The 72,089-nt window shown below is 32.5% G+C and overlaps 1 long non-coding RNA gene across 2 annotated transcripts; it reads left to right on the forward strand.

Moving 5' to 3' along the window:
* The first annotated feature begins 46,034 nt into the window (after positions 1 to 46,034).
* On the forward strand, positions 46,035 to 57,752 carry LOC149576361 (uncharacterized). Of its 2 annotated transcripts, none has more exons than XR_016361474.1 (2): positions 46,035 to 47,283; positions 57,118 to 57,752. It is a non-coding gene; the product is annotated as an uncharacterized LOC149576361 (long non-coding RNA). The 2 variants fall into 2 exon arrangements; XR_016361473.1 differs by lacking the exon at positions 57,118 to 57,752 and adding an exon at positions 55,074 to 55,199.
* Positions 57,753 to 72,089: the final 14,337 nt, after the last annotated feature.

Below are 72,089 nucleotides of genomic sequence, written 5' to 3' on the forward strand. Positions count from 1 at the left end.
ATTCAATTCATGCTTTTCCCTTTTGTCTAAAGTGACTTTGTTCATTCAACTGGTTCATGTCTGATTGAGATTTCAACATTCTTTCATTGGTTTTCTTTTCAATGTTTAGATCATTCTACAGTCTTTCATTCTATGATCTTAGGTTCTTGATTTCTTCATTTTCATTGGTGAGTTGATCAATGAAGTCTACTTCTTAAAGGGACAGGTGTTGAATTTCATTGTTCTTTCCTTTTATTTTTCCTCTTATCTTGTTTTTCTCTTCCATGACTTCACTTAATCTCACTAACTAAATTTCTTGCTCTCTTCTTAGTTTTCTTAGTTCTTCTTGAAGACTATTATTCTTTTCCAATAGGACTTTGATTGCTTCATCAACTTCATCTGAATTTCTTGGGTAGATGTCTTAAATTATTTCTTCAATGTAGAGTGAATCAATCATCTGGATTACAAGATATTTTCTTCTTTTTAGGGATTGGGAGAGCTACTCTTTTGCTTTCTTGAGTTGTCCAATGGAAAATTCCAAATCTAGCTTCTCATTGTCAATAGCCTTGTCAAGTCTAAATACTTCCATTACCTTTGATCTTTGATCAAACTATTAAAGTTTCCACTAAGAACCACAATTCTTTGATACCAATTGTTGGAAATATTATGACAAGCTAAGTTATTGAGAGGGGAGGGGTGAATCAATAACTTCTAAAACTTTTATTCCAATTAGCAATCAATCCTTTATATGAATTCTGATCTAACTACATGCATGAGAAACTGAAAAAAAAACATGAAAGCATATACAACACTTTAACACAAGATTTTGTGACCTAGAAACCTTCCATATAAAAGGTAAAATTGGGGTGGGGATGATACCCACAAGCTTTAGTACTATCATATAAAATTAGGCTATTCAGGCTTACAATGATCACTTCTAGTGATCTTGCTTGTTAGGAGCAATAAGAACTACTAGGTCCACTTTGAAAAAGGATTTAAAAACATATAATGAAGTATGCAATTGATAAAGAGATTTATATAAGACTATTAGGTTTACCTTGTTAAAGGATTTTACTGATCTACCTATTAGGATGAAATAATATATGATCTTTGATGTACAACTTGGTTTGCTGAATGAGATTCCTCTGAGTGTACAAATCACCTTGATGTTGTAGCCTTTTTAATTCACTCTTTTGCTCTTCTCTGATTGTTACATTACTCCCTTATGATGATTTCAATGAGATATAATACATTACATATATCAATCCAATTATATAATTACAAAGTTAGCCACAATACAAGTTTTCACAAATATTACAAAGTTAGCCAAATTGTAGAAACTTGGGCTCTAAAGTTTGACTCGATGAGGTTTTGATACTTGGCATCCATTGTCAATTCTTGGCATCATCATGTAATTAGTAGACATAAAAGTTTGATCCATACTAATCACTTCCCAATAGTCTTGAACTCAGTCTATATTGCTGACTTGATGAATATTGAATAGCTCTGTATATAAATTGAATCACTTGACTCACACTACATAGCTCAATAAACACTATCACCTCTAGCTCAGTATAAATTGAGTCTCTTGGTTAACATTATGTAGCTTAGTCAATACTAGACTCTCATCACATCAACTATAAACTTGGTAAACACTGTACAACTCAGTTTACATTAGCAAACTTGGCATACACTAAAATGCTCAATTTACAATGCTGATCTTCAACTTTGTAGTAACCACTTGGTTCAAAATAAAATCTATCCATAGGAATCGGTAGCAACTGTAGGACTTGGTAGCAACTGAAATCCTTGATTAACATTGTTAACTATGCACTATGCTCAGTATGAACTCATAATCTGAATAAGTGTATGTCATGAATAACAAACATTATTGGAATTGCAACATCAATGACATAAAATTGGTATTATTATTTTGAATTTATAAATGAAATAAACTAATGAAATGTGTAAAAATGGATGAATTTTGGGATTATAATTTTTAATAATTATTTGAAATAATAATTGATATATTTTCCTAATTTTTATAAATAATATTTTACGTGCTAAGAAATGCTAAAAAATAGGGGTCTAGTTCCCATGACAAAGTTGTATGAAAATAAACTTATTTCCCTTTGATCTTCAACTACATTATAGATAACATATATATCTAGAATAATAAAAAATAAAAGTTGGCTTTAGACCTATATTTTCTCTTTTATACAGATTGAAATTTCAACTCACCTAAAGTTGATAGTTTTCATCTCCCACCACATTTTTCAAAAAAAATCTATTCTAACTAGGAGAAAAATTATCTATTCTAGAAGAGGACTCTCTCCTCTAGAATGTTATATAATTTTTAGATTTTGTTGATATGATTTAATAATTTTTTCTTTCTCAAAATTAACATCTTTTTGAGTGTTAAAATATGTGGTTTTGGAGTTTTTAAATTATAATATACTATATGTAATTAAAACACTATAAAATCTACATGAGAATATTCTTGACTCTAACCTCTATAAAATGCTATTTATATGTCATTAAAAAAAATCATAAAAAATAGTAAGAGTTATTGAAATGCCACTTTTCTTTTGTAATTTTATTTCCTTAGTAATTGGATACAAACTAGTATAAAACATGCATTTAATAGACATTTCCAATTGGAAAAGTGTGAGACCATATACAACTTAGCTATAATGAATTTATCTAGATCATATGTTTTAAAATAAATTGAATTTTAGATAGAGATACTCAAATTTAGTCATTTTGATAACTCAACCTAAAAGTTGACACAGCTTTATGATTTTACCCTCCTTCATTCAACTGATGACTATTCTTTCTAAAATAACTTGCCACTGATCTCCCAAATTTATTAAGCTTTATCTTCAAGAACCTGCCTTTGATACCAATTGATAGAAATAACAGTCCACCATGATAATGGGGGATGAATCAATTATCTAGTTAAAACATTTATCAACCTTAGCTAATCTTAACCATGCAACCAAAGTAAACAACAACCATAGTAAGATGTAGACACACAATTACACTAGATTTGTTAACTAGGGAAACCCTTGATTAGAGGGAAAACCCTAGTGTGAATGATGCCCACAAAGATATACTCATATATATATATATATATATATATATATATATATATATATATATATATATATATATATATATATATATATATATATATATATATATATATATATATATATATATATATATATATATATATATATTCCTTGTTAGAGGATGGAACCTATTAGGAGTCTTTAAACACATTTAGTACATAAGAGCCCCTATTTAGAGACATTGAATCCCTATTAGGAGTTGTGGAAAAAAAAAGGACCCACTATCCAGAAAACTTCTAGGGGAAGACCACTAAACTTCACTGTCCAAGTGATCTCTCAACTATTCCTTGAAGAATAATTGTTTGTATTGTGCTTTTTCCTCTTTCCTCTATCCTTTCAACCAAAACATCATTATCAGATCTTGTAGACTAGGTCATGAACCTTAGATCCAAATATCAAACCTCAGATCAAAATAAAACTTTGGAAATGGAGTTTTCTCCAACTTCACTCTACTATAATTATCTTTGTAATCAACTTGTTTCTCTTCTATTCCGCTCTTCATGCTTCTTACAATCATTCATACATAACAAAATAAAATTTTCTTCCTTTATACCAAATCCATAAAATAATTCCTTGAGTCGACTATTACACCTTCTTAATTAATTATTATAGGACCTCATTAAGAACAAGCTATACTTAGTGATAACATCAATCTATCACGTTGTAACTTGAATATTTTTCTATACATGTAATATTGTGATTAGTGATCTTAGCCATGCCATATCCAACAAGTCTTCTATGTGCCTTTAACCTTTCTTCTCAAAATAACAACCCTGCTAAGAGATATAATAAGTTTACCAAAACATGCTTTCATAAACTCTATCTTAGAATAGTCTTCACCAAAACTTGCATAACTTCTTCTAGACTTAATATCTTTTTCTCCTGAGGTTGTCTGCATTTACTAAACACTTAATATTATATCTCTTGAATCTTTCTAGTGAAAATACTCAACAATTTGTCCATACCAACTTGATCTTTACCATTTTCTTGTATCAGATACAACAAAAAATTGCTATGTTGATATCAATGAAAAACATAGTCATGAATGTAACATATCATCATCGTAATGATCTAATAATGTTCCTAAAATTATCCCCAATAGTAATATCATTAGAATTCATGCTTCCAGTAGGTTCGTCTTGCTTAGATTCATCAACTTGCTCTATTATCTTAGGTTCATCATGTTTCTCTACTAAATCAATAAATTCTATTTCCTTTGATATTTCAATAGATGTTCTTGATTCAACCTTATTTAGATCCAATTCCATAGGGGATTGGGGAACTAGATTTGGTTTTCTTATGATTTCAACTTTCTCGGTTGATTTCTCTCCAATTAGATATCCAAGTCATGTCTTTTCATAAGATGGTCTTTGCTGAAATATCTATTGATCTATCTTGTCACTACTAGAATAAAATTTTTCTAATTATTTCTTAGCTTATGCCAATTCTCGTTTCACAATGATATTCTACTTTTCTAATTTTGCATGCTCAATCTTGATCATATTTAGTTTAGATCTAACTTGACTTAACTCATATCTAAGATCTGCATTCTTAGTTTTTAGTTCAGATTCATTCTTGCCTCCATTTTTCCTAAGACTTAAGTTTGATGATTTTTAGTTCATGTTTCAAAATATAATTTTCTTTCTAAAGATTCCCTACTTCATCATTGCCACTAGTCTGTGCAATTCATTCCTTGCCAAATTTTAGGTCATCAATCTTGTCTATCATTTTATCAATTAAAACTTTTGCATCTTCATAAATATCTTTCAGGTTATCTCTTTCTTTAGTAAGAATGTCAATCTTCTCAAGAGCTTCTTCAAATATTTTCTTCAACTATTCCATATCTATAAGGATCTTACCCAAGGTGTTAAACTTCATTTGAGAAAGTATGCTTTGATACCAATTGTTAGAAACATACAATACTGAGGAGGAGGGGGGTGGGGGTGAATCAATAATCTACAAAGTTTTGTCCACAATTAAATATTGTTAATTAATTTATAACTTGCATATTAAAGTAAACAAACAATGTTGAATAGTAAATATAATTGTGCACCTAAATAACTCATAACACCATTATTTGTTAACTAGGGAAACCTTGTCCAAGGGAAAACCCCTTTGGGGATGATACCCGCTAGATGATTCACTAAATAATAGGATCATGTTATGGATATTGACCCTATTAGGAGTCTATGAAGTACATATAGTGTATTGACTCCTTGTTAAAGTACTAGGCCTTGTTAGAAGCCTCAACCCTGTTAGGAATTGGTAGAACAAATTGTTGAAGATAGATTGAAGAAGATTATTAAAGAGGGAGATTGTTGAGAGCGAATTGATACAAGTATGATCAATATAACTCAATAATTTTTTTTTTCACTAATGTCAAACCTACTATTTTCTGGTAAGACAACAGCATATATGGCTTATGTACTATCACTTATTTGATTTATGAAGATGATTTGATCAAAAGATATAACAATAGCACCTAGAGGAAAGGTTGAATTATGATTGTGTAAAGAAGTACCAAAATTAGTTAAGATAGTGATAACACGATGTATTTATAATATACTTAAGGTTACAAAGGTTGGTTACATTAAGAACATTTAGAAGAACAAGTCACACAAATTTTTTCTACCAAGCTTGACCAAGTGGATATTAGGTGTTGAAAAAAGTTAGTGCAAAATGAGTAGAAAATTAGTTAAAGCCAAGTAAAAGTCTATTCTAGTGTATGCTGAGAAAAAAAATGGATGTTGAGTAAAATTTAGTTGATGCCAAGCATCGATAAACTTTAGTTCATGCTGAGTGATTTTACAAAGGATCTCGAGCAACATAGTATGTGCTGAGCATCAGAAGCTAAATAATGCCAAGTGGTTACATCATTTGAAAGATCATGAATTCGATTGATCTGATTAGACAAGTTTGTTCTCTTAGATTGTGTGAGCTAGGTGGAAGATAAGGTTGATGAGTTGGTGGCACAAAATTCAAGGTAAATCATTTTTGGGAAAATTTAAAGATGATTCAAGGACAAGTTTCTAGAAGAGATATGAAATATAGGATAGATTCATTGTATCCTACCTAATCTATCCTAACCCTAAATTGGATGATGGAGAATGAGCAAAAAAAGATCTTAATTTCCTATTTATAGGAATGGCTGGTCAAATGCAAAGGTTGTCATGTGTGATAACTTGAGGAAGACAAGGAGTCAAGGGTTTTCTTTATTAAGTGACTAAGAGAAGAGTCTGTATTGGCATGTTAAGAAAGAAGGCTTAACGGTATGAATTCTTGAAGGGTGAGCAAGCTATCAGAGCTAAAATGTATGAAGGCCAAGTAGAATGGAGGACTAAAATAGAGATCTATAATTTGCAAATGGAGTTGTAAGTTGTTATCAGATTAAGCCTTACCGTTACTCTCTAAAAATTGTATCAGTCTAGAGTAAAATCTTTTGGATTAAGGTTGACCTAACACTCATTTGTAAATCCTTTAATTGGGTGACATTTCAAGTGAATGGTCTAAAGTTCTATAAAAAGGCTCACTCCTAACAGAGTGATTGAAATCCTTTAATAGGGTAACTTTTAATAGTGTGTATTGTAACCTTTAAGAGGGTTGGCCTTTCATAGGGCATCACTTCAGAAGAGTGAAAAAGATTAGCATGTTACTGGTGGTTTTTCATAAATTGGGTTTCTATGTAAATCATTGTATCAAATGTGTTGGTGAATCATTTATCCAAGGTCCAACTGTATAAATAAAAATTTCCATAGCTTAGTGGACCCATAAAACATTTATCATTATGCATGCATCCATAAGATTTTGCAATCACTTAAATCTTGTAGGTTATTGTCAAATCAACTTGTAGAAATGTAAACACAAAACATAATAGATTTATCAACACACTTGACATAATGATTTACATATAAACTCAATTTGGGAAAAACCACCAATATAATGCTACTATTTTTCACTCTTCTAAAGTGATGCCCTATGAAAGGCCAAACATATTAAAGGTTACAATACATATTGTTAAAGGTGACCCTGTTAAAGGATTTCAGTCAACCTATTAGGAGTGAACCCTGTTAAAGGACTTTAGACCATTTAGTTGGAATATCACCTAGTTAAAGGATTTACAAATGACTATTAGGTCAACCTTAATCCAAAATATTTTACCTAGACTAATACAATTTATGAGACTAATAGTAAGGCTTGATCTAATAACAACTTACACCTATATTTGCAGATTATAGATCTCTATTTCAATCCTCTATTCTACTTGGACTTCATACATTTCAGCTCTTGTAGCTTGTTCACCCTTCAAGCATTCATACCCTTAAGCCTTCTTGCTTAACATGTCAATGCAGACTCTTCCCTTAGGTCACTTGATGAAGCAAAACCCTTATCTTTCTTAAGTTCTCACACATGACAATCTTTTCTTCTAATTGGTCATTCCTATAAATAGGAAATTAAGATATTTTTTTGGTCATTCTCCATCATCCAATTTAGGGTTAGGAAAAATTAGGTAGGATATAATGAATCTACCCTATATTTCATATCTCTTTTAGAAATTTCTCCCTAAATCTTCTTTAAATTTGCCTAAAAATGATTTACCTTGAATTATGTGCCACTAGCTCATTAATCTTATCTTCCACCAGGTTCACACAATCCAAGAAAACAAACTTGTTGGCTCAAATCCATCAAATTCACTATCTTTCAAATAATGTATCCACTTAGCATTATCTAGCTTCTAATGCTTGACACATACTACATTGCTCAACATCCTCCATAAGATCACTTAGCATGAACTAACGTTTACTGATGCTTGACATCAACTAAACTGTACTCGATATCCACTATTTTGCTTGGCATACACTGGAATAGACTTTTACTTGGCTCCAACTAATTTTTTTCTTAGCTTTTACCGAGTTTTCTCAGCACCTACTATCCACTTGATCAAGCTTGGTAGACAAAGTTTTTGTAAATTGTTCTTCTAAATTTTCTCAGTGTAACTAGCCTTTGTAACCTTAAGTATGTTATCAATGCATCATGTTATCACTATCTAAACTAATTTTTGTACTTCTTTACACAATCATAACACAACCTTTCCTCTAGGTTCTATTGTTACATCTTTTGATCAAATCTTCTTCATCAATCAAATAAGTGATAATAATTAAATCATATAAGCAGTTGTCTTACCAGCAAATAGTAGCTTTGACATCAATGAAAAAACAATGATTGAAGCATATTGATCATACATGTATCAATCTCCCTCTTTAATAATCTTCTTCAATCTATTTTTAACAATCTCCCTCTTTGTCATTGATGGCAACCCAAACTAACTAGGTTAAAACAATAAGACAAACAAAATATGAAAAATAATAATTCCTTATACTAAAATCTCTCCCTTTATCAACAACTTCCATCTTCTATATAATCTCTTCCTTATAACTCCCTCTGAATTTCTTCTTGTATCTCCATCTTACTAAGTAGATGTTAGAATTAGAACTTTTCTTTCTTTGTTCTCCTGATTAGTGACTATCTCTCTATTTCTTGTATTTTCCTTGATCAACAATTATCTCCGTCTTTGACAAAAATGTCAAAGACTTGTTACCTTAACACATAGATATGAACTTGTTCATTTTCTCCCTCTATCACCTTACTTGTGACTAATTTTAAGTTTTAGCTCTTTGATTACTTTAGGTAGCTTCTAAAGTAAGATCCACTATATTAGCATGTAAAATATGAAAATTAGCTTGTTTGATGTAGGACACTCCTTTTGTTACTTAGATAGCCTTTGATAGGGGTATCATCCCTTGTTTACCTCTTAGATACTCATGAGCATCCTTAGGTAATGCTTTTGTGAAGATATCAAAATTTTTCTCTTTAGTGTTAACATATTTCATCTTCACCTCTTTATCTTGAACTAATTCTCTCAAGTAATGGCACTTGATTGCAATGTAATTAGTCTTTGTATACATCATAGGATTCTTTGATATATTAATAGCACTTTTATTATCACAATAAAGTGTTATAGGTTTTTTGATCTCTTCCTTCATACCTTTGAGTAACTATTTGATCCGAACAATTTTTGTACAATTTATAGCAGCAACAACATATTCAAATTTAGTAGTAGATTGTGAGGTGTAGTTTTTATTTCTTGCTAGCCCATGTAACTAGCCTCTTGCCTAAGAAAACTTCTCCTCCATTGGTACTCTTCCTTTCATCAAATTTTCAGCTCATTCAACATTAGTGTAGGCTCTTAATTAAAATTTCTCATTTATCTTATAGTATAGACCAAACTCCTCTATTCCTTTCAGATATCTCATTATTATCTTTACAACCATCAAGTGATTCTCCCTAGAATTAGCAATAAATATTGCAAATATACCTACAAATAATGCTATATCAAGTCTTATTTGTACTACATATCATAATATTCCAAATATAGCCTTGTATAATGTTTGATTCACCTTAGCTAAATCATCATTGTTTGACAACTTGTGTTCTATCACCATAGGTGTACTTACTAGTTTGGAATCCTCCAGTCCAAAAAAATTTAATATTTCCTTGACATATTTTACTGAGTGATGTATATACCATATTTCATCTAATATACTCACAAACCCACAAAGAATTTGATCTCTCCAAATGTACACATTTCAAATTATTGCTTAATTTCATTTGCAAAAGCCTTACATAAAGCATCTTGACCTCCAAATTTGATATCATCAACAAAAATTTTAGATAACAAAATATCTTTTCCTTTTTTAGTCTTTATGTATAGACTATTTTTTTCATCTATCCTTTCAAATTCAATCCTCACAAGATACTTATGAAGTCTCTCATACCATTCTCTTGGTGCTTGTTTCAAACCATATAGAGCTTTTTGTAATATACATACCATGTTCTTATTTTTAACATCAACAAAGCCTTCTGGTTATTCTATGTAAACTTCTACCTCTAATATGCCATTCAAAAATATAGATTTAACATCCATCTGATAAAATTTGTAACCTTTCTATGTAGAATAAGCAAGTAGTGTTCTTACTCCTTCCAATCTAGCAATAGTGGAAAATGTCTCTCTATAGTCAATTAATTCTTCTTGTGCATATCTATTGCAAACTAATCTTTCCTTGTTCCTATTGATTTCACCATTTTCATCTAGCTTATTTTTTAATACAAACTTGGTGCCAATCACATTTTTGTCTTCTGGTCTCAGAACTAGAGTCCATATTTTATTTTTCTCAATTTGCTCAATCTCTTCTTCCATGGCTTTACTCTATTCCACATCTTCTTATGCATCTCTTATTGATTTAGTTTCCTTTATGCTCTATAAGAATGTATCATTTCTCAAACTATTCCTTGTTATTGGTTTAGCATTTTTATCTCCAATAATTTATGTTGCAGGATCATATCTCTTGACATATTTAGACAATCTTGGTTCAGTTGTAGATTCTTCATTTTGTCTTTCAACTTTAGAGTCACTATATACATCTTTGTCAAGTAGCTTAGCATTTCCACTAATCTCTAAATCTTAATATGCTTCAACTTCATTCTATAACTCAACTTTTGAATATAGCTCGGTTCCTAAATGCAACTCAACATTCATAGTATGTGACTCGAAAGTCATAGAAACTTGTTGTTGGTTTGTAGCTTGATTTGAAGCATCTTCTTTAGTAGACATACCTTCATAAGAGTATACAAATGATTTTTATTCTTCTATTTCTTTCATAGGATCAGCCTTATGTACTTCTATATATTCATTAAAATTTACATTTGCACTTTCCACAACTTTGTTAATGTCAATATTTAAACACTTATAAGCTTTACTTATTGTGGAATATCTTTGGAATATACCTTCTTCAATTTTTACATCTAGTTTACCATTCCTGAAGTCTTTAAGAATGTAGTATTTGCTTCCAAATACCCTAAAGTACTTTACATTGGGTGAGTATCCATACCATAGTTCAAAAGGTGTCGAATGAGTACCTTTCTTGACTTGTACATCGTTCAAGGTATAGATAGTTGTACTTACAATTTCTCTCTAGTATTTCAAAGCAACATTTTTCTCCATCATGAGTGTTCTAGCATAGTCCATTATAGATCCATTCCTTCTTTTAGCAATTTCATTTTGTAGAGGGGTTCTAGAGGTATATGTCTATATTTTGATTCCTCTATCATTACAGAAGATCTCAAACTCATTTGATGTGAATTCTCCTCATCTGTCAGATCTCAAACACTTCATACTTTTACCTCTTTCCTCCTCAACTAAGTACAACTTAAAAATTTGAAAAGAATTAGATTTCTATTTTAGAAACATAACTGTCATCATTCTAGAATAGTTATCAACAAGTAGCATAATATACTTATATCCTTTATAGCTTTGCACATCAATTGGACCATACAAGTCCGTATGAACAATCTCTAGTATTCCTTTAGAGGTATGAGTTTTACTCTTAAAATTTGACTTTTTCATTTTGCCCAACTAACATTGTTTGGATGTTATATTATCAAGTTACCTAGCTTTTCTCATGTTATTGATATTGACTAGGTTATCAAAATTGACATGAATAACCTTTTGTACCAAAACCACACATCATCAAATTTTACAACTAGACAAGTAGCATCCTCTAAATCAAGATAGAATATATCACTCCTAGTTTTATCACCCTTTCCAATCAATTTTCCATTTGTGTCATATATCTTAGCAATTTTATTTTCAAACTCAATCTTACATCTTGAATTATTGATTTTTGACACACTCAAGAGATTATAGTCAAGTCCTTCAACATAGTAAGCATTATCACATAGAATATTATATGTGAGTATGATAGAACCTTTTTCTTTTATAAAACATGGTGCATCATTACCAAATATTACACTATTTCCATCATAACACTTCAGGGTAATGAACTTACATTTGTCTCCAGTCATATGATGTGAACACCCACTATCAATGATCCATTTGTCATTCTTGTTGACACAACTTACAAGTGCAGCTACCTTATCTTAATTATATTCATCCTTCATTGCAACATACACCACTTCATGACCATGTCCATCATATTCATCTTTTGTTTCCTCTTTAGAGATATAGCAAGACTTTTTGTGTTTGTCTTTGTAGTCCTTGCTATCTTCATCTCTCCTAATTTTGTAGATGTCACCACCTCTGTAGTTCTTCTTCTCTAGACATCTAGTAGGAATATTAAAAACCTCATTGCAATTGAAAAAAATGGTAGGTAATTTACTTTTGAACTTGCCTTTACCTTTGTGGAATCTTCATGCTAGTAATGCTTCAAGTTTTTCTATATCCTCCTCATTTGCATCACTATCACTGGACATATACTTTATCTTTTTCTTCTTCTTCTTCTCATCAGTTTCCTTCAATGACACCTTAGCTTTGAAAACATATTCAATATTTTCAAGTTTGTAATTATCAAATTTAGATAGCTCCAAAGTAGTGAGTCTAACTATCAAACCTTCAAGTGATAGATTATTTCTTGGTATGCATCTTAGTTCTTGAATTGCAAAAACTCTAATAGCATATATGGGCAATATTGTTCTTAAAACTTTTCTTAGTACAATATCATCATCTATTTTACCATTAACTCTATTAATTCATTAACAACTTCTTTTATCCTTGCAACATATTTAGCAATATTTTCACCTTCTTCCATTCTCATATCATCAAACTTACCTCTAAGAATTTCAACTTTGGCTCTTAGAACATTAGTGTCTTCTCCATAGATGATGGTTAAGGTATCCCACATTTTCTTTGAACTATCAAGACCTTTGATATCATCAAATTTTGCATAGCTTAGGGTAGAGGCAATCTACAGCATTGCCTGGTTATGTTCTTTCTTTTTCTTCATATCATCGGCTATTAGGGCTCTAGTAGGATCAAAATGCTCATTAGTAATGGTAGATTGTTCATGATTTCCAAGTCCTCCAAGGTGTAGCTTCATCAAACTTTTCCATGTAGGAAGGTTATCTCTATTAAGCTTGAGTACTTTTCTTGTTGACATCTTGATCTTTGTGCTTATAGCACCTTCAAACTAGTCCTCTTAAGTAGATAGCTCTAATACCAATTGTTGAAATACTTTAGAATAATTGAGAGGAGGGTTGAATCAGTTATCCAAGGTACTTCAACACAAATACAATCTATGGAAGAAGATCCCATTGACTTAAGATGCAATTATATAATTTGGTTCTTCACAAGAATAGATATACATATAATACTTTCTTTCTACTATATTTTGCAGTTTCTCTAATGAAACATTAGGTGTAGTTCACATATCATCAATAAAAAATCTTGCATAGATCATATATATATCAGATAGTTCATGATACATTGCACACTTACCTTTGCAAGATGACATCTTAAACTTATACCTCTCATATTAATTATTCACTACTTAGTTAGCCTTCATACTTTCACAAGCTTGGCATAATATGAAATAACTTATGAAATAATATCCACATAGTTGGATCATTATGACTTAGTTATTATTTCATAGCCACATTCCTAAAGCCATATAATCCAATTCTCTGCTATGCTCTATTTTGTAATATGAAACACCTACACTAGTATTTTAATCATATCTCATGCTGACTATCCATACATGTCTGCGCACTAGTATACATCATCATGACACTTTGATAGAGCTTTCCTCAACTATGCATGATATAACTCTTAATGAGCCATCTGTACACTTGACATGTATCTCTATTCTACTACAAATTGTCTAACACTTAGAAAATTTTCTAACTCTAAATGCATAACTGAAAACTTGAATACATGTTGCCATAAATGAGAGCCACTAGGACACCTATCAGGCCATATTTCCAAAATTAAATACCCAAAGTCAGCTCATAGAAAACATGGCATGAATAGGAACCAAGTCCAAACCAAGTGTTAGAAAAACCAAGCTGAGCATAAGTAAATTTCCAAGCATTTCCAAGCTCCCAATGAATGTCAAGCACAACAATGTATGCCAATCTCCTAGCAAATGCCAAGCACCATAGATAATGTCGAGCTCCTAGTGAATGTTGAGCATCATAGATTATGTCAAGTGATTAATGAATTCCAAGCACCAAAAATTATGTCGAGCTCCCATGATGTTGTACAAGGCAGGAGAATCCCCAAAGGAGATTTCCTAGTCACCGACAAATAAGCACACATCGAAAACACAACAACAAATAAGAATAATGCAAGATGAAAAGAATATAATGTAAAGTAAAACCCTTTTAGTTGAAATTTGATGTTTTAGTGGGCATGATGTTTTTGTTGGGCTCTAGTTATTTTATAGTAATCATAAATTTACTTTCTAAATTTCCATGAATCATAATTTCAATTTCTAGTAAGTACTTGCTTGTTAGTAGTACTACATAGTACATAATACACACACCGCATGTGACTAGGAATTGATGTACGTAGTAATGCATTTTTTTGGAAATGTTTATAGTATCATTTCATATCTCCAACATATGTGTGAAATAAGTAACATCCATTTACAAACTATTGTCTGTTGGATGATACTATGTCGATGGTTGAATTTTTTTTTGGGCCAAACATCTAGAATGAAGTCTCAACCTTGTTCAAGTATCTAGAATGGTAACACATTTCATTCTAACCTATACCACTTGTATTGGATAGTACATACATGTATTAGTCACTATTAGTCGTATTCCATCTTGCATCAGCTTCCCATGCATAACAAATTTATTGGCATGAACTTGCATTTATGTTGAAGATTTGTGAAGATTTAATAATTTAAAAGAAATGAACTAGATGTCAAATGGACAAATATGTAGGGAGTCAGGACTATTTCTCAACCACTCAGCTTATTTATAGGCAATTGAGCTGCTTCTTTCATTATTTCTCATCTAGTTTTTGGTAGTCAATAGTTAGGTAATAGGTATATACTTTTAATGCTCATTTAATTCTAGTCTAGTTTACTCGGTGGTAGTCTAGTAGAGTGGTGGGCCCTATTCTACTGGCCACTCCAATTCATCTAACATGGAAATTAGAAGAGCAACATAAGGCCTTTTTAGGTGAAGTTCCCTATGAAAACCTCTTGTCAATCTACAATGAGGTTGTTCCTACTACAATTATTGCTGTGAACTTAATAATTCATGCTATGAAATTGTTATGGGGCATTAGTTTTTGGAGAACGAGAATAGGTACCATGTCAAAATTGACATTACATCCCATTTTGTAGCCTCTCCACTTGACATCGGAGAAGCAAGGGTTGACATTTTTCTTCTCTTGAGGAAGATTTTTAAAGCATAATACTTGGGCAATGACATTGATATTGTTCCTCATGCAAAATTAGGGGTGGGGATCCCTTTGGTGAGTAAAATTCATAAGCTTTTGGAACGTAGTCAGAATGTGGCCCTACAACCATTTTTGTTGGGTTTGACTACTAGGAAATTGAGTTCCACCATAAGAAATGGGGACGAATTGGCTTGGATTTCCTCAAAAAATGGTATAACTTGGACAAAGTTGCATGGGACAACTTGTGGCTAGAAGAATTCAAAACCTTAGCTTCATCTTCTACTTTCTACAATGACTAGTATAGTAGTATTAGGGTTTTCCCCTAAAGTCTAGTTTCACTTTCCATTTTGTTTTATATAATTATAGTCACTGCACATGCCTCTAGAGTCTCTAGACTCTACTTTAGATTGTAATTTTCAAGTGACAATGAATATCAATGAAATTTCTAGAATTCCATATAAAATTGTATTTCAATATTATGCTTGCTTATGTAATATTTTGTCATTTTCCAATTTTTTTATTAAATTGATAAGAAAAAATATATAATATTTAACGATGAATTAAAATTAACTTATTGAGGTTTCACATTTAACAATCAATTTAATCGATAGTTACTTTTACAATCAGATTTAACTCTTCATTGGATAGGCTTATTTTACAATCAAATTTAAAGTATCATTGAAAAAATATTTCATTTTCTAAATTAGAAATATTCTAATATATTTAAGAACTATGTTACTACTATTATAAAATTAAAAGGTCATGTCACAATGACCATTGGCTGAACAAAGATAAAAAACTTTAGATGATTTTTGAGCAAAATTTGGCAATATCTGACTAGCTTTTCTAAAAGTCCTGGAAAGAAGACACATGGAAAATATAATCAAGCATGAAATCACTATGTGCATAGTAGCACTATTTGATCAAGTTAGATTAATGACCAGAAATTATTTTTAGGAAAATATGGGGCACACTCAACTAGTTTTATAAATGAAACTATAAAAAGACATGTGTCATCTCTAGTCTATGATAACTAATAAATATGCTATATAAGAACACTCAACTATTCATATTGTAATCCCTTTTTAGTTAAAATTTTAAGTATGCTATATGAATGAGAATAATTTAACTATATTGTATTAGGTCCTTAAAATTAATGATATTTTAAGCATCTTCAAAAGCATAAAATAAAATAAATATATTTTTAATGTAAATGGTTTAATTTGAAATTTAATGCACATTGCACAAATGCATAAGTGTTAATAGAATCTTTTTATTATTATAATATAACAATAATTAATATTATACTTATAATTTAATATGATGATGTAAGTGTTAATATAATAAAGGGGATGCCACCACTACTGTTGGATGAACAAGGATCAATAGCTTAAGATGTATTTCAGGCTGATTTGGGCTCCACTCAACTCATTTTCCCAAATCACTCTAGAGAGAAGACACATGGCATACATGTAATACTAGTGACTATTCTATAATCATTTTGACATAGATAGTGGATATCATACTGACACGTGAGATAGGGAATCGAGCTGACCATTATTCAATCAACTTAGATTAATGACTCTAAATGAATTTTGGGCCGATTTTGACAACAGTCAACTTATATTTACATATTCTTTGGGAAGAGGACATGTGACATACTTGACATAACATCTATTGTAGCATCCACATCCTTTACAGTGATACACACTATTCAATCAATAAAGATTAAATGGCCCTAGTCATATTTTAGGCTAATTTTGGCTAGAGTAGTCTTGCTTTCTTGAATGTCGTAGAAAGAAGACATGTGGAATTGATGTAGACCATGATGTTGTAATGAGACATAGAAAGATCGACAAATAACACCATTAGAGCATTTAGATTGATGACTCAAGATTTATTTTGGGCTGAATTTGGCTACCTTCAATTTTGTTTCAAATTTCCCCTCAAAAGAATTCTTTAGCAATAAGTTTTCATAAATTAGTGAAACTATTAGAGTTAACCCTAAATTATACTATAACAGTCTTATATTTTAGGTTTCTCAAATAATTATAATAGTAGTTGTCCACTATACAATGTACATTAGAATTAATATCAAATACATGCTCGAGTAATTTGCTTTTGTGAATACCATAAGGTTTATTTTTCATTATTCAAATTTGAATTTCTATTGTGTACACAAATTACCAATCCAAGGACCAAGATTCAATAAAAATAGTGGATCTGAAAGCATCAAAAACCTAGTATTCTTTGATAACTCACAATGTCATAGAAAGTAGTTATCAATTACAGTTTCAACTATCCAAGTAAGAACTAAGATCCTGATTCCTGAACACACATTTTATTGGTAGTTTAGTAACTATTATTGGCTATAAAATTTGGGGTTTAATTTCCAATTTATCATGCATTTTAATCCTAAATTTTTTACTTTTTAGTGCCTAGGTAACTTGAAAAGTTAAAAATTACAAATACAACTTAGGGTTTAAATTTTATTTGTGTCTATAAATTGTAATTTGTGTTTGTGTATAGTTTTGTGAATTTTTCAACAATGATGAAAATATACAAAAGGAGTGGCATTGGAAATGGAATTGCAACCCAAAGAAAATACAGGGGACTTAAAAACTAGTTAAAACACCAGGTTTTACTGATGAGTTCCATGATATTTTGGATCCTATTATCTATGGAAGGAGTATTAATGCAACCAGATATGTAATTAAAGATAAGTGGAATGATGCACAAAAATAATCAAAATATATTAAATTGAACACCATGATAGGAAGCATAGTAAACAAAATTACAACATGGATTGGTCAAATTTCCCACTTGGGATTCCCTCAAGTATTCCCTTGTAGATGTCATAAGTCTCTCAAGGTACTGTACTAGTCCTAGTTGATAACTGACCACTAATACTCTAACTTGTATCTACTACATATAAGAACACACTAAAATTATAGAGAATAGATAGATAGGGGTTTGAGTTACATACCTTTGGCTAAAATGTAGTTGTCACACTCATGGCTCGCTTGATAATGATCTTGGCAATATGAGAAATTGAGTATTTACAAGTGAATACTTATTGGAATTGAGACAACCTACTTATCTATGAACGTACCTATACAACTCTTTTGTGGCAAAATTTGCGAGAATATCATAGGGCATACCAAATATTTGGTGAATCTTGCATAAGAAAAATATGTATTCTAGAATTTCCAAGGTGAATATGGTTTTTCCATTATAAAGCCATACATAATATAGATGGAAGAATTGAATTTTTGTACACAAATGTCTATATATCTAGGTGGCAAATATCATCGCTCTCCTAAAACTTTTTTTTTAAACCACAGGCAAATTGAGGTCGTCCAAAAATATCACATAGGAAATCATAGGAGAAAGTGTTTAATTTGTCATGTGCCAAAATATTTTTGATTGGCTATTTTGTTTTGAAATGTGATCCAATGATGTAAATACTCTGGCAATGGACCTAGGGGTTTGACTTACATTTGGTAAACTTGGGGTGATGTGCCTGTATATGCTACTTTAGTATGTTAAAAACACCAAATTAAAATAATAAAAAAGCATTTGCATACTAATTTAACATAACTTCATGAGAGACAAAGTGAAGTCCTCAAATGAGAATATGAGCCATGGATAGGCTCTCTCAATGAGGATGATCACTTGATGTAGAGGTGTGTCTAATAGCTAAGATGGTTTGATTATGTATGTATGCTCAAATGCTCAAATGGTCTTCAATGGAGGATTTTTGATAGATTTTGGTGAATGGATTTGATGTAAAAATGGCTTCTCAAAAATGGAATTATGGCTTTACTTCATGATCAAAATGGCATTACTTTGTTACTATGGGTGATTGTGTTAAAATGGCTTGGGAGAGGATTCCTTAAATAGGCAAAGGGCTTGAGGGATCAAGGGCTAGGATGCAAGGATGGGAGAAAGCTTATGGAAGGTTTAGATTGAATGAGAGGAGAGCGAATGGATTGTGCTTCCTTACAGCCAATTAGGGAGTGACACATGTCACAAGGTCATTGGTTAGAGCAAGAGGGGTTGAGGGGTCAACAAAGGAGGCTCAAAGCTCATAAAGAACCTCATAATGGCTTGTAAGAGCAATGAATGGGCTTGTTAGAGTCATTTTTGGCTTTGTGGGCTTCATAAAGTTTTATGGTTGGGATATTTGTGAGAGAGTTGAGATATTTTGACTTGGGTTGGATTAAGAAAGTCTTAAGCTTGACTTAGGAATGTGCAAATGATTAAGGATTGGATTAGGCTTGGGTTAAGATTAGATTAGGCTTGTTAGAGATGGGCAAGTGGATGACATTTAATGAGGGTGGGTGAAGGAGGAGATATTTGTTGGCTTTGGCTTGGGTTAGCAAGTATTAACCCATGTTTAGGAAATGTGACAAGGTTAGGAGAGGATTAGGATTAGGGTCAAAGATAAGGATTGACATCTTCTAGAAGAGTCTAGGCTTTGGATGAGGATGAAGACTTTCTAGAAGAGTCTAGAACTTCCTAGGATGAGGATAAATAAGGTTTTTAGGAAATAAATAAAGTTTTATTTATTTCAAGGGTTTGGGTTGAGGAGATATTTATTAAAATATTTTTAATAAACATGAGGATTAATATTTAATCTTAATTAAATATTTTGAGTTGGGATTAGGGGTAGGAAATGATGGGATTAGCCTTTAATCGAAATTAAAGAAGAATTATAAGATTTTGGAAGAGGTTAGTGGTTTTAAAAAATTGGCCAAGTTTTGGGCAAAAAATAAATAAATTATTTATTTTGAGATTTTTGGTTAATTTATTAATTAAATAATTAATAAATAAGGAAATAATGTTTAAATAAGATTTAAACATTTTTGGGAGGGATTCCTTAATTAAATATTTTTAATTAAGATAAAGAGATTTAATGGTATAAAAATAAATAAATTAAATAAATAAATAATTAATTAATAAATGATGATGTCATAGGAGACTTTTTCAGAAAATAAAAATACTTTATTTTCTAAAAGATTTTTTTAAGTGTCTACATTTTGCCCCTCTTTGACATAGTTTTGTGATAACACTATTTCAAAGAAGTTTGAATACAAACGACATGACGAAGATGTTTTAGCAACAAAGTTGCCCCAGTCTTGGATAAGAAGGAGAGACTAGACTATGAGATGCCCCCTCAAGAAGGCAGCAGGGAGAGAAAATGAGGCTCGATGGCTTCTTGAAAAATACAAGAATTCTCGATAAGCAAGGAGACTCAAATTGGCAAAGAGAAGGGGCTAAATTAGCTCAAACTCTCACTATGAGAGAATGATAAAGGAGAATCAGATGCACAAGAGGAAGCAAGCTTAAGACTTTAGGGAAGGTGGAGGATGAAAGAGCAGAGCACTATAAAAAGAAATCTAGGATAGGGAAAAGGATGAGGGGATTATAAAGTTGATGCAACAAGATTTCAAAGAGTCAGATTGACGGAAGATGGGTTTCGGAGATCCCTAGGACTAGGATTATGGATCTCGAAAGATGAGGCTTGGTGGATTGATTGGATTGGTGGATCCCTAAGACTAGGATTGTTGATCCCTAAAGCTAAAAGTGAAGATTGATCTAAAGAGATACTGATGCATGAGCTAGGGTAGGAGAGATAGATGCTAAATATGGATGGGGGATAATGGAGATGAAGGGAATCCATTGAAGCTTTTTGAGTAGGGGGATACTTCAAAGAGAAGTACCACCATGTAGTTGAGCACTAGATTTGCTATAGGACTGGTTGGTTAATTGCCAAGGTTACCAAAAACATCAAGGCTATGTCACCAACTATCCAAAGGACTGACAGACTGACTCAAAACAAACACACAAGGATTGCCCTAGCATCACACATGAAACCTAGAGGAAACAACGTGGAACCGACACTGGGTAACCCACAAGCAAAAAAGAAACAAATGAAAGACTTGATCAAAACCATATGCTCAGAGTGCCCCATTCGCAACATACCATGATATGGAAGATCATGGCAACCTTGAGGAAGGAACAAAAAGATTGCTTGGAAAAGATACTTCAAAACCCAAAAGGGAAGATTCCAAATCAAAAGAAAGCAAAAATCCAAAAGAGAACCGTTTGCCAATGAGATGGGTAGGACGAGGTACTAACGGACCAAGATTAGACATGAGGAAAGCTATATCTTGCAAGGATCTATTGGAGAGCACCTAAGCTGGTGGATTTGGATGAGTGACACGTCTGGCAAGCTGAACTAAGAAGGATAACACTTTGGTGATAAGAGATCTAGCTAAAGGATGCATTAGAATAGCTAACCAAGATGTGCGATGTGTGCAAGATGTTGATCAAGGATGAACTGACATGAACGCTAGATAAGTACAATGGTACTAAGCTAAAGAGGATGTACAAGCTGACAGACCATGATATGGTACAAATGTACAAATTATTTTGGACAAAATTGGATATACAAGCTATGATACAAGGTATGATACAAGTGTTGGATACAAGATTATTTACAAGCTGTATAGGAAGATATGGATTTGGCAAGATGCATCCAATGATGATGATAGATGTGCGACCAAGGATGGGGACAATGCTAAGGTTGGTGGTAGCTGAGCTAATAGATGGCGCTAGAGTGAATGGCTAATGAGAGGATGACATTGGATTTGAATGAGAATAGCCTAGAGTGAGATACCAATGACAAGGGAGGATGGACAAGACAAGATCTCCAAGGAATATAGTGCCCCCAGTCAGAAGATGACATGCGAAAGGAGTTCTTATGATGGATGTGATAGGATTGAAGCTAGGACGGAAAAGCTGAAGGAACTAAGGAGATGGATGATAGCAAGGATGATGGGGTGAGGTTGCAAAAGATAAGTGGATAGTGATAAATAAAAGCTATAGGATGAAAGATAGGTGGATAAATTGGAAGATGGAGTTGGATGGCAAGAGGTGACCAAAAGCATGAGGATGATAGGCTAAGCTAGGGATGGCTGGACTACACATGATGCTTGTTTGTCAAGTTTTCATCATGATACTTGTCCAAGGTGCTTGAATTGCCAAGTTTTCACCAGTGGATGCTTTATTTTTCTTTATTTTTTTTAACAATTTTGACTTTGGACTTAGTTGGAATGATTTTGGCTTTCTTCATCTATTTTTGGCTTTTTTGAGATTTTTCACTAGCTGTTGGAATGTTCAATTTTGTTGCTAGCTGTTGGTACACCAGATGTGTGATTTATGCAATAGATCAGATTAGATGGGATTGATGGTAGGAGATGGAGGGATGAAAAGTCTGGAAAGGAGCATGAGATGGGGATGCTTGCAAGATCAACATTGGCACATGTTGGGACGGGTGTGAAAAGAGCATATGGGGGATAAATGGTAGATGCGGACTTGATGGAGGATTTGTGGAAGTGCACTTGGGGATATAGGCACCCAAGATGGAGTTAGGAGATGGGGGAAATGAATCACTGGATGGGGGATTAGCAATGGTGGATGCCATTATGCATTGGGTTTCAACTTTTGTCTTTGGGATCCACATGGTTTTTGATTTTCTTTTCATAGGCTTTTGCATTGTTTTGGATTCTTTAATTGGATTATTCCTTTTTTCAAGTATGTCTTTCAGAATAGACATATGATTGCCTAGGATGTGGATTTTTAGCTTTATGCATTTTGAAGTTGGCATTCACATTGTTGTGGTAAGCTTTGGGAAGATGGTTACAAGAAGCTTTGTGAGATGGAGAGGATATGGAAGAGCATGTAGGGGTATGATGATGGATGATGTGCCCTGATATGTGCCTTTGTTGATCTTGCATAGGAATGGAGGGAATAGGATTTTTATGATGGCTAATAGGAGGATGGAGGATGGTAGATTTTGGGACATGGGAACCCAAAATGGATTTAGCAGATGAAGGTGGGATATGGTAGGTTGTTTTGGGTTGCAAAGATGGTGGAGGGGGGATGACATAAGATTTCTTGAAGGAGTGACAAGAGGATGGCATGTGGGCCTAGAGATAGGCTTGGTTTGGGGATGGTGTGTACCAACACTTTTAGATGGTGAGCCTTTGGATACATATCCAAGACCATGAAATCCTAGATTCATTTGTGCAATAATAGGCTTTCTGATTCCTTGCTCTTGTGGTCTTAAACCTTGACTTTGATAATGCCATCGATTGAGCATTTGAATGAGCTGAGGAAACTTTTTGCTCGTAGAAAATGGTAGAAGTGCTTTATTAGATGTATTTCAATGGGGAGGTACTTTTCTTATTTCTTTTGTTGAGAGGGGGCCACCATGGATGAATGTAAGTGAACCAAGAGGGTAGATTATAGATGGTGGAATAGCTTGGGTAGGTGGTAAGATGGAAGCATGGAGTGGAGGAGATGGTAGGATAGGATCTTGATTTAGCTGATGGGATGAAAAGATATCCTATAGTAGAGGAGGTATGGCTTGAGGTTTTGGAGATGGAGGGGATGGTGACTGCACTATGGATGGAAGACATGGTATGATGATATCTTTGTTTATGCTTTGGGGGATGTCAACATGCTTTTGGGCAGGATCTTGGTAGGATTGGATTGGAGTGGATGGTGCAATAGGAGGTGAAGGGATGGATTCTTCAAAGGCAGCAAATGGATAGATGGGAGATTCGGTAGTGGAGATGGGTGAGTAGAAGATGGATGCATAAGGGTCATTACGAGAGATTTGGGAAATTCTTGGAGGTGATGTGGATAGGATTTGGAGAGATTTGACAGGTGGTGGGATTTTGATGCTTGTGAGAAGTGGAAGGATTTTAAGCAATTTGATGGATGGTATGGGGATGATAGCTATGGGAGGTGGAGGTGATATTATAGATGGGGAAGCTTCATCACTGACTACTTCACATAGTTGGATTAGATGACATGGCTTATCGACTATTGGAGGCAGCTTTTCTTGTATTTCCTCTAGGAGATTCCTCAGAGACTCATGTGTCAAAGGTGGAGGTGGTGGATTGATAGGAATAGCTGGTGTGATGGGGGTGGAAGATTGGAAGCTTGGTTTATTGGGTGATGGAGGAGAAGCTGGGATATGAGATGGCATGACTAGATAGTTTGGAGGAATGCTTGGATTTTGGGGGATGGTTGGCGCAAGGCATCTAAGGCTCTCAAGATACCCGTCATAGTCAACAAGATTTTCATCATCATTAGAATAGGATGTACTGGGAGAAAAGACAATGCGACCAAAATCATCATGATAGGGTTTGGATTTCATATTTTGATGATGAGTTGGATGGGGATGGTGTCTTGCATATGGATGAACACGAAAGCTCATGGTTGGATTTGGATTAAGCATAGATTTTGGATTGGTTGATGAAAGATTTCCTAGCAAGAGTCAAAGCTGCATGACAGACCTAAGGAGGATTGGCTGGAGATTTTTGGCTTTCCTTTGGATGGAAGACTTCAAGGGTATGTTGTAAAAAAGTGAGAGTTTTGCTTTCCTATGTGCAGGATTGGTGGCTTTTGGTGTCAACTTGAGGATAGACAAATGATCCTATGGGCATGACACGAGATTGACCACTTGTGGATCCCAACCTTTACCTTAAGGTGATGAGGGATGACAAGTGACAAGTCTAGATTACCCTAGGCAAAGTAACAACAATTCCTTAAAGGCTTGGGTGATTTTGGATTGGGTTGCTAGCTGGCTGGGGGGATGATTTGGATGGACTTTGGATTTGGGATTGTTCTAAAGCAAAGAACTAGATAGATTCAGTTGCGACGGGGGAGCTTGGATGATTTTCTGATGAGGCAGTGACTACACTAAGTATGCCTTGAGCTGGGAGATTTCTTCTTTTCTAGGATTTTGACCAAAGTTGGCAAACATTCATTCAAAATATATGAACAAACAAGCTGACAAAAGTTTGGAGCAAGCACGTCGAACACACCAACATCCTAGGAAGCTTTCTACAAGGATGAAATTTGGTTTAGGTATGGAGTCCTCGATATACATGAGGTACATGAGGCCCAAATCTGTAGATGAAACCAAAAAGATGTCACACAGCTAAGAGGAGTGGTAACCCACTTCTCCTCTTTCACTTCTCAAGGGTATAAAGTTCCTTGAGGCTTAGCTCAAGTGATAGAATTTTGATCCCAAAAGAGGTGTCTTTGGATTCACCTCCTGATCTTTATACTTCGTCGAAACACTGGAGTTGAGGTCATCCCAAGGGGTGATGAAATTCCCAAGCAGGCCTCCTAAAAGCTAAGACAAGATTTTGGATCCTAATCTTATGCACCCAAGATGGCCTCGAAAGACGACAAGGGGAGAGAAGACTTGGATGATCTTGTGATAAAAGACAGAGTTCTTTTGCAACTGACACTTTAAGTTTTCTGATCTAGACCTTTTGAAAACACATGTGATTTAAGATGCAAATGTTCAATTCCAATTTGAAATGCTCCAACAAAAGAGAGGTGATCAAAGAATGAATACACCAAGAAGATTTAGGGTCAACAAAAATTAAACTCGTGCGCTCAGAGGCCCTCCATGTCAAGTATCGATTGATTTTCTTTAAGGCATTCAAGATTGAGTGTCAATTTGTTTTAAGCCCAAAACAAAGATGTGTGTAAAACTCAATTTCAAGTGCACAGCCGGAGGCCCTCCACATCAAGATTTGTTCAATTTTTATGCCCAAATGAAGTGTTAGCGAGACTAATGTGCATTCAAGAAATTTTTTATCTTAGAAAAACCAATAAAAACTCAAGTGAGTGGAATTTGATTTTTGTGGAGCATTTAACACCTTCTTAGGTAGACTCATCCCCATATATGGTGCTTATATTACAACCAATGGTTAGAATGATGGGTGATTAAAGAGGGTGAGTCCAACAAAAAATTCACTCAAAGTGTCTTTATTTGTTTTTATAACTTAAAAAGTTTCTAAAATGTGGATTTTTTTTATGCCTCAAAAGATGATTATTTGATCTATGGAATTCAAGATTGGATTTTTTGTTTTAATCATGCATTCATTAAAAAAAAAAAAAAACTTGATTTTAATCCATGGCACTCAAGAGTGATTTTAGCAACATGCATTCAAAGACAAGTGACTAAAAATTCAAGTTTTTTTGCTTTGAGCATTCAAGATTGAGATTTTGCGAGTTTTTTTAAGAACTTTGAAGTGCTTTGTTTTAACCTTAGATCATTTAAGATTGTTTTGGACTCAAAAGTGAAAATGACTCTTTGGACTTTGGTTTTCATTCAAGATTTTGTGTTCTATTTTGCATGTGTTAAGCCTAAAAAAATGATATTCCTAGATTGTTTTGATGTATGAAAAACCTAATAAACATTCAAGATTTTGCAACAAGACATTTGTTTGGAACAAATAACAAAGCTTTTAGGACAATTTTGGCAACCATTTAGGACTCTTAGTTTTTATGAGATTTTTAAAAGAACTTTAAAATATTTGCAAATGAGGTTCATTTTATCCTTGATTGATGCTTTGAGTTTGATTTAGATTTTTGTGTGCACTTAGTGTTGATTTTGAACCTTTTGAAATGGAAACTTGAAGTTCTTTTTAAATTTCCAAAAATGAAGTGTTCCTAACTTTGCATGAATGCATCTAAAACCTTGATGTTGCAAGGATACAAATGAGTGGATTAATTTAGTTTCACTTGTTAAAAGATTTGTTTTTTTTTTTTTTTTTTTGCAAATTTGTAATTTTTTTAATGGATTTAAGTATGATTTGGGGGTTCATTTTAATCACTTAAAAGAAAGTGTGTATGATTTTGCTTCCTTAAAAAAAAAAGCCAAGATCCCTCAAGAAGAAGAAGAAGAAGTAGATGGAATAGAAGAAGAATATAGATAAGAAGAGGAAGAAGAATTCCAAGTGCTCCATCCACCTATAAGCTTGAAAAATCTGCAAACACTATGAGATAGACTATGAGTTCATTTGTCTTCTTCATGCTCATGTGGACCTGCAAAACCAATTTATACAATCCTACCAATCACAAAAATAAGAAAAATTAGCCAAAATTAGCAAATGACATACAAAACTTGACTAAAAAAGCTAATGAAGATGACCCATGCAGGGTCCCACTGGGCATGCCAAAATGTATATGCTACTTTAGTATGTTAGAAACACCAAATTAAAACAATAAAAAAACATTTGCATAATTTGACATAACTTCATGAGAGACAAAGTGAAGTCCTCAAATGAGAATATGAGCCATGGATAGGCTCTCTCAATGAGGATGATCACTTGATGTAGAGGTGTGTCTAATAGCTAAGATGACTTGATTATGTATGTATGCTCAAGTGCTCAAATGGGCTTCAATGGAGGATTTTTGATAGATTTTCGTGAATGGATTTGATTTTAAAATGGCTTCTCAAAAATGGCATTATGGCTTTACTTCATGATCAAAATGGAATTACTTTGTTACTATGGGTGATTGTGTTAAAATGGCTTGAGAGAGGATTCCTTACATAGGCAAAAAGCTTGAGGGATCAAGGGCTAGGATGCAAGGATGGGAGAAAGCTTATGGAAGGTTTACATTGAATGAGAAAAGAGCACATAGATTGTGCTTCCCTACAACCAATTAGAAAGTGACACATGCCACAGGGTCATTGGTTAGAGCAAGAGGGGTTGAGGGGTCAACAAAGGAGGCTCAAAGCTCATAAAGACTCTCATAATGGCTTGTAAGAGAAATGAATGGGCTTGTAAGAGTCATTTATGGCTTTGTGGGTTTCATAAAGTTTTATGGTTGGGATATTTGTGAGAGAGTTGAGATATTTTGACTTGGGTTGGATTAAGAAAGTCTTAAGCTTGACTTAGGAATGTGCAAATGATTAAGGCTTGGATTAGGCTTGGGTTAAGATTAGATTAGGCTTTTTAGAGATGGGCAAGTGGATGGCATTTAATGAGAGTGGGTGAAAGAGGAGATATTTGTTGGCTTTGGCTTGGGTTAGCAAGTCTTAACCCATGTTTAGGGAATGTGACAAGGTTAGGAGGGGATTAGGATTAGGGTCAAAGATAAGGATTGACATCTTCTAGAAGAGTCTAGGCTTTGGATGAGGATGAAGACTTTCTAGAAGAGTCTAGAACTTCCTAAGATGAGGATAAATAAGGTTTTTAGGAAATAAATAAAATTTTATTTATTTCAAGGGTTTGGGTTGAGGAGATATTTATTAAAATATTTTTAATAAACATGAGGATTAATATTTAATCTTAATTAAATATTTTGAGTTGGGATTAGGGGTAGAAAATGATGGGATTAGCCTTTAATTGAAATTAAAGAAGAATTAGAAGATTTTGGAAGAGGTTAGTGGTCTTAAGGAAATTGGCCAAGTTTTGGGCAAAAAATAAATAAATTATTTATTTTGAGATTTTTGGTCAATTTATTAATTAAATAATTAATAAATAAGGAAATAATGTTTAAATAAGATTTAAACATTTTTTGGGAGGGATTCCTTAATTAAATATTTTTAATTAAGATAAAGGGATTTAATAGCATAAAAAAAATTAATTAATAAGTGATGATGTCATTAGGGACTTTTTCAAAAAATAAAAATACTTTATTTTCTAAAATAGTTTTTTAGGTGTCTATAGTGCCAACCCACATATGTGTAAGAAATTTGCTAAATTGACATTGGTTGCTAGGCAAAAATCATCATTTTGTGATTATTTGCCACTATAGTGAACCCTACTACCAAGCCCTTCATTCTGGAAAGGAATTAGGGAATAATTCCTCCCACCTTTCTCAATAGTAAACACATTCTTCATAGAATCATGCACAACCCTACAATTGTACTACCAAGGTCTACCAAGAAACACATGAAAATTGTTCATGTCCATTATATCACATAGCACTTGATCCTTATACTGCCTAATTTGAAAATCAACAAGGCATTTCTGGCTCACTTCTAAAGCATTCTCACCTTGCAACTAGCCAATCCTATAAGGATAAGGATGTCTCACACTCTTCAAAAGAAGTTTATGAACCATCTCCTTAGGAACAAGGTTATCAGTACTACCACCATCCACAATCACATTGCAGACTTTAACACCAAATTTACAATGAGTCTTGAGAAAATTTGACCTCTAACAATAATTCAATGTCCTCTGACCAACCAATACTTTTCGAGCTAGTAAACTCTCTCCTTTCTTAGTTTGACTATCTTGGGCTACAACCTCTTTCACAACAACAAGTTTCCTAACATGGGGACATTCAAAAGATCTATGCCTTTCTTCACCACAACTAAAATAATTACCACTTAAATCCACTTCCATCTATCCTTCTCTTCTGATCAGCAAGTTTTGGGTCATCTTTAGTACTTAGTTTAACCATTGCTGAGTTATCCTTCTTCCCCTTCCCTCTAGCATTACCTTGACTTTTCCTCTTCAACTTATCTTGTACCTTCAGAGCATACTGATAAGCATCCTGAACTAAAGAAATAGTCAACAACCCAACCTCATCCTAAATATTGAATCTCAAACCATTTATATACTGAGCTACCTTCTTCTTTGATAATCCTATGTGCCCATACCAAATAGTGAATGTGTAGTTCACTCCTTGATATAATCTTTCAAAGACATATCTTTCTGCTCCAGATTTTGCAACCTATTAAACAAATCAAGTTCATAATCAGTAGAAATGAACTTACCCTTCAACTTAACCACTCTTAATCTCCATCTATTGATCTTCATTTCACCTTTTTCTTTTTTGTCTCTTTGTAGCTCTTTCCACCAAAGAGTAGTATGTCCCTTTAACTTAGTTTGTGCCAACCTCACTCTAAATGGATGCTTAATATCCTCAAGTTCAAAGTAGTTTTCCAATTCATCAGTCCAATCAATGAGGTCTTTAGGAGTCAAAATACCTAAGAAATTAGAAACCTTCATCTTATGCTTCAAGTTCAATTGGGATCTAGGTCTAGCAAACTGACCATCCCTAGTTCCAATATGTTTCTCCACATGATCAATTCCATCCTCACCCCTAGATCTACTAACTTCATAGTATTTGGATACTTCCTCATAGCCATCATGAGTACACACATGCCTAGGTATACCACTTAAAGCACTCACAATTTTAGCAATCATATCACTTTTCATCAATACAATCTCATATATCAATTATGCTCTAATCTTCTCTGAGATCCTTTCCTCCACAACATCACTAAGATCATCAATTTCCCTAGGGTCCAATCTTCTTGGAGGCATCTTCCAAAAATTTTTCAAACCCAAAGCAATAGATCCAATCTAGAATATCAATCAACTCCATAAGATAAACCTTCGACAACCCAAGATCATGTTCAAATTGTCTCAACTTAAACAATCGATTCACAAACTCAGAAACAACCTTCACTCTGATACCACTTGATGTAGTAAAAGGTAGGAGAATCCCCAAAGGAGATGTCCTTTCCCCCAACAAATAATCACACATTAGAAACACAACAACAAACAAAAATAATACAAGATCTGATATTAAAGCACAACTCTTTATTTATAAAATAACTTATTACATGCAATATGCCCAGTTGTTAGTCTTGTAGGGTTAGAGCCAAATACAATATAAATTATAATATCAACTCTATAAGATCCCAAAAGATCCAACATACAATCCAATCTCAACTAGTCTAGATCCACAACTAGATAAGAACACGAAGAAGAATCGACACTTGTACCCTTAGGTTTGCCAAGAAATCCTCTAGTTCTCAAGCTTCAGCTACTAGCCCGTCAAAATTTACATCTACCCTTTATCCTCTTCTCTAAGCTAGATGATAATAATGATACCTAAAGACTCCACAAAACCCCCTACTTATACCAAACCAAGACAAAAGCTAGTCTAGTTTAATACAAATTAAATTAAATACCTCAAATTAAATATACTTTGAGCTACAAGTAAGCTATAACATAAATTAAATACCCATACAAAAATTAAATGCCAAAAGTCAACTCAAAGACAACTAGAAACCAATAGAAACCAAGACCAAGTTGAGCATCATCAAATTCCAAGTGATGTCGAGCTCACAGAGCATGCCAAGCTCAAAAGAGTATGTCGAGCTCCTAGTGTCTGATGAGCTCCATAGATTATGTTGAGCTCCTAGTGTCTACCAAGATCCATAGAGTATACCAAGCTCCTAGGCCAAACTATGCCCAACCATGACCAATCATCACTCCTTTGGTGACTGATTCCACATCTTTAAGCCAAAACCACTCCAACATGTAGGACTAGTTTGTTCAACACTTGTTGTAAGTCTGGTGAAAAAGTCTATAAGGTGATTCTGGATGGTGGTAGTATTGGCAACCTTGTTACATTGGAGATGGTTTAGAAGCTTGGTTTGAGGAGATCAGGACATCCTTATCCTTATAGGATTGGTTGGTTGCAAGGTGAGCATGCTTTGGAAATGAGAGAGTAGTGTCTTGTTGATTTCTAGATTAGGCAGTATAAGGATGAAGTGTTGTCATCTTTTTCTTGGTAGACCTTGGCAGTATGATTGTAGGGATGTCCATGATTGTTTCAAGAATATATTTACAATTTTGAAAGGTGGCAAGAAGCATTCCCTAATTCATTTGCAGAATGAAGAGCTCAATAGGAGGAACCTGAGTATTGGCAATCAAAATTTAGTTGAAGGATTCTGAGAGGGTAAGAGATCAAAGTGGAATAGACTTGTGAAACACCAAGGATAGATGTGAGGAAGAAAAATTAGATCAAGATAAAGAGTTTACAAGTTGAGGACTTAGAGAATATGTATGTGAAGAACCAATTTAGGATTTATGTGTTGAATCCCACAAGATATTCTTGTAGTTATTAAAAACATCCTTTTGAACATATGGTGTCTGATGCAAGAGTATCCTAGGATTGAAGGGAATCCTATAGGATGGTGTGGTTTTTATTTGGAGTTGTGGAACTCAATCAAAAAAAGATCTATGACTTGGTAAAAGAAGAAGGAGATACTCAGTTATCAAAGGCACTCAACATGCACTAGGAGCTTGGTGATGGTGGTTGTAGTGTTAATTGAGTAGTCCGATCATTAAAGGAAAAAAATGGCATGTATTGTAGCTTAGTTTTCATTGGGAACTCAAAAATAGTGTTTCCCAAGTTGGTTCGATTGATGAAAGGCTTGGTTATGCTTAGGAGAGTCAATGATGCTTAGTGGTGGTTTCTGACAGTCTATCATGTCTTGGTGTTTGTGTTTCCCAAGTTGCCTATGAGTTAACTTTTGGCATTTAATTTGGGTTGTAGGTACTTCATGAGTGTTGCAGCTGACTTGTGTCTTGCATGAGCATTTAATGTAAGGGTTTATTTTTATTTATAATGGCTAGGCCAACCTATGGCTTAGTTCAGTATGAAAGGGGTCTCATGGAGTCCTTAAGCATTCATTTGGAGGAGTGAGTGAGGACCATCCAGCTTGGAGAAGAGGATGAAGTGGAGGAGAAAATTTCAAGAAGGACTAGTGCCTAAGGCTTGGGAAACAACGAGATTGCTTGGTGGGCTTGTGAGCACAAGTTGAGATCTTCCTTGGAGCTTTTTACTAGAGTGTTTATCTAGACTAGCTAGTGTTGGAATTGGATCTTGAGGGATCTTGTAAAATAAAGTCTTGAGAATTGGTATCAGATCTTGCATTGTTGTCATGTTTCCACTATGTGGTTATTTTTAGGGATCTATATTACCTCCAATATGGTTACCCTTAGATCCTCATTGCATCGTAAAATCCTCTTGATGCAATGACCAAAAAGGTTAGAGACATATTATATATGACTTTTACTTGTGTCACTACTCTCAACAGTCTCACTTCTCTTGAATTTGTTAGTGTTTCAACCTATTTGGTCTCTTGTCCTTATGTAGCCTCTTCATGAATTCATTCTCTTCTCGAGGATTCCTTTACTAACCAGTTCTATCACATTCAAGATCATATTCCATACCTCATTTTCAAACTATCTTTCTAACTTTACTCCTTCTTGATGGCATTCATCTCCTCACTCTATTGCTATGTCCTCTTCTGAATAATTTGACTACATCGCTTCAATTATTGTTCACTTATTGATATATTGAGAAGAATTGCATAATGCCTCAATATGATGTTTTTTTCACTCATGGGATGCCTCAGCAAGCAATTCAAGTTCCACAACTAGTAGATGACCCTTCTCAATCAATCTTGTATAAGTTGTTGATAATTGTGGCTTAGTTTCTCAATTTTCCTGCCCACAAGAAAAAATCTAAGACTTTACAAGTGCAAGACCTAAGGTCTATAAACACAAGGGAAAAAGAAATATATAGATTGACCATGTAGCTTGGTCATTGAAGTGATTCAGTCATTAAAGGACGAACATATACTACTACTCAGTTTTCATTGGGAACTTAGAAATAGTGTTTTGTGAATTGTCATGATTGACGAAAGGCTTGGTTATGCTTGGGAGAGTTATTGATGCTCGGTGGTGGTTTCTGATAGTCTGTCGTGTCTTGGTGTTTGTGTTTCCTGAGTTTCCTATGAGCTGACTTTTTGCATTTAATTTGGGTTGTAGGTACATAATGAGTATTGCAGCCACCTTGTGGCTTGCATGAGAATTTAATGTAAGGGTTTATTTTAATTTATAATGGCTAGGACAACCCATGGCTTAGTTGGGTATTATAAGAAAGGGGTCTCATGGAGTCTTTAAGCATTCATGTGGAGAAGTTAGTGAGGACCAATCAGCTTGGAGAAGAGGATCAAGGGGAGGAAAAAAATTTCAAGAAGGGCTAGTAGCTAAGGCTTGGGAAATAAGGAGATTGCTTGGTGGGCTTACGACCACAAGTCAAGATCTTCTTTGGAGCTTTTTACCAGAGTGTGTATTTGGACTAGCTAGTGTCAGGATTGGATCTTGAGGGATCTTGAACAATAAAATCTTGAGAATTGGTATTAGATCTTATATTATTGTCATGTTTCCACTATGTGGTTATTTTTAGGGATCCATATTACCTCTAGTAGGGTTACCTTAGACCCTCATTGCATCATAAAATCCTCTTTATGCAATAACCAGAAAAGGCTAGAGACCTATTATATATGACTTTTACTTGTGTCACTACTCTCAAAAAACTCACTTCTCTTGAATTTTTTAATGCTTCAACCTGTTTGGTCTCTCATCCTTATGTAGCCTCTTCATGAATTCATCCTCTTCTTGAGGATTGCTTTACTAACCAATTTTATCACATCTAGGATCATATTCCATACCTCATTTTCAAACTATCTTTCTAGCTTTTCTCCTTCTTGGTGGCATTCATCTCCTCGCTCTATTGCTATGTCCTCATCTAAATAATTTGACTACATGGCTTCAATTCTCATTCACTTCTTGATATATTGAGAAGAATTACATCATGCCTCAATATGATGATTTTTCCACTCATGGGATGCCTCAACAAGTAATGGAATGTCCACAACTAGTAGATGACCCTTCTCAATCTGTCTTGTACAAGTTGTTGACAACTGTGGCTTAGATTCTCTATTTTCTTTCCCACCAAAAAAAAATCTAGGACTTTATAAGTGTAGGACCTAAGGTCTATAAACACAAGGAAAAAATAATAATCTAACATTGTCTTATGTAGTAACAATATGATGATCCTCAATGAAGAATGTTAAAACATTGAAGCATGAGTCACATGAAAAGGAAAAGAAGAACACAAATAAAAATAAATTAAGAGGATTTAATATCAGATACTCTCATTAATACAAATTCTTAAAATTATATATGACTCACCAAAAACATGCACAATTACATTCCAAACATACATAGATGATTAAAAATGAAAATTTTAGGCTTCAAGTAGTCTTTTGAACCTCCCCAACATTTTCCTTTTTTACTAGACTTGGTAATAATGATCAAATGCCTCAATGTATAGAGTCTACAAAAGAAACACATCCTTGAAGAAATATTACGTTTCCCAATTAAAGGAAAAAGTAATACTAGAAATGAAGGTCAAGACCAAAATCATGAATAATTTCACTGACATGATTTGAAATGAAGTGTGAACCTATAGGTTCATAAAACCCAGGCTTATGAACATTGAAGAATAAGACACAAAGCCTCACAATTTGTGAAATTGCTTTCGAAGATAAAAAAATACCAAATTAGTCATTCAACATGAAGGAAAAATATGTTTGAGAAAGATGACATCCTCAATAAATAATCAAATCAAGTTGTGAAAAAAAAAACAAATTCAAAGAAACACCCCAACAACTATCGAAACTAACAAAACATGACCAAACATAAAGGAAATATGTTTCTTGATGCAAAATTTCTTTGAACCCACAGATTCTCTTGCATCAAAACCTTATTAATCTTTATTAATCTAACCCTATATTTGTATATGAAACATTGTTCTTATGCCATATATATAGTATTATAATTTTACTTTTACATGAATGGATTAGTTAAATTACTTTAGATAAAATATTGAGGAATTTTGTTGTTACATTTTTTACTACATTTTTTTCCTTTTTTTATATAGATGTCAAATTCACTATGTCCTTTTCCATAAATTTTAGCAAGCAACAAATCTTCTCATAATTCATATAGATGTTTGATATCTATTTTTATATATATATAAAGTGTTTTTAAATGTTATTAATTGAACCAAAAAAATAAGTAGATAGAAAATAGTGTTGAGCACGATGGCAAAATGCGTGCATTAAAAAGGTTGCGAATACACATGTATATAAGTCATGAGGCAACATTTAATAAAGTTTGTAAACATGACATATTGAAGCCAATTCAAATTTAAGAAAAAATTGGAAGTGATGTTTTGATAGTGGTGACCATAAATACTGACTAAAAAGACATGGTATTTAATATCTTTCTGCCAGTTCACGCCAAGTGTAAAAATCCTGTGGCGAGTTTCAAACAATAGTGAAATTTAGTTTTCTTTGTGGGTGGTCATTTAGAATGAAAGAAACTATGACAGAATGTTTGATGAAGTTTGTTTTTGTAAAATACATGGATCTGAAGCATTCTTTGATTGCAAAATATGAATAGATCATAATCTTTTTTTAGATCTTTGACATACAAAGGTAATGTTTTTAATCAGTTGTATGGAATAGGTTGCAGGCACAGGTCTTCATGTGACAGTTCTTTGCATAGATCTTCATTTCGTGACTTTTCTTTGATGGTTTCATATATACTCATTTGTTGTTTTTCATGTGCATTCAAGGTAAATGATGATATCTCTGTCTTCAATTGAACAAGTTTTTCTGGAGCAATTACATAAAGGTTTTCAGGTGAAAAGACAATGACTGTTTTTAGGTATATCGTTTCTACACTAGAACAGTATACTCAAATTCTTGAAAAGAAAATGATAAGGAATTAAAATTCCCTCTTACAATTACAAGTATTTTTTTAATAAGTTAAAGTTTTTCAAATCAAGTGATCTTATTTTATAAAGAAGAATTCTTCTTTTCTCAGTCATGAACAAGTTTGAAAAACAATGAAAGGCCTAAATGTTTGTTTGAAAAGGAAATGCAATTAGAGAATATTGTTGTCTTCGGGTTTAAAAAGAATAAATCTTTGAAAGGGGTTTGAAGGAATAAATCACTCACATTTTAAAGGAATTTTTTTTTTTTTGTCTTCATAACAAAAGAAGAGCATTGTCAAGAATTTTTTTTCTTCTTCAAATTCTCTTAAAAAGAAAGGCAAAAAGATTCAGTTTGTTCACATTTTCTTGAGCAAAAGATTTAGCTTATTTTGTTCGCTGCTATTAGGTTGCTCATCTGAAATAAAAGCAAATAAAATAGAGTTTTTTAGAAAGCACAGACATAGATTTCTTGTTTTGATAACCGGTTTGAAATAAAGATGGATTCAGTAGCATTGAATGTTTCAAAACTTGAAACACTGAATGAAAGTAATAAACAGAGGTAAAATGGCTTTCTTTTTGAAGGCTAAATTGTTTTGTTTTTCGAAGATCTTCTTGAGGGTATTAAACCTGAAATTCTATATGTATAGTCTTGATTAAAAAGAAAGCTATGGATGATAGTTTAATAAGGAAAGATCACATTCAAGTGGTAACCGATTTTAGTTGGTTGCTCAAACAATAAAGAGGATTTCTTAACAACCCTAACTAGTTTAGTTTGGTTTACTTGTAACTGTTCATTTCAAATTTTATCTCTATAAATATAGAGATCATTTGTAATTAAAAAGTGCATGAGTTGAAAAAAGAAGAAAGAAGACTTATATTTCAGAATAGTTTGTAAAGACTAAAAGTCTTATTATAAACTTGTATGCATGTATAAATGTCATACATACACATTTATATGTGTGTATAAGGTTGTAATTACAGCACTGATAAAAGGGTTAAATACCCTAAGCAGTAGAAGCTGCTGATTGTAAAAGAGTTGGAACTCAATAAAGAATATAGGTTCATGGAGTGGTTTTTCTCCCTATGACAAAATCATGAGGATTTTTGAGGGTTTTCCACTCGGCACAAAATTGGTGTCTCTTCTTTCTGTGAGTTGATATTATTCAGTATGTTTACATTTTAGTAGAGTTTAATTTCTCCACTGCTATAAATTGTGAATTAAAAATGACCAAAATCAGATTTTGGGATAATTTAATAGTGTTATGATTCATCCCCCCCCCCCCCTCTCAGAACCCTGATACTTCCAACAAGTGGTATCAGAGCATAGGATTCCTTTTGGAATAGTTCTAGGGATATATATTGGAAGTCATGGCACAATCTGAAGGAGCTTCTCTTAATAAGGCTCTGCTATTTGATGGAAACAATTATGTTTTCTGGAAACTTATGATGGAAGCCTTCATACATTCCTTAGATGTAAGGATGTGGAATGTTGTTATATCAAAATATACTGTGCCAACAACAATCCCTGCTGATGTAGATGAAAAACTAAAATTTGAGTTGGATAAAAAGGCAAGATATGCCCTTCTTTGTGGTCTCTCCAGAGATGTTTTTGCTAAAGTTGTTTATTGCAAGTCAGCTAATGATATATTGGTCAAACTTGAAAGAATATATCAAGGAGATGAGAAAGTAAAAGAGTCTAAACTAATAACTCTTAAAACACAGTTTGACAATCTAAAAATGAATGAAGATGAAACTATTGTTGCATACTTCTTAAGAGTTGATGAAGTAGTGAATGCTAGAAAGGGTCTATGTGAAGAGATAGAAGAACATGATGTAGTCTCAAAGGTCATTAGGTTAGTGTTACCTAAATTTGAAACAAAAATATCCACTTTAGAAGAAAAGAATTGTTTTTCAAAAATGACCTTGCATCAACTTCAAGGCACATTAACTGCATATGAAATGAGGATTAGCCATCAAGCTAGTTCCTCATCAAAAGAATCATCTTTTAAAGCCAAAAAACATGATGAGAGTGACTCAGATCTAATTGATGCTTTAGAAGCATTGCTGGTTAGAAGAATGAGAAAGAAATATAAAGGCAAACCTAAATGTTTCAGTTGCGGTCAATTAGGACACTTTTCTGCAAAGTGCCCAAATGTCAAACTTGATGATTGTGATGAGAAAAATGAAAATTTTTCTAAAAAGAAGCCTTGGAATCAGAATAAAAGATTCAAGGATTACAAGAAGAAAAGTCTTCTTTCAAAATAAGATTCAAATGAAGAATCTAGTGATGCTGATGAACAAGGGGGAAAACTATTCATGGCTGAAATAGTCCATACCTCTAAACTTGAACCTAGTGAACTTGAATCCTCATCTGATTTAGATGTAGAGGTAGATCTAGAAGAAGAACTTTTAAAATCTTTGCAAGAACTCAAAAGATTAAAAAAGTTGATTTCTAATCAAGAAACTGAAAATCAAAAACTTCAAGAAGAGTTAAATGAAGCAAATATGATCATAGAAAATAAAAAACACTTGCTTGAAGAAAATGATAAAAAAATAAATATCTTGCAGAGTTCATTTGAAGAATCTACTAGTCAAAAAACAAAGTTCTTTTTCAATGGTTACTATTTTAATTGCAATATTTTTGGGCACAAGGCTATCTTTTTGTGAAAATAGCATTAATCAAAGAAAAAGAAAAGTGGTTAGGTATTTAAATGCTTTCATTATGGTCACTACGCAAATCAATGTAAATTGAATATTAGACCAAAACAAATCTAGAAGCAAGTAAGGACAATAGAAAAGTCTTTAATTATTGAAACAACTCTATTCGCTCAAAAACTTGCAACGTGGGTATTGGATAGTGGCTGTTCACACCAGATGACTAGGTGTAAAAATAAATTTAAAAGCCTAGAAAATTTTGATGGAGGGTTTGTTTGATTTGGTGATAACTTAGGAGCTCACATTACTGGAAAAGGCTCAATAATTCTAAATAAAGACACCAATTCATGATGTGTACTTTGTTGAAGGTTTAAAGCATAACTTGCTAAGTATAAGCCAGATCTGTGATAGTGGATATTCTATTTCTTTTGATGCAAAAGGTTGTTATATAAAAAATGGAAAGAATAGAGTCATTTCCAATGGGTTGAGAACAAATGTTAATCTCTATAACCTAATAGATTCAACTGTCCAAGAAACTTCATTAGTTAATACTTGTCTAATGAGTCAAGTAGAAGAAAATTGGCTATGACATAAAAGACTAGGACATTTAAACTTCAATAATTTTGCCAGAATCAGCAAGAATAAAAAGGTTAGAGATCTACCACAGATTACCAAACCAGCAAATATTTGTGAAGAGTGTGTTAAAGGAAAACAAACAAGAGTTTCTTTTAAAACAAAAGAATACTTGTCAAATAGACTACTTGAATTAGTGCATATTGATTTGTGTGGTCCAACTAGAATAGCCTCTCTAAATGGTGAAAAATATTTCATGCTATTTATAGATGATTATTCAAGAATGGTTTGGGTAACATTTCTGAAACATAAATCAGAAGCTTTTGAACACTTCAAAATTTTCAAGAAAATGGTAGAAAGAGAAACTAATTTAAAACTAAAATGTTTGAGATCAGATAGGGGAGGAGAATTCATCTCTCAAGGATTTGTTGAATATTCTGAGAACCATGGAATAAAAAGACAATACTCTACCGCTAGGACACCACAACAAAATGGTGTTGTTGAAAGAAAGAATAGAATAGTAAAATAAATGGCTAGAACCATGTTAAATGAAGCTAAACTACCTGATAAATTTTGGAAAGAAGCTATTCATACAGCTGTTTACATTCTAAGCAAAGCACAAATCAGAGTTAGAACTGCTTACACTCCATATGAATTATGGAACGATAAAACAACAAATCTCAAGAATTTTAAGATTTTTGGTTGCAAATGCTTTATCAAAAAGAATGATGATACTTTAGAAAATTTTAACCCAAGGTTTGATGAAGGGATCTTTCTTGGGTATTCCACACACAACAAAGCCTATAAATGCTTTAATAAAAGGCTAAACAAAATAGTGGAAGCCATAAATGTCATATTTGATGAAAATTTTGTGTGTTGTAATGGTCAAGAAGACCATGAAGATTCATCTTTTCAGAGATAAAAAATACTACATGATGAATGTACTGAAAATGATAAACATGGACTAACTGATGAAAATGAACTGGCTGATGAAACTGAACTAGAAAATTGTTCAAGTCCTAGAATAACTAGTACTAGTTCAAAAATAAAAACCTCTTCTAGAATAATAGCTAAGAGACATCCTAAGTCTCAAGTTATTGGAGCTGTAAAGAGAGGAATTCTAACCAGAAGAAAAGCCAAAATAGGAGAACAGGCAAATATTGCTGAACATTTCTACTTAATAGCTGACTTTGAACCAAAGAATGTTGCTGAAGCCTTATCAGATTCTTGTTGGCAAAATGCTATGTAGGAAGAGATAAATCAAATAGAGAAAAATAAGACTTGGGAACTTGTTCCCAGACCTAGTGACAAAAATGTTATAGGTGGAAAGTGGATTTTTCATAATAAACTAAATGAAGGAGGTAAAGTGGTTAGAAATAAAGCTAGATTTGTTTGTAAAGGCTATGCTCAACAAGAAGGAATTGATTTTGGTGAAACCTTTGCACCAGTTGCAAGGATGGAATCAATCAAAATCTTTCTTGCATATGCCAGCCATAAAAAATTCACTATTTACTAGATGGATGTTAAAACCACTTTCTTAAATGGGTATCCTGAAGAGGAAGTTTATATGGAACATCCAGAAGGTTTTGAATCTTCTAACAAACTTGATTATGTTTATCGACTGAAAAAGGCTTTGGATGACTTAAAATAGGCTCCTAGGGCTTGGTACTCTAGGTTGGATAAGAATTTAATTTCAAATGGTTTTTCTTGTGGGAAGGAAGACATCACTTTATATATCAAGGTGATTAATAATGACATTTTGGCTATAGAAATCTATGTAGATGACATCATTTTTGGGTCTACTAATGATGATTCAGCAAAACAATTTTCTAAAATCATGGAATCTGAATTTGAGATGTCAATGTTAGGTGTCCTCACTTTTTTCCTTGGTCTGCAAGTCTCACAGCTAGAACATGGATTATTTCTTTCCCAAACAAAATATGCCAAAGAAATGTTGAAGAAATTCAATATGTCAGAATGCAAGCTTGTTAGCACTCCTATGGAAACTAGTTGTAAATTAATGAAGAATGATGATTCACCTTCAGTTAATCAGACTCTTTACAGATCTATGATTGGAAGTTTTCTATATCTAACTGCATCTAGACCTGATATAATGCAAGCTGTATGTATGGTGTCAACATTTCAATCTGATCCAAAGTAATCACATCTTAACGTAATGCATAGAATACTGAAATACATTTAAGGCACTCTTAATTATGGTTTATGGTATCCTCACAACAATGATTTTACTCTTGTTGGTTATACTAATGGAGATTGGGGTGGATCTGATGATAAAAAAAAGTACCAATGGTGTAGCTTTCTTTCTTGGTGAGTGTCTGGTTGCTTGGCATAGTAACAAACATGATTGTGTAACTCTATCCACTTGTGAATCTGAATATGTTGTAGCTACAACATGTTGTACTCAATTAATTTGGATGGATTATCCATTATTTGATTTGGGCATTCAGGTTTCAAAACCTATTTCAATAATGTGTTATAACATGAGTGCTATTCAATTAAGCAAAAACCCTGTTATGCACTCATGCACCAAACACGTAGCCATCAAACTTCATTTCTTGAGAGATAAATTTCAAAATAATGAATTCAAATTAGTTTATGTGCCTACTCAAGGATAGGTGGTTGATATTTTTACAAACGCACTACCAAAATAACTGTTTGAACAATTGAGAACACAATTGGGAGTTTTCTCTCAATCACTTCTTACATAAACACTCTTCCTAATCACTATTCTGTGTTAGGTTTCTGCTCCTTTCATAGAAAGAATTCATAAAAAGTAGATGGTCAAATTCTTGACGCAAAATTTTTGGGGGAGTAATCAACATTTCACAGATTGGTTTTAGATGTTTGGTTTCACAAATTGGTTATCTATTTTTTGTTCATAGATAGGTTTTAGATGTTTGGTTTCACAAATTGGTTATCAATTTTTTAGTTGATTCATATTGGTTATTAGTTTTTGGTTGATTCAAGTTAGTTGGCGTAGATTTTGTCTGATAATTAGCATTGTACTTCTATTCATTATCTTGTATATATAAATTGAAATATCTTCAAAATCACCTTGTATATATGAGATGATATCTTATCTATATAAGTTGCTTTTATGTTCTCTCACCTTGTATATATGAGATGGTGAAAATTTTTGCATCAAAAATGGGGGAGATTGTTGACCATGATGGAAAAATGCGTGCATTAAAAAGGTGGCGAATACACATGTATATAAGTCATGAGGCAACATTTAATAAAGTTTGTAAACATGGCATATTGAAGCCAATTCAAATTAAAAAGAAATTCAGAAGTGATGTTTTGACAGCTGTGACCATAAATATTGATTCAAAAGACATGGTATTTAATATCTTCCTGCCAGTTCATGCCAAGTGTAAAAATTCTGTGGCAGATTTCAAACAACAATGCAATTTAGTTTTCTTTGTGGGTGGTCATTTAGAATGAAAGAAACTATGACAGAATGTTTGATGAAGTTTACTTTTGTAAAATACATGGATCTGAAGGGTTATTTGACAACGAAATATAAACAGATTATAATCTTTGTTTGGATCTTTGATATATGAAGGTAATGTGTTCAATCAGTTGTATGGAATAGGTTGCAAGCACAAGTCTTCATGTGATAGTTCTTTCCAAAGATCTTCATTTCATGAATTTTCTTTGATGGTTTCATATATACTCATTTGTTTTTTTTCATGTGCATGCTTGAGGTAAATAATGATATCTCTGTCTTCAATTGAACAAGTTTTTCTGGAGCAATTACATAAGGGTTTTCAGGTGAAAAGACAATGACTATTTTTAGGTATATCGTTTCTACACTAGAATAGTATACTCAAATTCTTGAAAAGAAAATGATGAGGAATTAAAATTCCCTCTTATAGTCACAGGTATTTTTTTAATAAGTTGAAGTTTTTCAAATCAAGTGATCTTATTTTATAAAGAAGAATTCTTCTTTTCTCAGTCATGAACAAGTTTGAAAAACAATGAAAGGCCTAAATGTTTGTTTGAAAAGGAAATACAATCAAAGAATATTGTTGTCTTCGGGTCTAAAAAGAATAAATCTTTGAAAGGGTTTGAAGGAATAAATTACTCACGTTTTAAAGAAATTTTTTATTTTATTTTTTGTCTTCATGACAAAGGAAGAGCATTTTCAAGATTTTTTCTTCTTCTTCAGATTCTCTTAAAAAGAAAGGCAAAAGGATTTAGTTTGTTCACATTTTCTTGAGCAAAAGATTTAGCTTATTTTGTTCGCTGCTATCAGGTTGCTCGTCTAAAATAAAAGCAAATAAAATAGAGTTTTTTGGAAAGCATAGACAAAGATTTCTTGTTTTGATAACTGGTTTGAAATAAAGATGGATTCAGTAGCATTAAATATTTCAAAACTTGAAACACTGAATGAAAGTAATAAACAGAGGTAAAATGGCTTTCTTTTTTAAGGCTAAATTGTTTTTTTTTTTTGAAGATATTCTTGAGGGTATTAAACTCGGAATTCTATATGTATAGTCTTGATTAAAAAGAAAGTTATGGATGACAGTTTAATAAGGAAAGATCACATTCAGGTGGTAATCGATTTTAGTTGGTTGCTCAAACAGCAAAGAGGGTTTCTTAACAACCCTAACTAGTTCAGTTTGGTTTACTTGTAACTGTTCATTTCAAATTTTATCTCTATAAATATAGAGATCATTTGTAATTTAAAAGTGCATGAGTTGAAAAAAGAAGATAGAAGACTTATATTTTAGAATAGTTTGTAAAGACTAAAAGTCTTATTATAAACTTGTATGCATGTATAAATGTCATACATACACATTTATATGTGTGTATAAGGTTGTAATTACAGCATTGATAAAAGGGTTAAATACCCTTAGCAGTAGAAGCTGCTGATTGTAAAAGAGTTGGAACTCAATAAAGAATACAAGTTCATGGAGTGGTTTTTCTCCCTATGATGAAACTGTGAGGATTTTCGAGGATTTTCGAGGGTTTTCCACTCGGCACAAAATTGGTGTCTCTTCTTTCTGTGAGTTGATATTATTTAGTATGTTTAGATTTTAGTATAGTTTAATTTCTCCACTACTATAAATTGTGAATTAAAAATTACTGAAATCAAATTTTGGGATAATTTAATAGTGTTCTGATTCACCCCCCACTCTCAAAACCCTGATACTTCCAACAAATAGTTCATTTCTTTGAGAATTCATAAAATAAAATGTTAAGAGACATTAAGCTTGCAACTATAAAAAAGGAGTGCAATGATAAACCTAATCTACAGCAAAAATATTAGCTTAAAATATTTAAAATGATATATTTTGATTTTCAACGATATTTCTGAATTCTTAAATAACTTTAAATGTAGACATAGTAAATCAATCTCTTTTTTCTTTCGATTAATTACTCAAAATGTATTCAACCATCATAAGTTTAGGAATCTTTTCCACAATAATTATTCTTACTATCCAATATTGTTTGTTTCGATTTCATATTCCACCTCCCTCTATTAACACTCCACAATATATTCATAAACTAATTGGTTCTTATATACATATTTATCCACCTAACCGTCCAAGAAAGTAGTGTCTTTTCCTTTTCAATATTATCATGAATTATGATGAATGATTCAAATAAAATAACTCAAAAGTTTAACTGATTCCTTAAAGCTAGGAAAAAGCCAAACAAGGTAATTTAACTGAAAAGATATAATTGTGATGAACATGAGCTTTCATTGCTAGAATATAATTGTTCTGATGCAAGGCACCTAGTAACATGATTATAGTATAGTAATTTGTGCTCTCTGATTGATATAGGATTGTTTCTGGTGGGTCCGAGGGCAACTCTCCATTATTGTCTATTAACATGGTAAGACTAAAACATTTCTTCAATTATTGCAAGAGTACTAACATAAGCTTAGGTGTCGCTAACATCTATCTTGAGGTGTCATGTTCCTCAACATCCCATCGTCATGAATTATCAGACCCCACCCCACCTAAAAAGAAGGGAGCATTTTCACTCTTCCTAACCCAAATAATTGAATCACCTGGCAAACGTGAAAGGTAATTGGATGCTACGTTGAAATAGTTGGCAAACGTTGATTTATTATTTATGGAGTAGCCTTCTTTATTGTATTCAAGATCATACTTTACTCCATATTATCAAATTCTTTGCTCTAATTTTGCAGGTTTACGCGTGTTTCTTATGAGTTATCCTAGATAATCTCAAATTAATGTCGAAAGCTTTATAAAGCAAGTATGAACTTTTAAAATCATAATTGAAGATCACTGACTGATCCATCATCAAAATGGAAAACAATTCAAAGAGTTCGTACATACTTTTCTGTAAAAATATGCAATAGCGAAGATGAAAGGTTCACTGAAGGGTTGTAGCTCAATTGGTTGTGCACAGTTGGTGAGGATGATGGTAGGAGGGGTGTTTGAGCCAGGTTTGACCCCTGGGTGACTTTGACGGACTGGATCCCCCTGCACGTGGCAGCTCTCATAATGTTGTAATCTGGTTGTTTCCGTCAAAAAGAAAATGGGGATACATTTTCCTATTCTTGTTTTGTCAGTCAGAATTTGATTCCACTCATATTTCCTAACTCTACCCAACCTAATTATTTCTTTAACTGGTGTACTTTTTAAGAAAATATTATTATATCAACTTAGTTTTGTAAGTTCGTTAATGATTTAACAAATCCATTGATTCATAAAATGATAGAGGCCCTTTGATTCGCCTTGGCTTTTTGTCCGCCAGCAGATTTGAAAACTTATTAAGTTTGGTTTCGAATTCTATTAGGGTTCTTTCCAGTTAGGTTAAAACATTTGAATGAGTGTTTCCGTTTTGGCAAGCTTTCGCTATCAACAACATGGGAAGTGAAAAAGGCGGTGCTTTTAAAACTGCATAATGCGCAATGAGTAGAGTACTGTTCAAAAAAGTTAAGGGCACAATAGACGAGATGAAGTAGTGCCAAAGTAGAATATACTTAGCAGACAATGTTCAGGATCTCACTGCCAGGGGAAAGATTCTACCCGCAATCCAAAGCATTTTCACATGAGCGCCTCCAATTATTCTTTAAGTGCTTGCCTGTTATGTCACATTTTCATCTCTTACCTATATGTCTACATAATTTCACATGAGGTGCTTCCAACTCCTTGATAAGACCACTGTTTGGTAACAGCTACAACTCATCAAATAGGGTTTGGAAATGACGAGTAGAGATGAGACTGGTAAACAGATGGGGCATTAAAAGTTTGAATGGCTTCTCCGAAAGATGCCATTCTTCGTCGGCTCTCTGCAAGAAGCTTTCGGATTGCTTAGCGCCCCATCTGATTACCGGTCTTTCTCTCCCTGTCTATCATATTTCTCAACTCGTTTCAGCATTTCAAGTATTGGTGCATTCTAAAGGTATTTTTTCTCAGATCTCTTTCTTTTATTTTTTCATCATTTTTTTTTCTCTATGATTTGTAGAGTGAAGAATTTTAAGATGGCAATCAATGTCCCCATTATGTCCTCATAGAGGATTGACAGTTCTTTTTGTATTTGATTGTCGTTCTTGCATGCACTTTTCTAACATGAAATACCAAGGGCATAGATCATATCATTTGAATGTGTTCCCTGCTAACTATTTGAAGTTTCTACAACATTTTTAAGTTAGCCCACTGAATAACCATATTAAAATGGTGACACAAAATGTTGTGTACGGCTTACAAGTATGGAAAATGAGGTATTTAAAATTTCATTTTGGAGACTTTCCTGGGTCGTCTCAACTAATGTGTTTGCTACATGAAAAAAGTGCCATTCTGTTCTATTGTGGGAATGTAATTGTTTGTTGTGGGAAATAAGTTTAAGCAAGAAAAATGGTCAAGTGAATGAGAATAAGAAAATAGTTTTTGTTGTCTCTTAACTGGAGCATATATATTCAAAACTTACCCTTAGATTCAATGTATGCCTTCTGTGATCTATATGCTTTCTCTCTGATTAATACTAGCTTCCATTGCACAAGAAAAAAGTTTTTTACTTACCCTTACACTTCAATTTTTTCCAGTTTAGATTATCCCTTTTCAGTAGTCATAAAATCAGATGTCAGTTGTAATAGAGAACACAATGGTGGATTATGTTTTGTGTTTGTGCTAGTTATTATTATTATTATATGATGTAATGATGAAATTTACATAGATATGTTATTTTTCATTTATTTTTTATTATTTTCAGTAATATCTTAATATATATACATATAATGTTGTTTATTCTGGTTTCGGTCATTTGAACTCATTCGGAGGGTGATCCTGTATTTCCTAGCCCCTTTTTTGTGAATTGTAATCTTAGTAAATTTTATTAATTGGAAAGGACTATTCATCAATATATATATATATATATATATATATATATATTGATAAATCAAAAAACTTTTTATAAAGTTGTGTTTAGTTTTTACAAATGCACACACCTTTACACTTATCCTTAACCTCATCTATTTGTGCACTTATTATAATAAATTCATTTGATTCACAAAACAACAATTCTCCATTCTTGAATTTATCCTTATGAATCCATAGCTGCCTTAATATGATCAGCTTATGCATGGGGCTACTTTTGTGGTAGTAAGGTCAATCCCATAGTCAAGAATTAATTTTCCCGATTTCAAACTTTAGAATTCTTACCCATCAATTTCCTACCAAAGAAGAGCTGAATATAAGAGTCCAAAATTTGTAGCCAAGTTCTTGTATTTATAGACATTTAATGTAGCATCCACTTATTGTTATACATTCATTTGATTGGCAAACAAGAATTCTCCATTTTTTAATATATCTTTATGGAATCAATAGTTTTATTGATATGATCAACTTATGCATTGGGTTACTTTTGTAGTAGTAGGGTCAATTCCATAAACAAAGAAATCAATTTTCCCAATTTCAAAATTTAGCATTCTTACCCATCAATTTCCTACCAAAGAAGAACTCAATATAAGTGTCCAAAATTTATTGCTAGGTACTTGTATTTATAGAAAGTTAATGGTGTGTCCACTTATTGTAATACATTCATTTGATTTGCAAACAAAAATTCTCTATTTTTGAATGCATCCTTACATATGGAATCTAGTTTTCTTGATATGACCAGCTTATGCATGGGGCTACTTTTGTGGTAGTAGGGTCAATCTCATAATCAAGAAATTGGTTTTTCTAGATTTCAAACTTTAGCATTCTTACCCATCAATTTGCTAACAATGGAGAACTAAATATAATCTTCCAAAATTAATGGCTATGTCCTTGTGTTTGTAGACATTTAATCTAGCATCCACTTATTCTAATAAAATTATTTGATATGCAAAAAACAACTCCCCATTTTTGAATGTATCCTTGTGGAATCAAGAGCAATCTTGATATGATCAGATTATGCATGGGGCTACTTTTGTGGTAGTGGGGTCAATTCCATATTCAAGGAATTGATTTTCCCAATTTCAATCTTTAGCATAATTACCCTTCAATTTCCTAACAAAGGAGAACTGAATATAAGCTTCCAAAAGTGATTTCTAGCTCCTTGTATTTATAGACAATTGTCCACTTATTCTAATACAATAATTTGATTTGCAAACAACGATTCTTCATTTTTGAATGTATCCTTATGGAACTAATAGTTTTCTTGATATGATCAGCTTATGCATGGGGCTACCTTTGTGGTAGTGGGATCAATCTCATAGTCAAGGAATCAATCTTCCCAATTCCAAACTTTAGCATTCTTATCCATCAATTTTCTACAAATGGAGAACTAAATATAAGTTGTCAAAATTTATTGCTAGATCCTTGTATTTATAGACATTTAATGGAGGTTCCACTTATTCTAACACAATCATTTGATTTGCAAAAAAAATTCTTCATTTTTAAAGATATCCTGATGGAATAAATAGTTTTCTTGATATTATCAGCTTATGAATGGGGCTACTATTATGGTAGTAGGGTCAATCTCATAGTCAAGGAATCAATTTTTCCAATTTCAAAATCTAGCATTCTTATTCATCAATTTCCTACAAATGGAGAACTGAATATAATCTTCCAAAATTTGTTGCTAGATTTGTGTATTCATCATTTAATGGAGTGTCCACTAATTCTAATACATTCATTTGATTTGCAAACAAAAATTCCCCATTTTTGAATGTATCATTATCGAATCAATAGTTGTCTTGATATGATTAGCTTATACACAGGGCTACTTTTGTGGTAGTAGGGTCAATCACATAGTCAAGGAATCAATTTCTTGATTTTAGAGTTTACCCATCAATTTCCTGCCAAAGGAGAGCTAAATATAAACTTTTCAAATTTATAGCTAGATCCTTGTATTTATAGACATTTAATGGAGTGCCCACTTATTCTAGTACGTTGATTTGATTTGTAAACAACAATTCTTCATTTTTTAATAAATCCATATGGAATCAATAGTTGTCCTGATATGATCAGCTTATACATGGGGCTACTTTCAAGGTAGTAAGGTCAATCACATAGTCAAGGAATCCATTTTCTTGTTTACAAACTTTAGCATTATTACCCATTAGCTTCCTACAAAAGGAGAACTGGATATAAGCTTTCAAATTTATTGCTAGGTCCTTGTATTTATAAAATTTTGATGTGGCATCCACTTATTCTAATACACTCATTTGATTTGCAAACTATAATTTTCCATTTTTGAATGTATCCTTATGGAATCAATAGTTGTCTTGATATGATAGACTTATGCATGGGGCTTATTTTGTGGTAGTAAGGTCAATCCAATAGTCAATGAATCATTTTTCCCAATTACAAACTTTTGCATTCTTACCCATCAATTTTCTACCAAAGAAGAACTGAATATAAACTTCCAAATTTTCTTTATAGGTCCTTGTATTTAGAGACATTTAATGGAGCATCCACTTATTCTAATGCATTCATTTAATTTGTAAACAACCAATTCACCATTTTTGGAATGTATTCATACGAATCCGTAGCCACCTTAATATGATCATCTTATGCAATGGGCTACTTTTGTGGTAGTAGGGTCAATCCCATAGTCAAAAATCTATTTTCCTGATTTCAAAATTTAGCATTCTTACCCATCAATTTCCTACCAAATAAGAACTAAATATAAGAGTCCAAAATTTATTGCTAGGTGCTTGTATTTAAGAACATTTAATGTAGCTTCCACTTATTCTTATACATTCATTTGATTTGCAAACAACTATTCTCCATTTTGTAATATATCATTATGGAATCAATAGTTTTGAAAGGTATTTTTTCTCATATTTCTTCATTTGATTTGTTCGTCATTTTATTTTTCTCTATTATTTGTAGACTAAAGAATTTTAAGATAGCTATCAATGTTCCAATCTTGTCTTTATAGAGCATTGACGGTTCTTTTTGTGTTTGATAGTTGTTGTTGCATGCACTTTTCTACCATGAAATACTTAGGGCATAGATTATATCATTTGAATGTGTTCTCTGTTAACTATTTGAAGTTTATGAAACATTTTTAAGTTACCCCACTCATTAACTATAATAATATGGTGACAAAAAATGTTGTCTATCAGTTACAAGTATGGAAAATGAGGTATTTGAAATTTCATTTTGGAGAGTTTCCTAGGCTGTCTCAATTAATGTGTTTGTTAGATGAAATAAAGTACATTATATTCTATTGTGAGAATATAATTGTTTGTTGTGGGAAAGAAGTTTAAGTGAGAAAAATGGTCACGTGAATGTGAATAAGACACTAGTTTTTGTTGTCTATTAACTGGAGCATATATATTCACAACTTACCCTTAGGTTCAATGTATGCCTTCTATGATCTACATGCTCTCTCTTTGATTAATACCAGCTTCCATTGCACAAGAAAAAAGTTTTATACTTACCCTTACACTTCAATTTTCTCTAGTTTAGATTATCCCCTTTCAATAATCTTAAAATCAGATGTCATTTATAATAGAGAACAAAATGTTGGACTATGTTTTGTGATTTTGGTGTTTATTATATTGTGTAATTTATATAGATATGTTATTTTTCATTTATTATTGTTTATTTTAAGTAATGTTTTAATCTACATACATATTGATAAATCAAATAATTTTTTATAAAGTCATATATCTTTTAGTTAAAATAAATTGTTTCATGTGATTTATTTTTTACAAATACACACACCTTTACACTTATCCTTGACCTCATCTATTTGTGCACTTATTCTAATACATTCATTTGATTTGCAAAACAAAAATTCTCCATTAGTGAATGTATCCTTATGGAATCCATAGCTGCCTTGATGTGATCAGCTTATGCGTGGGGCTACTTTTGTGGTAGTAGTGTCAATCCCATAGTCAAGAATCAACTTTCCAAATTTCAAACTTTAGTATTCTTACCCATCAATTTCCCACCAAAGAAGAGCTAAATATAAGGGTCCAAAATTTATTGCTAGGTTCCTGTATTAATAGACATTTAATATAGTGTCCACTTATTCTAATACATTCATTTGATTCACAAACAACAAATCTCCATTTTTTAATGTATCTTTATGGAATCAATAGTTTTCTTGATATGATTAGCTTATGCATGGAGCTAATTTTGTGATAGTGGGTCAATTCCATAGTCAAGGAATCAATTTTCCCAATTTCAAAATTTAGCATTCTTACCCATAAATTTCCTACTAAAGAAGAATTGAATATAATTGTCCAAAATTTATTGCTAGGTATTTTTATTTATAGATAGTTAATGGTGTACCCACTTATTCTAATTCATTCATTTTCTTTGCAAACACAAATTCTTCAATTTTTAATGTATCCTTATGGAATCAATAGATTTCCTAATATGAATGGCTTATGTATGAGGCTACTTTTGTGGTAGTAGGGTCAATCTCATAATCAAGTAATCAATTTTCCCAATTTCAAACTTTAGCATTCTTACCCATCAATTTCCTACCAACAGAGAACTGAATATAAGTTCCCAAATTTATTGCTACATCCTTGTATTTATAGATATTTAATGGAGTGTCCACTTATTGTAATACATTCATTTGATTTGCAAACAAAAATTCTCCATTTTTTATTGTATCCTTACAGAATCAATAACTATCTTGATATGATCAGTTTATGCATGGGGTTTCATTTGTGGCTGTAGGGTCAATCCCATCCTCAAGGAATTAATTTTCCTGATTTCAAACTTCAACATGATTACCCATGAATTTCATACCAAAGCAGACTTGAATATAAGCTTCCAAAATTGATTGCTAGCTCCTTGTAATTATAGACATTTAATGGAGCATCCACTTATTCTAATACAATAATTTGATTCGCAAACAACAATTCTCCATTTTAGAGCATATCCTTATTGAATCAATAGTTTTTCTGATATGATCAGCTAATGCATGGGGCTACTTTTGTCATAGTAGGGTGAATCTCATAGTCAAGGAATCAATTTTCCTGATTTCATAGTTTATCATTCTTACCCATCAATTTCCTACCAATGGGGAACTAGATATAAGCTTCCAAAATGTATTGCTAGGTCCTTGTATTTATAGACATTTAATGAAGCATCCACTTATTGTAATACATTCATTTTATTTGCAAACAAAAATTCCCCATTTTTGAATGTATCCTTATAGAATTAATAGTTGTCTTGATATGATTAGCTTATGCATATGCTTCTTTTGTGGTAGTAGGGTCAATCCCATAGGCAAGGAATCAGTTTTCTGAATTTCAAACTTTAGCATACTTACCCATCAATTTCCTACCAAAGGAGAATTGAATATAAGCTTCCAAAATTGATTTATAGCTCATTGTATTTGTACACATTTAATGGAGTGTCCATTTATTCTAATACAATCATTTGATTTGCAAACAATAATTCTCCATTTTTGAATGTATCCTCATGGAATCAATAGTTATCTTGATATGATCAGCTTATGCATCCCGCTACTTTTTTGGTAGTAGGGTGAATCCCATAGTCAAGGAACCAATTTTCTTGACTTCAAACTTTAGTATTCTTACCCATCAATTTCCTACCAATGGAGAACTAAATATAAGCTTCCAAAATTGATTGCTAGGTCCTTGTATTTATAGAAATTTAATGGAACATCCACTTATTGTAATACATTCATTTAATTTTCATAGAGCAATTCTCCATTTTTAAATCTTTCCTTAAAGAATCAATAGTTGTCTTGATATGATCAACTTATACACCGGATTGCTTTTGTGGTAGTAGGGCCAATCCCATAGTCAAGGAATCAATTTTCTTGATTTCAAACTTTACCCATTAATTTCCTACCAAAGGAAAACTCAACATAAACTTCCAAGATTTATAGATCTAGGTCCTTGTATTTCTAGACATTTAATGGAGCATCCACTTATTCTACTACATTGATTTGATTTGTAAACAATAATTATTCATTTTTTAATGTATCCTTATGGAGTCAATGTTATCTTGATATGACATACATGGGGCTACTTTTGTGGTAGTGGGATTAATCCCATGGTCAAGGAATTAATTTTCCTTATTTCGGACTTTAGCATTCTTACCTATCAATTTTGTACCAATGGAGAATTGAATATAAGCTTCCAAAATTTATTGCTAGGTCCTTTTATTTATAGACATTTGATGTAGCATCCAATTTTTCTAAAACACTCATTTGATTTGCAAACTATAATCCTCCATTTTTAAATGCATCCTTATTGAATCAATAGCTATCTTGATATGATCAACTTATGCCTGGGGCTACTTTTGTGGTACTAGGGTCAATCCAATAGTCAAGGAATTAGTTTTCCCAATTTTAGACTTTAGCATTCTTATCCATCAACTTCCTCCCAAAGAAGAAGTATGGTTATGGAATCAGTAGTTGTCTTGATATGATCAACTTATGCATGGGGCTACTTTTATTGAAGTAGGGTAGCTCTTATAGTCAGGGAAACAATTTTCCTCATTTCAAACTTTAGCATTCTTACCCATCAATTTCCTACCAAATGGGAACTGAATATAAGCTTCGAAAATTTATTGCTAGGTACTTGTATTTATAGTCATTTAATGGAATGTCCATAAATTGGGCTATAAATTCATATTCTTATTGTACTTTATGATATCATTCATATTTGCGATAGTACTTCAACTCTTTTACAAAATTGAATCTAGATATATACATTCATCTTACAAGCATATTCATAACTGACTTTTAATGTTTGGTCATTTGTGCAGTTCTGTTTGCTGATTTAGATGAAATGGAACCACTTTGACAAATTGATTACATTTTTCTAATCTCATCAATTTTATATAAATTTTCACTTTTTTAATGAATTTTATGATTATTTACATTTTAAATAATCTTATTCATCATATATGTGAATGTCTTTTAGTTTTTTTGCTTATATTTAAATACATTTTAATGTTGATTTAGATATAAATCTATCAATTTATCTATGTTATTAAAATGGTTTGAGTAGTTATAGTTTCTCTATTATTATTTTTAAAAATGAAGAAATAAATTTTATTATGCACTTGCATATTTTTACTATGCATAAGAGTATTTGGACATGAGGAGATCTTGTAATCTATATTTGAATCTTAATCCTTCTAGATTAATATCATATTTTTTGTATATTTGAAAAAATATGAGGTTTCAATTAATAATTTTACAATCAATCTTTAATGAGATGATGTGCATGTTAAATGTTATAGATATATTTTAGACAATGTGAATGTTAATAAGTATAACCTTAGAATTTACACTCAACTAAGAACTAAACTATAACATCACACTTTTAAGTAATTATATACACCATTCAACACATACACAAGGGCCCATGAATTAGTCCATGAATTTTATTCCTCTCCCATAAGATATATTTTTAGGAATTATGATTCATTAAATATTTATTATAGAATTATTTTAAAAATCAATTTTATTTTTAAATTCACTATGTATATAAATCAAGAAGAAAATTATGATATATCATATTAAAGAAATATTATGTAAGAAAGTTATCAAAAGGAAGAATTAACTTAACAAAGCATTGATTGAGAAAAGTAAAAATCTATTCATTGAGTTATGTTGACTTCCATATGAATATAACCTTAATATTTAGGACCAAGAAATAACTTTAGTATTCCAACATTGTTATAATTTTTTTAACTAATCTATTAATCTATTTTCTTTATTGAAGAAAAGGCTAACCTCATCCAACCTACAAAGTTGACTAATGTTTATTTCATAGAGAACTCGTATCTTCCAAAAATTTTATCTAAGTTTTGGGGAGTAATTTCAACTTCCTACGTAGATAAATGCATTACCAAGAATGTTCTTTCTTACCATAGCTTTAATTACTTTTTGATTAATCCTTTTAAATATTACAATGTGATCTCTCTACTTTATGCATTCAAGGATGGGGATAAGCTTGATTTATACTCAATGTTATTGCTAAGTTCTACATTTGTATTCCAAGTGTCAATGTTTATTTCAATGGGATTTCATAGTGTGGATATTTTTTCAATAGGTTTTAGATGTTTCAATCTTGATATGAACACTGATGTTGGCAAGAGGAAATTTCTATTTAGACTTTTTTTGTGAAATAATATATAAACAAAATTTTTGATCTTCTACTCTCTGCAATTCTAGATCATATAATTCACAAGGTGGGAATTCCTTATGTTTGACCTTGGTAGAAGGACTAGAAGTGGTATCCTACAATGTCCTTCACCAGTTACAAGCCAAGCTTAGGATATTGATGGCTCTTTCCCCATCTTCCCATTGTGGATACTCTCAACTAGCGATGACATATGCAGTCATCTCTTTATCAGTAGAGGATGTGTTTTGATACTATTTGGAGTGCTATCTCTGAGCACAAGATTGCACATTTTTCCTGGTGCCTTCTTTTTTGAGGGCTTCCTCTTGGGCCACAACTCAAGCATATTGGGATTTGTAATCTTTAGTGTCCTTTTTGTGTGCAAATAGAATCATTTCTGTGCATATTTTTCGGTTCATAGGAATGCTAAAAATTACTAGCATTGGATACATGATTTCTTTAAGCCTTTTAGGCTAGAATCCTATTCTTGGCATTTGGTTGTGCTAGGTGATTTCCCCAAGATCCCTAGGAAGTTTACTATGTTTTGGCATACCTTCAAGATGGAGATTTTTTTTACTTTATGGAAAGATAATAATGCTATTGTTTTCACTCATAAATTTCTTGATATCAATGTTGCTATGTACACTAAAGCATGCTTTTGTAATAATTTCATGATGTAGATTCAGGTCGAGGCTAACAAAGTGGCTCTAGAGGTGTCCCACCTTTAGGAGTCAATCATTTTGGTAACACACCCTATATGGTTACCAAAGTGCCTCTTGACATGTCGAATAACCATGCTTCAGCTAGGGGATTTTGTCAAGGGCGCATCTCCCTTGCTCGCCAGTTGCACAAGCTACATTCATAAGCTCCTTGCCACCGCTCTCCCAGGGGTGGTGATGGTAGTTGGTAGTGTCACCATTTGACATTTCTACCTCGATGTGGTTTTCGTTGGTCCCTGAGTCTAGTGGCTCCCCCTCCTAGTGCTCCTCTAATTGCTTCTAACAGGTGACCTTTCTGCTTAAATTTGGCTATCTCTCCACCACGGGTAGAGGAAAAAGATAAAGACAAGGTTCTCGATGATGCTACCAATAGATGGACTATTCCTAGTCTGCCTACTAATCCTAAGGATGATTGGGGTTTTAATGATCAAGATGAACCACCTTCCTTAGCTGGCACTACTTTGGTGGTGTGAGAGGTTGCTTCATGAGATGTTGTCATGTGAACTCTCATGGGTAATCTTGTATCCCCTAACACCTTTTTTGTGAATTTCTAAAAAGTATATTAATTGATTAATAGAAAAGTATTCATCAAAAAAGTTTTCTCACAGACATTATTCTCTTAGGCGAATGAACTAAATCTCTTTTTCAAACATTAGAGTCTAAGAAAAATGAAAAATATTACAAACTTATTCGATATTCTTATTACTATTGAAAAGATTGCTATAGATAAATGAATCTATTTTTTGGTAGACATTATGTCAATGTAGAAGTTAATAAGTTTATTCCTCAAACTATTACTCTAACTCTAAATTTGGAAAATATGCCAACCTATTATTAATGATAATGTAAAGTGTTTTTACATGATATTCTTTATATTTGAGCTCCACTTTCCAAGTTATACCATAACTACAAAATCCATAATTTATTGAGCTTTTCTTTTCCAAGTTATCCTATAACTACACATTAACTAGTGCAATCTTCATGAATTATGAAAACTATTATCTTACCACCACATATACCATGATAAAGAACAATGTATATGAATGATATAACTTAAACATATGTATGCAATTTATTTAGGCTAACTTTATACAACGATTTAAAATCACTAAAAGTGAATAGTATGAACCAAAGGAATTCATCATAACACCATCATCTTCTACATTTTAATTAAAATAACACTTTAACTAAACTAAACTTAATATAAATGAGAGAAATTAATAGAACAATCAAACATGAAGAAACATCAAGTAGTCACAAGGCTTCAATGAAAACTCTATTATCTTAGTATCTTATAGAAACAATCTCAATAAAAACCTTCCTATTAGAAATGAGAAGCAAGACCTTGATATAAGTCATCGATTACAATGGGTAGCCCAAATGATTGCTTATATCATGCCATGTTAGCCCTAATTAGGGCAATTGAAAATAAATGGAATCTATATTTATGCAATAAGGAATCTACTACTATAGTGTGTAATAAATACCCACTACACATGCTCGTTTTGGAAGGGAGTGTGGTACAATAAATGAAAACTAAGCATACACCTTCTATGCAATAAATTTATATATCCCTAACTATGCATCCTAAATGCATTAAAATGATCCAACATTGTCTCCAATTCTTCTATCTTGATGCTTGGCACTAATTCTTACTTGAATTCCAGAACTTCAACTTTTCTTTCTACCTTTCCTAAACTTTCTTCCTAATCTAGTATTTGTTAGCATGAATGTCAATGGTATTCCTTTGGGCAAGTATCCTAAGCATTGGAGAGTATTGACATGTTGCATTCATGACTATGTTTTTCATTGATGTCAATATAGTAGTAAGTCTATAAAGATTGACAAAGTAGCAAATAGTGATCATATATGTACATAAAGAGTTTTGATGTACAAGTGAAGTGTGGTCAAGGACATGTATCTTGTGTGCCAGCGATGAGGTTAAATGTGCAGATTCTAAGTCAAAGATGTATGAAAGCTATAAGTAATTTACAGTGATGAGTGCAGAGACGAAGTGGATGGAAAGTAGTTTCTAATGATCTTATTATATCTTCTAGCAGAGATATAATCTAGTGATGAGTAGTTAGCTAGTGATTGAGGATAATTTGATTGTGATGTCAATGAGTGTACAAACCCTAGTATCACATGTGTGAATTTTTATATATACTATGATCCTATAGTTCTTTTGCATTTGTGAATTAATTAATTATCTTATTATAATTAATTGGGAAAGCCTCAAGGCCAACTCAAGGAATTATTTTGAAGATAGGGTATAAAGGAAAGATCTTTCCCTTGTATGTAAAATAATCAATTGGAATACATGTTCTATGCGAAGTGCAAAGAGGAGCAGAGGGTTTCGTCAATATGAGTAAGTGATCCAAGGGATTATTGGATGCGAGATTTGTGATCTAGTTACAAGATTAGAAGGAGCAGAGGTCTAATTGAAAGTAAAGAAAAAGAGGAAGGAAGTAAAATTTAATTCTATTATTCTATAAGGAATAATATATATATCATTTGGATAGTGGGTTGATTGGTCTTGCCCTTGAAGCTCTTTGGATAGTAGGTCCTGTTAGTGTTTTAAAACTACTAGGAAACAAAATTTTTGATACCAGGATTTAGAAAATATAAATAGTCTAAGGGTTAGTTACTCCTTATAATGAATTGAGATCTCTTTAGATCTAAACTAAGACTAACAAGATCACAGGGATTCTCTACACTTCAAGCTCTGCAAGGCTTAGGTGGGTGCACCTTAGGGATGAAATGGCTACATGCTTGATATTTTCTATTAAACTTCACTCATAGGTTTTTTTTCTTCATATCTATACTCTATAGTAGAAATGGTCACAATTCTTCTTAGATTTGTAATAAATCCCTTATTATAGTAGCTAACTATAACTCAAAGGGAAAACATTACAAACAAGTGATGAGCAACAATTCAATTCTTCATACAGAAAAGTAAGGTTCTTCTCATTTAAATCTATACTTTGTGCAACCACATGAATTTAATAATTTTCATACGAATTTATTAGTTCCTTATCTGTTGGGATAGAGAAATCATAGTAGTATAACTTGACCTATTTAATTGCCTTACAATTGAAATTATCAACATTTAACTCTAAATTTTATTCTTATGAATAGAAATGGTCACAATTCTTCTTAGATTTTTAAATCCTTGATTACAGTAGCTAACTATAACTCAAATGGAAAACATTACAAATAAGTAATGACGAACAATTCAATTCTTCATACAGAAAGTAAAAGTTGATTTGATTTAAATTTATGCTCTATGCAACCACATGAATTCAACAATTTTTATTTGAATTAATTAGTGTCTTATCCATTGGGATAGAGAAATCACCATAGTATAACTTGACCTATTCAATTTCCTTACAACTGAAATTATTAACATTTAACTCTAAATCTCATTGTTATAAATATCTCACATATACCTAGAAACCCTATCCATTCATTGAAAGAACTTACTTAACTCCTTGAATTAAGAGCAATCAAAGAAAAGATACATAACCCATCCATGTTGCATTAAAATAAAAGAACCTTATTCATTCATTCACAAAGTTTTAGACATATGAAATAGGAGACAAAGTTCAGAGACATAGATGTTGCAAAATGTTCCTTTGTATTTATCTTCCTTGAAAGTAATACACTACTAGTATAACTCCAAATAACTAAAGATATGACAAACTATCACTTTTGGTTCAATTGTATTCTCAGATTTGCAAAAATGAATACAAAATATGAAATTGACACAGAGACTAACTAGACCGAATGCAAAATAGCATTATATTGAAAGTTACATAAATTTTGGACCCTCCTCTAGCCTTGGTAACTCACTTCTATAACATGAGATGTAACAAGCTACATGCAAAGAGGGAAAATGATAGTTTTCCTCAAAACAAAAAGGATTTACAAAAGGACAAAAGTTGTCACTATCATAAAAATACAAAACTTGGCACTTCCTTGCATCTTTTCAAACAAAATGTCTTTATCATTCACCTTCTCATGGTGGGACCAATTCTATTGAAGTGGTTGCTTGCTATTCCTTTGTATTTGTTGATTGGTTTTGTTGCTCTTGCTATCGGACCACTTGGTTTGCACTTGATGTGTCAAGCTCTATGACCTGGATATTTATCACAACTCTTTGATCCTTGACCATGTCATCAATTTGAACTACTTTATCCATGGTTGCAATTATTTTTTCTTCAATTATTACTTCTATTTGAACTAACACATCAACCAATTGCACCTTTTCTAGACCCACTTCTTTTTCTATACCTTTTGCTTCAACTATTTCTTGCAATAGTTGCGTTGTTGGTGAGTAATCAATTATCCACCTGTCAAAAACTGTGTCATCAAGCGAATTGAAATACAAAATTTCTTGTTGCATTCTTAAGACACTTCTTCCATTCTTTCTTATTTCTTGAAAATCTTGTTTAAAAGAATTTTAAAAAATTATACTCATACCACTTCCTCTATAGTTCTAGCAAACCAAATATATTTTTCATCATTCATTTCTTTATTAAGCCTAAAGCTCATTAACTCATTTAATTCTTTAGACCATTCATCTTTTTTCCTTATTTGGCCTATAGTTTTAATTACATGTGGAAAAAGATCAAAATTCATGCTCAAGTACTTGATGAAACAACTATTTATTTTTTATTTTCAATAAGTTTCTCTTGTGATCAAAATCCAAAAGGTCATTAGCCTAATCAAAAGTCCTTTCTTCCCATTCATTAGAGAAATGTACGACATGATAGCAAAGGGATGTAATGATATCTCCTCTGCTAATCCATTTGTTCATAATTGGCCTTAAAGCTACCTCATTATTCACTAGCTCATTTCATATCTCCACCAATTTTTATAACTCTAAGTAAAAAGAGGGCCAACCAACTCTGTCTACAAGATACAAGATTGTATCTTTGGTTATGTCTTCATGCTTAGTGCACAATTCTACATGCATTGCATATAATTTTTCCTTTTATCTTCTAACTCCTTAGCTATGTAGAGTTGGGGTTCCTTTGGGGTATAATGATATTCTATCATTGGTATAGTATTGAAAGGTGGTGTGGGAGGACAAGGAGGATAAGAAATCCTAAGCTGACTAGGCTATGTGCCTACCTTTACTTTCCCACATAGTTTCTCCATTTTGGAAATTATACCTTCTAATTGGTGTATCTTTCTCCCTCTCTCTTCATATGCATCCAAAACCATTTCAAATTTATTATTTAATTCCAAGAACCTATTTTTTTCCTTGGAAGCAACTACAAGTCCAAAATTAGCTACTTCTTTGATATTCGAGCAACTCTGTCACTATCCACTTTATTTTCCCTATAAACCATGAGACTACCTATGTGCTCAGAATTTGAGACTTCTTTAATTCTAGTTTTATCTCTTTTTTGAATTGACCATATTACCAAGACTTGATGATCATCACTATACTTTAACCTTTTATAGCCTTGCAGGACTTCCTTCTCAGTTTTAAATTGGGCATCCTTTTCCTTTCTCACAATATCAAAAATGATTGCATTAGCAATGTCCCATTATGGTAGTATCAGAACTCCTGAGTCTTTTAATAGCTACCTTCCCCCTTCAATGGTTATTTGTGCAAACTCTTCTATGAGGTTACCTTTGACCCCCTCTTCAATTTTAGAGTCTTGCCTATCAATTTTCTCTATTTTAATCCTTTTCCATCTTGCCTCAAAATTGCTAATATTTCTCCTCCACAAAAATTGGGTAAACACTATATATTTGATAAAGCTTTCATCATCTAAGAACTTCTAAGATGCCTGCTCTATTATAGGATCAATTTCCCTTCCCTTATGATCTCCCATAGTGAGGGATAATGACGATATAGGGGGCTCTTTAGGGACTCCTTCTTCTATTTCTACAATAGTTATAACAATATTTCTTTCACCTCCCACCATTTTTTAATTTCTCCCTTAAGGAGGCCACATCATCTATTCGAATAGGGTTCTGAGAGGGAGAATACTATTGCATGATCCTAGAAGAAGAATCCTATTCTAATTTGTGCTTCTTGGTAGTAGGTTCAATAGGTGGTCTTTCTAAAATTTTCCTTTTATAAAGAGGCACAAGTTGTACATTCTTTGCTACCACATACCCAGGTCCGTTTTGCAATGTATACTGACTTGGGTTTATAATTTCTTTGCTAGCCAACCTATTCTCTACCTCAATGGCCTTATTTGAATAAGTTTTAATCAATATTACTTTCTTTTCATTTAAATTTTTCATAAGCCCAATGAAATTTTTCATTAGCATATCTATTTTAGCACCCCATTATTTATTATTAGCAAGAGGAATATACTTTGGTCCAAAATCATTGACAAATTCAAGCACCTTACTATACACATTCAATTTTTCTTTCCTAACCTCTTGTTCTTGTAGTGAAAAATTATTTCTAATTATATCTTCGGGGAAATAAATAACATGTTCATGAGATTTAGGTCTTGTTCTCTCTTTGAAAAAACCATAAAAACCTTTAGGATCTATAATTTGAGAATGGGACTAGGCCATCTGATACTTGTTTAGAAATTTTTCTAAATGCCTCTAGCCTCTTTTGACAAAAACAAAATTGTAAAAAATAGTAATCTAAGGGAAGAAGGTACATTTAGATATGCCAATCAACATCTTTTCTTCTAACACTCCTATCTACCATAAGAGCTCTGCAATCCTAACCTTCAAAGGGACTTGATATGGTAGTACATGTAGTTTTCCAAGGAAACCATATACTCTAAACATAGTAAAGACTGCATATGGGATAATGTCTCCCCAATTATGGCTCACCTTCAGTCCTTTAGCATGATCATTTGGTCTAACTAATTCCAGCAAGGAATGAGGTATCCTAGGGTTATATCCAATCAGTGACCTCCTATCTCATTTTTGCACTCCACAACTAAGCATGGAGCTTTTCTACATCTTTCTCTAGCTCTAGCTTCATTTCCTTAGAGTAAAACGTGACACCCTTATAGAGACACATATACATCAACATAGAGTACAAGAAAAAAGGTTTTTCTATTATTCCCTTACTGATACCTATCAATCCATTATGAACTTCCTCTACCAAATATGAGGCAAAATCAAGAATTGAGCTCATGTTATATTGTAATGTCTGATCAATGATAAAAAATAAGAGATCCTTGGATGTGATCCTACTCATCCATTCCAAATATTTTGCAAAGAGAAAATAGAGTGCTTGAGCCCTGGGATTAAAATACTTCTTTAAAAATGACTCTAGATTATTAACTATTACTAATGGCAACTGACCTATTTTAACAAAATGTTCTTGCAATGGCCTAGCTCTTAGGGAAACTTTCTAAGTATCATACCTAGTATGCAAATCTTTGAAGTCAATCTTCTCATGAACTACATGGTTAGGGTTCAAACTAAAGACTTCCCTAATACCTCTAGTGAAACCTTGAAAATGTTATCCCCAACATGAGTTTTTACTATCCTTGAAAATAGGTCATACCTCATTTCTATCATAGCCAATAGATCATCATCAAAGAAAACCCTTGGGATAACCAACTTGCCAATATCAAACTCCCAAACATTTTTTAAAGTCCGAGTATCATGCTTTCTTTCAGAAAACCATTCACAAAAAATCTCTAAACCCTTGCCAGATGTCTTAACATCCCTTAACCAATTTTCCTTATCGTAGAAACCCTCACTAACTAATAACCTAGGGTTCTTCAGAATCAATACCTTTCCTTTGGAGAACTCATTAGTAGATTGTGGCAATTATTCTAGGAAATTGTCATGCAAAATGCTCAACTGGTAGTCAACCTTTCTTAAAAAATCTCTTCATGGAGGAATCTTACCTGTATCATCTCAATACAACTATAATTTCTCAATTAACTAGGGGTTTTTAGTACTTACCCAGACAAACTATTTTATTTACTAGGAAATATCATCTATAATAATTCATAGCTTTGAGAAAATATATATTGAGCTCTGAAAATTTCTACTCTCTAATAATTTTTTAATCTGGTACTCAATATTGATAAAATTCACAATTTTTATGGTAAATGGCCTCACATGAATTTGTATTGATCCAAATTAATGCTCTAATAGTCACATCTCACGCTATGCCACAAAATTTGAAACCCAACCATTAATTCATGCCAACTCAAATGATCAAACTTTAAAACTAAAAAATTGTGTTACCTTTTTTTGGAAATAGGACATGTGTTAAAACCTTGCTTCCTCACTTTCATTAAACTTTGATCATGTTCATAATGTGGGTAAGAAATGATTGTCGATCCTCACTTAATTGAGGATCATGAATGATCTTTTTTATTATTGAATTCACTTCAAAATTTTAGGCCCATAGATGCAACTCAACATTACCTAGCAACCCATGAAGTGGCTAACCTCACCATGTCCATATGTCACAACCTCGCTTCCCCACTTTCACTAAACTTCAAACACTTTTGTGTTGTAGGGATGCAAGAAGTGTCAATCTTAATCTGATCAACGACTCCCTAAATATAACCTTCATCTATCCCTATCATTATTTTAAGCCAATTAGAGAACACTAGCTTGTCATTTGCTCTGGCATCTCCTTCTAGGGCCAACCAACTAAAAACTAGTCCCACTTTATCCATGTGTCACAATGTCACTTCCCTGCTTTATTTAAATTTTTTTTTTTTTCCCTAAGGTCTATGGTGAATTTTTTAAGACACAAATTTAGGACTGTCTTTTAAGATTTCCTATGTGTATTTTCAAATTTGAACAAATATAACCCATCTTTTGAGACTTAGAGAAAAAAAAAGGATAGTCCTAAATTTAGGGATAGAGAAAACAAAAATTTATAGATTTGTCTAGTGAAAATATCAATTTGAAATACATAACCCCCAAATTTGATAAGTAACTAGGTTTTTCACTACGACTTTGAAGAATTTCTAAAAAGTCAAAAACCAGGCCAACAGGTCCATCTACCTTCCACAACTTGTAAGAGGGTTAGCACAACTCATAACAGGGTTGGAATCTCATAACAAAGATTCAAAGTTAACTAATAGGGACTTATATGTACTAAATTTTTAAAATAGATTCCTAACAAGGTCCATCCTCTAACAAGGAATATTTATATTAGTACATCATCTTGTGGGTATCACCCATTGATGCAGGAGCATCCAATAGCATAAGGGCAATCCTATATCACCAAAAAATATGCTTACTATTAGTTTTTGTTTAAAGTTTTTTCATTTCTAGATACCTATTTGGGTCAAATAAATATTCCAACTCTCATAGTTCCACTATTGGTTTTCTAGGTTAGAGTTTTTGAGCACCTTGGGATATGTGCCAATGTATATTATGGGTTATTTTTTAATTAAGCTATAATTATGATCAGTTAAAGGCTGTAAATTGGAGAGATGATTATATTTGTAATTTAAAGCACTCTAGAAAAAGAATCAGGTTAGAAGGCTTTACAATTTGAAAGTTATTATAGTTTTAAGTTGCCTGGCAACCTCCTAAAAGTGCTTCACAATTAGATTTGAGGCTCTAAATGGCATTATACGGGCCTAAAAATGGGGAACAAGAAAAAATGGTCTACTAGGCTATAGAGTTCTTGGAAAGCTTTCTAGAAATGTAAATGGTTTATCAATCACATTCCAAGATCAAAAGTTATGCCTTCTAAAAGTTTGACTACCATTTTTGGATTCTTCTAATTTTACACCGGCTTCTAACATGATTTTTGGAACCTTCTGTTTTGATAGTGGATCCCAAATGGCATATTCTACAATGTATGCCTAACACTAAACCTAATTGGGGTTTACTTAAGAACATTTCTTTCATTTTAAAGGTAGTTCTTGGTGGAGTTTGGGAGAAGGTACTAGAGGAAGATTTTTTCTAGATTTAGACAACTTTGTAAGCTCGTATTGCATGTCTTAGAGTCTATTTTCAGCGTATTGAATGTAATAGTAGAATAATTTTGATAATAATATCTCCCTTTTCCTATTTTTTTCATTTTGTTCTTGGATTGTGCCTCCATCACCCACACTGGGGCTTTCCCTCATTAACATATCTAGTGTTATTATGCATGAGTATCTTGTTGTGATTTTTTATTATATTTCTCACATGGTTAACTTTGGTTAAGGTTGATAATTGTGATAATAGTTAGATAACTGATTCATCCCCCCCACTCTTAGTTATATTAGTGGATTATGTATTCTAACAATTGGTATCAGAGCTTTAAGTCCTTGAAAAGAATGCTGAACAACTTTGGGAGGTCTATGGTGAATCTTTTAAGAAAGGATAGTCCTAAATTTGATGGGATCAACTATGATAGTTGAAAGTATAAGATGAAGACTCGTATTTTGTGTATGGGTATAGGTTATTAGAATTTTGACAAAAAGCAACAAAATAATTGTGAAAGAAGAAAAGATTGAAGAATAAAGTGAAGCAAAAAGAGATCTATTTATGTGTAATATGTGAGCTAGAGAAGCCTTACTATTAGCCCTTCCATAAAATGAATATAGTCAGGAAAAATCTCTATTAACATCTTATGATATTTGGAAAGTATTAGATTCTACTTTTGAAGGTGATACCAATACAAAGAGAATAAGACTGCGGAATTGGATTTGTACATTTGCAGATGCTAAAATGATGGAAGATGAATCTATAAGAAGCTATGTTGGTAGAATATATGAGATTATTGTAGGAATTAAATCTTATTGTGCATCAAAATAAGAAGATGAGGTAGTATAGAAGATCTTGAAAACCTTGACACCACCATTCAAGAAAGTAGCATAGATGATTGAACTTATGATACCCTATACTAAGAATATTTCCAGAGAAACTTTGCTTGGAGGATTAGAATCAATAGAAGCACGTTTGCGATAGTTTAGAGAATTAACAAGAGTTGAAACAACATTAAGTTCTTTAAGTAATCAATCTAATTTGACTAGAAGTGGAAGCACACATGTAGATTTTGCTAGCTCTAGTAGAACTAGATCTTATGAGGATAAGAAGATTAAAGAAGGTATAGCCCTTCTTACAAGAAGAGAACTAGATGGTAAAAATATTTTTAAGTTTAGGATTTGTAATGAATTTGGTTATTATGCATCTAAATGTCCTAAAAGAGAGAAAAATTATAAGAGAAATTTTAAGTCTAGAAGACCTAGAAATTGTTTATATGCAAATGAAGATGAGGAATTTGATGAAAATTTTTAGAGTGAAAGTGATGATGGGCTGGGATTTGTAGCCATTAAAGAAGATGATCTTGACATAGAAATTAGAGAAGAAAAAGCTCTAGCTTCCCAAATTTAAAATAAGTGTTACTGGATAATAGATAGAGGATGTTCATGTCACATGACTAGTGATATGAATAAGTTCGTTAAATTCAAGAATTATGATGGAGGTATTGTTAGAGTTGGTAATAATGCAACCCATCACATCATAGGGATATGATCTAGTACTCTAGATGGAAAGACTAACATTGATGACGTTTACTTTGTTGATGGATTAAATCATAACTTGTTGAGTATTGGACAATTGGTAGATAAACATTATCTATTGCATTTCATAAAGAAGACTTGCATTATAAAAGACAAAGATGGCAAGCTGATTGGAACTAGAACAATGTCGAGAAGTAATCTATTTTAGTTTAATCCTATTGAAATAACATGTTTGGTTGCTGAAGTGGATAAAAATTGTCTATGGCATAGGAGGTATTGTCAAATAAATTTTGATAACATTGTGAAGGTTAGTAGCACATTTGTAGTTAGAGATCTACCTAAGATAACAAAGCCTACTAATATTTTGCAAAGAATGTATCTTGGCTAAGCAGAAGAAGGTATCTTTTCCTGGCAAGAAGTTCACTACTAAAGAGAAGTTTGAGATTGTTCACACTGATTTTAGTGGTCCCTCAATGATAAGAGGATTATATGGAGAAATGTATTTCATTATTTTTGTTGATGATTTCACTAGAATGATATGGGAAACATTTATTAAAGAAAAGTCTAAAGAACTTGAGAAATTTAAGATATTGAATAATAGAGTTGAAAGTGAATTTGGGGAAAAGATAAAAATTTTGAGATCTAATAGAGGAGAATTTACCTTTAGAAATTTTAACATGTTTTGTGAAGAGAATGGAATCAAGAGATAATTATTTTCACCCAAGACACCTAAGAAAAATGAGATTGTTGAAAGAAGATATGAATCAGTAATAGAGGCAACAAAAGCAACGATGTTTTAGAATGATGTATCAGAGAAATTTTGGAGAGAAGTAGTCAATACAACAATGTATGCTATAGACATAGTAAATATTAGAAAAGGAATGGCTAATACCCTTTATAAATTATGGTTTTGACATTCGCCCTTAGTAAAGTATTTTAGAATCTTTGGAAGAATATGTTATATAAAGAGAGATGATGATATTGGTATGTTTGATCCAGGAACTGATGAAGGTATATTTCTTGGTTATTCATTGAAAAGTAAATCTTACTATTACTTTAACCATAGAAGTAAGACTATAGTTGAATGTACAAATGTAAAAGTTGATGAAAAGTTTTGATTTAAGGAAAAGATGATGGATACAACTCTGATGAAGAAGAAGATAATACTAGAATTGTTAGACAGAATGTAGAGGTTTTCTTTGAGACTAAAAATGATTTGCAAAATAACGTGAAAATTGTTGAGAAAAGAGGAGAAAGATTTGAACCAAGAGAAGATATAAGAGTTGAATTAGCAACTCCTACCTCTAATAGGAATCCAATAAAGAATTACCCTCTAGAGAAGATAATTGGGAGAAAAGACAAAGGAGTGATGACAAGAAATAGAGTTAAGGAAGAGATATGTTTAATTTATTAAGTTGAATCTAAGACTATAGGTGAAGCCTATAAAGATGATCATTAGGTTCAAGCAATGAAGAAAGAATTAGATCAGACTGTGAAGAATGAAACATGGGAATTAGTTCCAAGACCTAGAGACAAGAATGTTATTGGAACCAAATGGGTATTTAGAAACAAGATGAATGAGCAAGGTGAACTTGTAAGAAACAAGGATAGAGTTGTGTGAAAATGAAATTCATAGCAAGAAGAAATAGACTATGAGAAGACTTATGCTCCTATATCTAGAATGGAAGCCATAAGAATGTTCTTGGCATATGCAATGAACAAGAAATTCAAAGTGTATTAGATGGATGTAAAATCAAACTTTCGGAATGGAGAATTTGAAAAAGAGGGATACATTGAGAATCCTATAGGTTTCCCTTGAACAAAAGAAAAAGACATGGTATGTAGAATGAAGAAAGAGAAATATGGTCTACAGCAAGGACCTAAAACCTGGTATGCAAGGTTGGACAACTATTTTGCAAAACTTGGATTTGCTAATGATAGTATAGAATAGTGATGGTATTACTATCTCACAAGATAAGTATTTGAAATATTTTTTGAAGAGATTTGGTTTTGAAAGTTGTAAGACTATTGGTACACCAATAATAACTAGTCACTAGTTATCTAGAAAAGATGAGACACCTAGAGTTGAGAAAATATACATATCCATGATGGGAGGTTTGCAATAGTTGACTCACACCAACCAAATATAGAAAATATAGTTGGTATTGTAGCTAGATATCAAGTTGATCCTAATGAGTATCATTATGCAATAATAAAGAGGATATTTATATATTTGAAGAGGACATGTGATTATGAAATATGGCATGATAGATTGAGTGATTTTAGTCTATGTGCATATACTAATGCAAATTGGGTAGGCAATATGGATGATAGAAAAAAAAATAGTAGTGGAGCATTCTTTCTTGGAGGAAGATTGGTTTCTTGGCTGAGCAAGAAACAAGATTGTACCTCGCAAAGTATGAATGGGGAAAAGTATGTAGCATCAACAAATAATTGTAATCAAGTGATGTGGATAAAATAGATGCCAAAAGACATTAGGATAGAATTTTTAGAACTTTTTATCATATATTTTGATAAAATGTGTATAGTAAGTATGTCTAAGAATCATGTATTGCATTCTAAGACTAAGCATATATTTATTAAGTATCACATTTTGAGATAGAAAGTGGTTGAAAAGAAGATTAGATTGTAGTATGTGAGTCCTAAAGATTAGATTACATATATCTTTACAAATCCCTTACCAAAATATACATTTGATTATTTGAGAGGTATGCTTGGGGTCATCCCCTTGCCTACTTCAGAGTAGATGATACAAAGATTGGATCCGCCTAGTGGTGCAAGGAACCATTTTTAGACTGGACTGAATGTTGATGCTTTCTATATGAGGGAGTATTTGTGATGAGTAGAGTCATTAAGGACTCTTGGTATTTGGTATTGAACAATATCTTTGGACACTTGAGATTGTTAAAGAATTTAAGCAGTAAATTGACATAATGAAGCCTTTGGCATTGATGTCAATGAGGGAGATAATGCATGAAAAACATTCCCTAATTATGTATGGGGGAGAGATAGTTTTTAGGGAGATTTTAAAAGATTCATGTAAGGATAAGGAATATATGTATGGGGTACATATAAAAAGTGAAAACATAGATCAAGCAGTGTTTTAGAGGATTTCAAAAGATGAGTTTAGCAACAATAGCATTAGAGTATTGTTTAGTGTTCTTCAAACCTAGATGTTTTTTTATCTATGTTTCCATCAATGTCAAAGGGAGAGATTGTTAGTAGGAATGTTGATGGTATTCCTTAGAGGGAGTATCCTAAGCATTGGAGAGTACTAACATGTTGCATTCATGGCTGTGTTTTTCAATGATGTCAACATAGTAGTAAGTCTATGAAGACTGGGAGCATAGCAAATAGATATAATACCTATACATACATAGTTTTCATGTACAAGTAAAGAGAAATAGAGGAAATGTTGCACCTTGTGTCTTGATGGTGAGCTTAAATGCACAGAGTCTAATTCAAAGATGTACAAAAGCT

This window comes from Cupressus sempervirens, chromosome 1 (assembly GCF_028749045.1).
Source record: "Cupressus sempervirens isolate cs-2001-9-10 chromosome 1, ASM2874904v1, whole genome shotgun sequence".
Classification (NCBI taxonomy): domain Eukaryota; kingdom Viridiplantae; phylum Streptophyta; class Pinopsida; order Cupressales; family Cupressaceae; genus Cupressus; species Cupressus sempervirens.